General features: G+C 40.6%; 7 protein-coding genes and 1 pseudogene across 7 annotated transcripts in view; 4 read left to right on the top strand and 4 right to left on the bottom strand.

Annotated features, from left to right (window-relative positions):
• Nucleotides 1–9,401, bottom strand: part of LOC115569907 (uncharacterized) — a 40,358-nt gene extending 30,957 nt beyond the window's left edge. Inside the window, exon 1 of the mRNA XM_030398127.1 lies at nt 9,383–9,401. The gene's annotated coding sequence lies outside the window, so the exon portion shown is untranslated. The remainder of the gene's footprint in view (nt 1–9,382) is intronic.
• LOC115569919 (NACHT, LRR and PYD domains-containing protein 1b allele 2-like) lies at nt 4,090–6,540 on the top strand. The gene has a single exon (XM_030398151.1). The coding sequence runs from the start codon at nt 4,120–4,122 to the stop codon at nt 5,728–5,730; it is 1,611 nt and encodes a 536-aa protein (XP_030254011.1). The 5' UTR covers nt 4,090–4,119; the 3' UTR covers nt 5,731–6,540.
• Nucleotides 9,402–15,703: 6,302 nt separating the features above from the next.
• Nucleotides 15,704–17,179, top strand: LOC115569829 (NACHT, LRR and PYD domains-containing protein 1b allele 2-like). Its single transcript, XM_030397993.1, has one exon. The coding sequence runs from the start codon at nt 15,887–15,889 to the stop codon at nt 17,177–17,179; it is 1,293 nt and encodes a 430-aa protein (XP_030253853.1). The 5' UTR covers nt 15,704–15,886.
• Nucleotides 17,180–25,160: 7,981 nt separating this feature from the next.
• LOC115569904 (uncharacterized) lies at nt 25,161–30,219 on the bottom strand. The gene is made up of 2 exons (XM_030398123.1): nt 29,959–30,219; nt 25,161–28,229 (listed from the first exon to the last, which is right to left on the bottom strand). The coding sequence occupies exon 2, from the start codon at nt 28,147–28,149 to the stop codon at nt 25,996–25,998; it is 2,154 nt and encodes a 717-aa protein (XP_030253983.1). The 5' UTR covers nt 28,150–28,229; nt 29,959–30,219; the 3' UTR covers nt 25,161–25,995.
• Nucleotides 30,220–31,926: 1,707 nt separating this feature from the next.
• Nucleotides 31,927–35,731, bottom strand: LOC115569891 (uncharacterized). Its single transcript, XM_030398100.1, has one exon. The coding sequence runs from the start codon at nt 35,631–35,633 to the stop codon at nt 33,045–33,047; it is 2,589 nt and encodes an 862-aa protein (XP_030253960.1). The 5' UTR covers nt 35,634–35,731; the 3' UTR covers nt 31,927–33,044.
• Nucleotides 35,732–45,423: 9,692 nt separating this feature from the next.
• Nucleotides 45,424–46,838, top strand: LOC115569828 (NACHT, LRR and PYD domains-containing protein 1b allele 3-like). Its single transcript, XM_030397992.1, has one exon. It carries the CDS (start codon nt 45,459–45,461, stop codon nt 46,836–46,838), a length of 1,380 nt encoding a protein of 459 aa, XP_030253852.1. The 5' UTR covers nt 45,424–45,458.
• A 7,348-nt stretch (nt 46,839–54,186) lies between these two features.
• LOC115569970 (GTPase IMAP family member 9-like) lies at nt 54,187–55,665 on the bottom strand (the record flags this gene model as incomplete). Its single annotated transcript, XM_030398224.1, has 1 exon — nt 54,187–55,665. A coding segment is annotated over one exon (1,071 nt), but the record flags the coding sequence as incomplete, so codon positions are not given.
• A 7,448-nt stretch (nt 55,666–63,113) lies between these two features.
• Nucleotides 63,114–64,458, top strand: LOC115569827 (NACHT, LRR and PYD domains-containing protein 1b allele 2-like; annotated as a pseudogene).
• The last annotated feature ends 7,428 nt before the right edge of the window (nt 64,459–71,886 follow it).

Genomic DNA, 71,886 nt, shown 5'->3' with positions numbered 1-71,886 from the left:
GTGTCAGTAACACTGTGACTCTGCAGCTGAGTCACATTGATTCCAGGTGAGATCATGACCTCATGTGGGTGAAGAGAAACAACACTTTTCAGCCTGGTGTGAGTCTTTAAATTCATCTTAAAGGAACTTAATGTCCCTCCTCTTATTCTGTTGTTCAACAAATGATCTCATCTTACTGTGTCTCAAAATAACAGCTGTTTTTAGTTGATGTTATACCTTCATCAGCCAGCAGGGGGAGTCACCTGCTGGTTAATAATGTGAGAGCTGTTTGGACTGAGTCAGAACTTTACTGTCATGAAACAAGATGAGAGGCTTCTGTTTAAAACACTGCTCTGACAAATAAGCACATGTTTCTGATTTTATATGTTTATGTATGAATGTAAAAGTTAATATCCTTTAGTACTAATATTGTTTAAGTCTCTGGTGTTGGATGATTTGTTTCCAGTGGGTGAAAAAGGAACAAAAGAAGGAAGAAAACATGTTTTTGTACTGAGTATCATTGTTACTGTATCACTGAATATTCATGTCAGTAAATACTCTCTAATATTGAAACTGACGTTGATCTAAAAGTGCATTTTTTGTTGGAATATAAGATTGAAATTGTCTCATTTTGGATATGGAATAATTTACATTCATGAATATTTATGAAACTGAATTTAAGACATTTTAAGGCTGTTTAAAGGATCTTTGCTGTTGTCAAACCGACAGGAGGATTTATTGGTGCATCATGGATGTATTAATAGATTTGTAGCTGTGCATTAAAGTCATTAATGTATTAATAGATTTGTAGCTGTGCATTAAAGTCATTAATGTATTAATAGATTAGTAGTTGTGCATTAAAGTCATTAAGTGGTAACACCATCTGTAACCCAGCACTCAGTAGATCACACCAGATTTGAACACAAAGCTGTCTCAGTTCATATTTCAGGTGAAATGTCTGTTGTAATTTCTATTAAAGATATCTGGTCTGTTTGTTGAGTGTCTGCTTGGCTGGTCTGAACAAGCAACAGCTGGATGTAAATCCAGAATCCAAATAATGCATCCACCTCGTGAGCTCCTTTATAAAACTTTGATGTGAAACACTGACCAGCTCACGTTAAACACTGTTTCTGGTTCATATTCTGGCCTGATGTGACTTTAACTTCATATTTGTGATATTGGATGCAAATCTTGGCAGATAAATGGACAAAAATGTCTTTTTCAGAATGAACCATTTTTGCCCATCATGTGAATATCAGGTCACAGTCAGGACACTCGAAACAAACTGTGACAGTAATCACCAGCTCATACTTTATTTGACTGAATGTATCTTCAACAGACAAGTTTCAGTCTAATGACTGATGTATGACTGCACTTTAATTACATTGAAGGTCCCATTTGCAGTGTTGGGGAAGTTACTTTTAAAAAGTAGTGTTTACTCGTTATTCGTTACTTCTTAAAAAGTAATCCCTTACTTTACTTAGTTACCCTCTATGGAAAGTAACTTTTTACGTTACTCGTTACTTTTACGTTACTTTTTTGGTGCTTGACTTTGGGCAGAACCCATCTCATTTCCTAAATGTGTATAGGCCACATAAAGTTCTACTATGGAGGACATAACAGGTATTTCTTTTGTGCTCTTTATTATGAAAAACAGAGCACTTGACAAGAAACAACAATACAAACAATAGTACCAAATATTAAGCCTCGACGCATCTTATGGGCACAAAACACATGAATACATAACTCTTACATTAAACAGGCTACACTGAAATTGGTGCAAAGCTATAGTGCAAATTGACTTGACATATCATCATTTCCCCGGGGATCTTGAGCTACAAGCTTCATGTTAGCATGTTTCACTTTCAAATGCTTGGGGAGGTTGGCTGTTGAGTTTACAGCAGTGGAGAAAAGTTTCTGGCAGGGCACAGTGTACACCTCACACTCAAATTCTTCCTCTTATTTTGAATCCGTTCGAAATAATGGAAATACCTCCATCCCTCAAAAGTTACCGTTGGTTGTGGTTGCTCCGCCGCGCTTGCCATGATGACTGATTGCTCTCCGCATGCTATTGCTAATACCAGCCTCAGTGTGGAATGAGAGCCTGCATCTATTGCGCAAGCGCGCAGCTGAGGCAGTGTCGCTGTCAAATCTGTCCCTGGGAAAAGTAACGTTGTGCCCAACTGAAAAAGGAACTACATTTCGTTACCATATTTTCAGTAGTAACGCGTTACACTACTTTTCAATATATTTAAGTCAACATTGGACATATTTGTAACTTTTTCTTTGTCTTCTGCTAGTATTTGAGTTTATTTGCTGGCGCTGATATAATTTCCTAATTGTTCATTGCTTCTGTCAAAATGCAGACATTTATGCTGCAGTTCTCCAAATGTTCTGATGAGTGCTGGGGGGACATGTTGACCCTATATATTTCTAAAGTCCTGGCTCCGGTCCTGTCCCCTCGGTCCTGTTGGTGCAGGCGTGTCAGCAGATCGTTGAGCATTTGCAGGAACAAGGAAGTTGAGGAAGTCTGAGTCGGGCTGTGGCAGAACTCCAATCAGTTCGTCTAGAATGGGTTCAAACTTTATAGTACCGTGATCGAACATCACCGTTCATTAACCCAAGTTTTATTCTTCAGGCTCTCTGAGGACGTTCCGACAAAAAGGAGTCTGCTGCGTTCAGGAGTCCGGGGGAAGAGGTTGTTAAAACACACACATACGAAGTATATATATATATATATATATATATATATATATATATATATATATATATATATATATATATATATATATATAGCGTTTTTTTCAACGGAGTCTGGTGACTTTCTCCACTGACTTTTTACTGTGTTTGTAAAATTTGACATGTTGACCGTCAGTGTGTTATATTATTTGATTAATTTGGTTTAAATGTTGAAATCAGTTGAAACAGTGAATTCAATCAGCCGTTGGTCGGTAAGACGGACATCAGACACGGAAGGAGGCTTTTACAGGCGATGCCGCGACAAACTGACAGTTTTTACAAGGAAAGAAACATCTTAATGTATTTTATTTAATGCCGACTTTAAAAGAAGGTGCCAATGATTTAGAATTAACTGTAGCTGTTACACAAAGTTGATTAAGTTTCTCCTCGTGATGCAACAACTCTTAAAATCACACGATTTGTTGAGGGAGTCTGGGGTATTTTCTGCACTTCTTGTAACACCTGTATCAAGTAGATCACAACAGGTGAATAATTTGAATAAAAAAAGACGGTGCACACCTTAGAGAGAGAGAGAGAGATTTACATGGTCAGTGTACAGAGAGACTCGGACTCGAGCTGGCATGGACTCCACAAGTTAGTAAAAACCTGCTGACTCATGTTGTTCAAATGTGGTTTGAGAGTCTTCTACAAAACGTCTTGTCAGTTTGACTGTTCATGAGAAATGCAGTGATTTTCTTTATTTCCAAATTGATCCATATGTTTCATATTTCAGTGTAAAGTGGAGAATATGCCACTTTTATTTTTAGTGGATCCACAACAAAGAACATTGGAACATGGACCAGAATCAGCGTGCATATTTAATTCAACCCAAGCACATGTTATGGACTCTTTAAGGAGTGTCAGACTCTTTACAATCACAGTATTTGGAGTTAAACAGTTGATTGATTGGTGATTTATGAGTAAAATTAATGTGACATTTTCTGCTTTGTGTTTTTCAGGGCTGTTTTCAGAAAATCTGCTGCCTGCTAGAAGAGAACCATGTTAGAATCGCTCCACTTTGCGTTCCCCAGGCCTCCCGTCTACAGATCTCCTTCCTTTCCCGTCTTTTTTTACCCTGGAAACAGAAAATATAAAAAAGAGATGTCCGGCTCCGGGTATGTTAAAGATGAGTTACGTCAAAGTGTAACCCTTTCTCATGATCATGTAAGGCAACTCGCACAGATGCTCTATGAAATAGCAGATGAACTCTCAAAAAATGATCATATCCGTTTGATGCGTGCATTGCAACCTACTCCTCCGATCACCTACTTTATCTTACTGCACAGGCCCCATAACACCCCTATTGCTCGCCATTTACTCCATTTTCTACTCCAGAGTTTACTCTGTCCTTTACCTGTTTTCACAAGGAATTATGGGAGTGACCAGCGTGCTCTGGAGGAAATGGAGCAACAGATTATATCACAGAATAACTGGGCTGGAGCCGTCCGGCCAGGTGGTTCTCACCTCCTACCTGCTCCAGAAAACATCCAGAGCAGAAGAAGCTCCAGCTGTAGTTCTCAAGAATTATCAGACCAGATCTCTCCAGATCCTCTGGACACAGATTACGACGATGGCCTCAGGTTGCTGTATGAATACATTCATACAAGAGGTGGAGAAAATAGAGCTGCGCAGTCTGAAGGCACGTCAGCAGGTGACGATGACGTCCTGGTTAAAATGGAGGAACCTGTTACAGCTGTGAGCTCCTCAGTCACAAACACCCAGCCGACCCGTCCTCACCTCCAGCTGTCCTCAGATCCTGGTTGGAGTCAAAGAGGCTCCAGCTGTTTGCCTCGTTCTCACAGCGTTCCCTCACTGAGTCAAATATTATCTGCAGAGAACAAGACCTTCAGACCATCACAGAGCTTACCTGACATGCTGTTAAAAAGCAGCTTTGAGGGGTTTACACCTGATATCACTGTTGATGAGGATGATGAAAGCTACCGGTTCCTGTGCTCCTGCCCAGGCCTGTACCAGTGCAGTGTGACGGGCCTGGTGTTCCACATGGAGGGAGAAGGGGACGTGGTTTACAGGATTGTCTCTTGGGACAGGAGGCTACTGGCCCAACATCACAAGAAGCCTGCAGGACCCCTGTTTGACATCAAATGTCTGCAGCAGTCTGTGTGTCGGCTTCATCTCCCACACTGTGAGATCCCATCCACAGCTGGATGTCCATTCTTGTCAGTTGCTCACCTGAATGATGAGGGCATCGAGTTCATCCCCCTTCATAAGATAACAGAAACTCATGTGATCATCAACATCTCAGGATTTTCTGGTTATGGTAACGTCAAGGATGAAGACTCACCTCCTGAGCCGGTCCGAGCGCTGGTTCTGCTGTTCTACAGGCCTGCAGATGATCCCGATCTTGAATCTCAGCTCAATGTGTTGATGCTACCAGGTAACGTCTCGGTCCGAAATGTGCAACGCACCAGGAAGAGCTTAGTAGGAGATGAGCTCTACATAGGAACATCTCCACACTGTGAGTTGCTGCCAAAGCAGGAATACACACTGTCCACTTGTCCTGAAGACGACTCGGTTCTAGTTCAGCCAACTACAGCAAAATTTCACAGTGACAACTATGACAACTACTTTACGTCATTTGAGGTGGATTTAGAGAAAATCCTGAAACATATTAAACTGTTTCTGAGAGACACCAACAAACACAGTGTCTGGGAGAGACGAGTTTGTCTTTCATCAGCTGGACTAACAAAGTCCTGTAGACAGAGCACTCTGAATCTGCCTTCACATGAGAAGCTGTTTGACATACGGAGCAGCTTCATCGAGGGGATATCAGGACCTGTTCTCAAGAGTCTGCTGGACAAAATGTTTGAGAAAAAGGTGCTGACTGATTCTGAGAGGGAGTCAGCGGACGACAAGCACAACAGAGAAGACAAAGCTCGTTTTGTTATCGACACAGTGAGGAGGAAAGGTGAAGCTGCCAGTTTAGAGGTGATTGAGTTCCTCCGTGAGGTCGACCCCTTCCTCTGTAAACATCTTGGCCTGATAGTCACCTGAATGAGCAGGTGATACCATCAGAGCATGTTGACCCCAAACCCATTTTCCCAGAACTCTGACCTCCTCCCAAACCCTGAACTTCAACTTCAATCCCTGTACCCTGAGTTTAAATTTGGAGAAAAAGTCAGAAATCCAAGCTCAAACCAAGAATCCTGACCTAAAATACAGAGCTCTGACTTCAATCCCAATACTCCAACCTTTTTCCTAGAACTGTGACCTTCCTTTCAAAATTCCGACCCCAATCCCAGAATCCTGAGTTTAAAGTCAGAATCTGGAGGAAATAATCAGAACTCCAAATCCAAAACCAGAATTCTGTCTTCAATCCTTAAACTACAACCCTTTTCTGAGAACTCTGTCTTCTTTCCCAGAACTCTCAGTTCAAGGTAAGAATTAGGAGCAAAAAATCAGAAGTCCACACCCAAAACCAGAACTCTGAATTCAATACCAACATTCTAACCCTTTTCCAGAACTCCGACTTCTTCTTTAGAACTCTGACCCCCTCTCATCACACTCCACGCTTAAACCCAGAACCCAAACTTTTTTCTTGGAACTCTGATCTTCCTCCCAGAACTCCGACCCCAATCCAAGGACCCTGAGTTCAAAGTCAGAACTCTGAGAACAAAAGTCAGAAATGTAGATATATGGGGCGCCGTTTAGCTCAGTTGATCGCGCATCCCCTGTGCCAAGGCTCTGCAGCGGACCTGGGTTCGACTTCCGGCCCGGGTCCCTTTGCTACATGTCATTCCCCCTCTCTCTCTCCCTGTTTCCTGTCATATCTCCAGCTGACCTATCAATAAAGCCATAAAAAGGCCAAAAAGAAAATATAAAGAAAAAAGAATTGTAGATATGGACAGTTTTTTAATGTATAGCTATCTGATAAATCTTTATGACATTTTTAACTAAATATCTTGAACACAGTCTGTTTCACTGTTTTTATGATGTTTATCAACCGATTCTTTGATCATTGAGTCTTCGTATGTTTGATTTCAGCAGTTTTGTCTCTTTATTTTCTTACATTCTGTGTTTGTTGCTGTCGTGTTGATTTCTGTAAAGTCCCCAACAAGAACCAGGTGTCATTAAATCTGAACTCCATCTAAAATCTAATGGGACTCCTCAGGTACAGCAGGTAGAGCGTCTGTATTCAGGTAGCCCTTCTATTTAGATGTCACTTATTGTCAGTAGTGTCAGTAACACTGTGACTCTGCAGCTGAGTCACATTGATTCCAGGTGAGATCATGACTTCATGTGGGTGAAGAGAAACAACACTTTTCAGCCTGGTGTGAGTCTTTAAATTAATCTTAAAGTAGGGCCCTATGATTTCCGTGATCACGAAATCGCGGAATTGGCCGATCAAAATGGAATTTATTCTTAAACGTGGAATATCACGGAATTTGACATAATTCAGTGAAATGCTGTTTTCGTGTGGAAGAGGAATGTATGTCTGAAGAAAACTGAACGGAGGGAAGCAGAGGACAGGGGGAGGGTTGGTGTTTTCACTGCTAGCTGTTAGTTAGTATGTTATTGACCTAACGTCATGAGTATAATTTCTCATTTTGTTGGTCATCTTTGCTATTTTTTTTGACTATTTACAACTTAAATTTTGGTATGCAAACATTTACTGGATCTGCCTGAGAGCTGACCATGTTTTTATTCAATGAAACCCAAATTAAAGTGGTACTTCGTGTACTCTACGGTACAGTATTGAGGAAATTTGTTTGTCACCTCAATAAATTTAAGGTAATTTTTAATGTGTGTAAGTCTTGTCATTTACATTAAAGAAACACTGTTTTAGTAGTAAAATAAGAGTAAAAGGTAAAAAAAAAAAAAAACTGGATTCCCCAAATTTTAATGGGAAAAACGGAATTCCCGAAAATTAAAACGGAAAAAACGGAATTTGGGAAAAAATTAAATGGAAATTGGGAAAAAATAAAATGGATTTTATAGGGCCCTATTAAAGTCACTTAATGTCCCTCCTCTTATTCTGTTGTACAATAAATGATCTCATCTTACTGTGTCTCAAAATAACAGCTGTCTTTAGTTGATGTTATACCTTCATCAGCCAGCAGGGGGAGTCACCTGCTGGTTAATAATGTGAGAGCTGTTTGGACTGAGTCAGAACTTTACTGTCATGAAACAAGATGAGAGGCTTCTGTTCAAAACACTGCTCTGACAAATAAGCGCATGTTTCTGATTTTATATCAAGTATGTTTATGTATGAATGTAAAAGTTAATATCCTTTAGTACTAATATTGTTTAAGTCTCAGGTGTTGGATGATTTGTTTCCAGTGGGTGAAAAAGGAACACAAAAAAAGAGAAAAAAAAACATATTTTTGTACTGGGTATCATTGTTACTGTATCACTGAATATTCATGTCAATAAAATACTCTCTAAAATTGAAAGTGATGTTGGTCTAAAAGTGCATTTTTTGTTGGACTGTAAGATTGAAATTTGTCTCATTTTGGATACAGAAATTTAAAATGTATAAAACTGAATTTAAGACATTTTAAGGCCATTAAAGGACTTTTGCTGTTGTCAACCCTACAGGAGGATTTATTGGTGTATCATGGATGTATTAAGAGATATGTTGCTGTGCATTAAAGTCATTAATGTTTTAACACCATCTGTAACCCCAGTGTAACCCAGATTACTAGGCCCTAAACATGAGAGGTAAGACATTTGAAAAATATGATAGTAAAAACTAAGGGTTAACTGTAGTTTATTAAAAAGGAGACATTAAGATAAAATAGGTAACTGTCAACTCAATAAAAACGAGAGAAGACATACAATGGTCATGTTGATCTATACTGTATACATGGTTCATTTTTTTCAGTCCAATGGTTGTGATGTCGTTCTTCTCCATTTTCCATTGTCGTTCTTTGACATTCGAGTGAAATAAGCCTTTAGTTCATGTGAGACGCACGTGATAGCTACATGTAAGGAGCCAATCAGGATTCAGCCTCGCGGTGTGATGGAAGAAAAAAAGTCCGCAACAACAGCTAGCAGATGGACAAGAAGGATTAACTTTGACATTGTGCTGCTAATTTTCCTGAAAAAAACATAATGTTCTTACTTTTCTGTAAAGGTAGAAGTTCCTCCACTGAGATATTTTGCACGTGTGTTGAACTGACAAGGATTTAACCGCTGTGCATTGTGTTATTCCGAAGGAGAGGTAAATTACTTCATCTTTCTTCCGCTCTCTTTTCTAGCTAGCGCTAGCCGCTTAGCCACTAAGCTGCATAATTAGCTCTAAACTAGGTAGTTGTGAGAAGCTAGTTGCTAAAATAATGTTTGTTTTACTCTCATTGTCACCTGGATCAGCAAAAACGGACTGATAACCTGAGATTGTACCTAACATTTACTAACTTACTGTTGAGCGAATTTGGTTATTTCTGTGAATGATTTAGCTGAATCTGACCTGTATTGATTTCTAACGCTCCATTTACATAATGGCGAAGCTTTACGCTCGGGTGTGTGTTTTGTTAAACACAGCGTGGTTAAATTGAATGAGAAGAAGCAGATTTTGGTTCGGAGCAACTTATTCATCTTTCAATATTTTAATGTACCAGAAGGTATTTTGGTGATTTCAATGTTTATGGTTTATGTTTAAGAGTTAAGAGACAAAGACTAAAGTGATTTAAAAATAGTTCATTACCTTGAAGAAGTTGTGGAAAATAGGAAGTGAACAACTTCTCTCTCTGACTGCTTTACAACACAAAGGGAAGAAGACAACAGCGGGAAAACTGCTAACCGTCCTAGCCCTGCCCAACAACGTTGCCATGGTAACTCGTTGCCATGGCAACTCACTCACAACACTTAGCAGTCAGTCGTCAGTGAGAGGGAAACTAACCAGATAGTGAAATATGTCGGCTCAGTCCACGGCAATCTCAGCTTGAAGACATGTACAGAAAACGAAGAATGTATTTTCTTTTGGACTTTTAGGCTGGATCTTTTCTTTTGTTTGGTGTTTTGGAGTTTAAGGAGTCCAGCAGTGGTGGCGAGCTGAGCCCAGCGGATGAAGCGATCCTGAACCGAGTAGAACTGTGACTATCTTGTGAGTTCTGGTAGGACTGATAATTGCCAGTGTTAAAGGACACCTATTAAGGATTATTTCGTTTAGCCTAATTATTATGCATAACTGGAATAAAAAGAAAAATAAACTCTAAAATCTGATTATTGTTAAAGGTGTTGAACAATCTTTTGTTAACCTGTTAAGGGATGATGTAATTTAAAGGGTCCATTTCAGTTGAGGAATTTTGAAAGTTATTTTGATTTGATTTGAGACCTTAAGGTGTGTTGCAAACTCACAAAAGAATTTACTCACTAAAGGGACCAAAGTGTATGTTAAATTGGATTTAGATATTAGCTTAAATGATAAATTCAGTAATAAGTTAAAGTGGGGTTAAAAGGTTTAAAAAATATATCAGAATAAGATCAAAATAGGCTAAAACAAATATAAAATTGATTTAAAAATTGGCTTCAAGTAGGTCCAAAACCTAGCCAGAGCAAATTAACATTTAAATGGTTAAAGAAAACAAATAAAAAACCTTTAAAGGGGTTTAAAATGTAAAAATGTTGTAAAGACCATTCAACCCAGTGAGTAATTTTTGTTTCAAAGAGACTGAATACACTCATTGCTGTGCTTATGTGTTAACATTTTATTTCATTTCATGTCTTAAAGCAACTTATACAGCACAAATATTATTCAATAAAACTTACCTGTCGTTGATGAGTCTTATTTGCTTTTGCGACTTATATCAGCACTCATTTCTCCAGTGGACAAACTTTGATTCTTCTGATGCACTAGTCCTATTGATTATTGGTTTCTATAGAGGTTATCTCTGTACCCCCCAGTGCCTGATGAAGCAATTTGGGGCTGAGATCAGTTACACACTGTCAATATTTGAGTATTTTTATTCATTTACAAAAAGCACAAAAACATGTTTTTTTCACATGCCACCGGCCACAAAGCATCGACTCCTGAGAAAAAAACAAATGTAATTTTACAGTAGTTTTGACGACATAATATCATATAAAATCAGAAACGTGCTTATTTGTCAGAGCAGTGTTTTAAACAGAAGCCTCTCATCTTGTTTCATGACAGTAAAGTTCTGACTCAGTCCAAACAGCTCTCACATCATTAACCAGCAGGTGACTCCCCCTGCTGGCTGATGAAGGTATAACATCAACTAAAGACAGCTGTTATTTTGAGACACAGTAAGATGAGATCATTTATTGTACAATAAAATAGACTTAAGCGTTCACCAGGAGGGAAATTAAGTGCCTTTTTAAAAAATGAACCTGAAGATAAAACACAGGCTGAAAATGGTTGTTTCACTTCACCCACATGAGGTCAGATGGAGCCCCGAAATGTAATTTATTTTACTACTTCTTTTGTATGACCTCGCAAAATGTTTGTGTTCTCTCACAATAAGTTTTGTGTATTGTTACCTCACAATACTTTTGTCCTTCTGTTCCTTCTGCCTGTTCAGCCTCTCCCTGTCCTCTGCTGCTCCTGTTGTAGTCACTCATCCTCCAGAGTCCGTGTCTCCAGGCTGCTCATGTAGAGCTGACAGGCCAGCTGTCCACTGCTCCACCATCCAGCCTGTCTGCTCTACCTGTCGAGCCTAGAGACATAGGCTGTAGACAAACAGCAGTAGAAATCCAAGATTACATCAAATAGCATCAAAGAATGAATACTGTGCATTTTTCAACGAGTACGATTTTAGTTTTCATGTAGTTGTGTGTGAAAACGCTGCAGTGAACAGACTGCATAACTTCATTGTGAGTCCTGATCATGATGCAGGCTGAATTCACTGTAACTACACTTCAATAAATAAGTTGTCTTCACGTATCAAACTTACATTTTCAGATGATATCTCAGGCTGAGATAAACCAGTGATTGTTGCGCATAATTTGGGCACCTGAAGCAGTCTGATCGCTGTAATCATAGAAATACTGCAGTGGCACTGCACGTAATGCTGATGGATGCGTGGACCTCCACTGTCCTCGTGCGGTTAAAGGACAAGAATGTTCTAACCTCCACCTGAGACACCATCGCCTCGTTCTCTGTGCCAGAAATATTGATTTTCTTCGTTCCTCTCTCGGTCCTGGGCGTGAATCACTGTAAATGATCATTCAATAAGTGGGCTGATCCATGTGCGCACATTTCCAACTTAATTTGGGATTTATAAAAGGAAAGTGCGCACCGGTGTGCCATAATTAACTGCACGCATTTCCATTCATTAATTCCAATTTTATGGTGCAAATATACTTAGAAACTAAAGTCAGACAAATTGATGCAACAATTCTTTATTTAAACAAAAATCTTTTGCACTTAAAGGAAGATGTTGATGTGAGCACCACTTCCATCGTCTGTGACTAACTGTAACCCACACTGGATATGCGCAGTCATATCAATCCCAAACCACAACCCCAACAGGTGTGGCCAACAGTGCTTGTCATGAAACATCAACATGAATGCTTGTGGAGGAAAAAATGGGAAGTCACAGACATGAGCAACAGAGATAAAGGTGTTAAAATCCGTCCAGATCCAACGAGGGACTACAGCTGTCTGAAGACAACGCACCGACCTGGAGAGACTCCTGAAGACAGTAAGAGACAACACTGATGTCTACACACACAAACACACACAGCTTCAACACACACACTGAACCACACATAGCTTAAAGAAACACACACAACCTAAAGACACACACACACTGTCCAGTTAAGATACACACTCTGACTGCTTGCTGGAGGAAATCCAAGAAAAACGATGACTCTATTGACTTTTAGACAAAGATGGCTGTATAGTCTTGTGAAGGCCTGCATGTTATTTATGGTGATATGTATCAATCACACACAATGTGATGGCAACACACACTAAACTATACATAACTTAAAGCCACACACACACACACACACACACACACACACACACACACACACACACACACACACACTAACGACTTGACTGTAGAAATATAAAATACAAAATAACCTTACATACTTTTATTTATTTGTGTTTTTAAAGATGACTTTGTTTGTGGTCACAAGATAGATTAAAGAATGACGTCTGAAACCGTCAGGTGAAATATCCTGGAAAATCCATGCAGGTAGCTTGTAGCTGATAACCAGTTTGACCAGTTTGAGCTGGGCTTTTGACAGCTGGTGTGCAAACTAACAGCTCCTATTCTTACCAGTTACCAGCTCATATTTTTGATTATGACCAGTTACTAAGCACTTAACTTCTGCTCTTTTTTTAACCACCTGATCTGTCATCTCAGACCTGATCAGCAGGACTGTGCTGGTGCTGGTCTGCCATTACTTGACCAGTTACACCAGAAGTACCAACCTGGCTGCTAACCATTCAATCAGCTACACAAAACTGGTCAACCAGCTGATCACCAGTGAAACCAGCTTGAGCAAGCTGGCCAACCAGGTAAATCCAGCAAGACCAGTTAATGACCATTAATGTTTTAAAGCTGGTTCCAGCTGGATTTTATAGCAGGCCCTTAGCAAAAAGTAGTATACTTGAAGTTCATTTTATTAAGTATGCTCTAGTATAAGTGTAGCAAGTATACTATGGACCATGTACTTGTAGCATACTAGAAAGTATACTAATTTAATACTTCTTCGGACTAAATTGGAACATTTTAAGTTTATAAAAGTATACTTTAAGTTTACTTTATAAGGACATTTTAAGTTTACAGAAGTACACTTTCAAGTATACAACAAGTACACTCATCTATATACTACTAGTGTACTAAGTATATACTTTTAGTCCACATTTTAGTTTACTAACATGTAAGTTGAGGGGTAATACCTCAAAGCAAATGTGTGTAGTGAAAAACATTTTTATTCTGCTAAATTAAATGTAAGCACAACTCAATGACTCAACCTTTTTCTGTACTTGCATCAAGATATTGTAAGTATTAGCACTTGTAATGTATCTCTCTAGCAAGACATTCACCATTTATTACCATACATGCCCACAGCTTAACAGACGGGAAGTGTCTCCCGGAAAACACTCCTTCACTCACGGTGCCAACAATTTTATCATCTTTGTTAAGTCAACACAATTTAACCACAGAACAAGGATGTGAATTAACCCGCAACCATCTTACTCATCATCTTATTCACAAACACATTAACAAACCATAATTACACCAACAACAACAGAATACCCAAGAGTCTTTGCGCCACAGTCCACAGTATACTAAAGTACAAGTATAAACTTTAGTATTAAAGTATAAGTCTAAGTATTATTGTACTTAGTTTTAGACTATTCTTTATACTTTTCAGTATAAGCCAAGTATACTTCACTATACTTTTCTTAAGTATATAAAATGTAGTATATAAAAAGTACACTTCAAGTATACTGCCTCAGTTTTAGTATGAAATAAGTATACTTGTAGTGCACTTGAATAAACTACTTTTTGCTAAGGGGGGTGCTGCTTGTGGTGTGTGCACTCTCAAGGTTTTAGAGCTTATACATTTTAACTTGTACATGATTATGATTGTAGTTAAACAAAATATGTAATTATGTAAATGAAATTAAAGTAAGTTTGGGGAACAACAGCTGCTTCCTCACATCTTATCACCAAGTTATCAATGTTTAATAAGTGACAGCTGAGTCCTCTGTCTTTGTCGTTATTATCCATATTTTTATTATTATCAACTGTGTTATAAGTATGAAGTATTGTGTTTTCAAGATGTAAAAGAACTTATTATATTGTATGATATTTTAATTCTCCATTCTATTCTCTGCCCTGTTTTAGATTCTGGTGCCAGAAGAAAAACACAGAAAATGCTGTTTTAAAGTTTCTACTTGAGATCAAGTTGGAAAAAAGAAAAGATGGAACCTTCTTCTCCTGAGGAGGCAAAGCTTGCTTCATTTCGAACCCCAGCTACCTGCCCTCAGTCTGCAGCTGTTGCTGCTGGGAACCACTCAACTGAAAACTCTTTGTCTGTTGATTTTCACCTTCAACAACCTTCACCTCCCTTTAGGGGAGGAACATTAGACCGCTACTTTCCTTCTGAGAGCACATCCCCGCTGAGTCAAATATTGTCTTCAAAGAACGGGACGTTAACACAGGCTGACAACTTGTCCAACAGGTCATTAAAACACGCTGCGAAGTGTATGCCTAAAATAACTGCTGATACTGACTCCTCTGACTCTGATTGGGACACTTCTGAATACAGAAACATAAAGTCAGCTGTGAAACACAAGAGAAAATCAAAAAGCCACAGCTCCAGAAGGAAGAAGAAACGGAAGATATGTCCCCCTAATGTTGCTTCTACTGTTGATTCCTCTGACTACTCGTTGGATCGACCTTCACCTGGTCCACTCAGAGAAACAGGACTGATGAAGACTCTCTCCACTGCAGCAGGTGCTACACCAGGAAACAGTCAGGATAATACCAGCGAAACTGAGCTGCATTCTATAGCTTGTCCATCCACCCTTCAACGCTTCATGGCTCTCGATGGCTCTCTTTCTGATTCTCAGAAAACATTAGACCTGATCAGAGATCAGGACTGCAACAGCCGTAGCTGCAGTTCTGCATTCTACACTGAAAGTCAAGAAAATAGACATGAGATGGTGTCTGTGCAGTCTGAAAGCTCGTCAGGAGCTGAAAGTGATGCACAGATGGAAATGGAGTCACCTGTTCCAGCTGTGAGCTCCTCAGTCACAAACACCCAGCCGACCCGTTCTCACCTCCAGCTGTCCTCAGATCCTGGTTGGAGTCAAAGAGGCTCCAGCTGTTTGCTTTGCAGCAGCCGTAGCTGCAGCTCTGCATTCTACACTGAAAGTGGAGAAAAAAGATATGAGATAATGTCTGTCCAGTCTGAAAGGGCGTCAGGCACTGAAAGTGGTGCACAGATGGAAATGGAGACATCTCTAACAGATGTGAAGTCCTCAGCCACAAACACCTTGCCAACTGCGTCAGCTGGTCCACCCCTGCTTCAACTAAAAGACTTCAGGGTTCAGTCTCCTGCAGAATTATCCAAATTAGATCAAGAGTTACAACAGCTGGATGGTGTTTTCTCGAGCTACAGCTCTACTGTCAACACTGCAGGAAGTGGAGAAAATATAAATGACAAGCCTCAACCATCTGAATGTGAGGCAGGAGGTGACGATGACGCCCTGGTTAAAATGGAGGAACCTGTTACAGCTGTGAGCTCCTCAGTCACAAACACCCAGCCGACCCGTCCTCACCTCCAGCTGTCCTCAGATCCTGGTTGGAGTCAAAGAGGCTCCAGCTGTTTGCCTCGTTCTCACAGCGTTCCCTCACTGAGTCAAATAAGCTGTGCAGAGAACAAGACCTTCAGACCATCACAGAGCTTACCTGACATGCTGTTAAAAAGCAGCTTTGAGGAGTTTACACCTGATATCACTGTTGATGACAACGATGAAAGCTACCGGTTCCTGTGCTCCTGCCCAGGCCTGTACCAGTGCAGTGTGACGGGCCTGGTGTTCCACATGGAGGGAGAAGGGGACGTGGTTTACAGGATTGTCTCTTGGGACAGGAGGCTACTGGCCCAACATCACAAGAAGCCTGCAGGACCCCTGTTTGACATCAAATGTCTGCAGCAGTCTGTGTGTCGGCTTCATCTCCCACACTGTGAGATCCCATCCACAGCTGGATGTCAATTCTTGTCAGTCGCTCACCTGAATGATGAGAGCATCGAGTTCATCCCCCCTCATAAGATAACAGACACTCATGTGATCATCAACATCTCAGGGTTTTCTGCTTTCGGTAATGTCAAGGATGAAGACTCACCTCCTGAGCCGGTCCAAGCGCTGGTTCTGCTGTTCTACAGGCCACCGGATGATCCTGATCTTGAATCTCAGCTCAATGTGTTGATGCTACCAAATAACATTGTGCTCAGTGATGTGCGGCGCACCAGGAAGAAACATGTTGGAGATGAGCTCTACATACCCCCAGACTGTAAACTGCTGCCAGGGCAGGAATACACACTGTCCACTTGTCCTGAAGACGACTCAGTTCTAGTTCAACCAACAACAGCAGAATTTTACTGTGACAACTATGACAACTGCTTTACATCATTCGAGGTGAATTTAGAGAAAATCCTGAAACACATTAAACTGTTTTTGAGAGACACCAACAAACACAGTGTCTGGGAGAGACGCGTCCCTCTTCCATCTGCTGGACCAAAGAAGTCCTGTAGAAAAAGCGCTCTGAATCTGCCTTCAAAGAAGAATCTGTTGAAGATACGGAGCAGATTCATCAAGGGGATATCAGAACCTAGCCTTAAAAGTCTGGTGGACAAACTGTTGGAGAAAAAGGTGCTGAATGATTCTGAGAAGGAGTTAGCACACGAGATGCCAAACAGAGGAGACAAAGCTGCCAGGTCAGAGATGATTGAGTTCCTTTGTGAGGTCGACCCCTTCCTCTGTGAACATCTTGGCCTGATAGTCACCTGAATGAACAGGTGATGCCGTCAGAACATGTTGACCTGCTGGTTTGAAACTGATCGTCCAAGTGAAAAAGACAAAAAGAGTAAAACAATTCTTCCAGAAATTCATTCAAAAAAATCTGACCTCCTTCCCAGAATTCCTACCCCAAACACGATTTTCACAGAACGCCGGGGGGAAAAGTCAGAACACCAAGACAAAAACCAGAACTCTGACTTCAATCCTAAAACTTGGACCCTTTTTCAGGAATTCCAAGCTAAAGCCCAGAATGCTGACTTCAACGATTCTGAGACCCAACTAGAATATTCCTACCTCTCAGGGTTTCCCCCAGAAAACTTGTAAGCCTGGTGGTAGGTTGGAAGGCCGGCCCATCGGCGGCAAAGCATGTTTTTTTGTTGACAGGGGCCTGACACAGGCCAGCAACTGACTGATGGCAGTGCCCTATAGGTAACAGGTTCATGAGGTAGTAGAGTTTAGAGTGGTTCCATACTGCCTTGCATTAAACAATGTTGCGGAAACCCTGCCTCTGACGCCCCTCCGAGAATTCAAACCCCAATCCCAGAACCCTGAGTTCCAATTAAGAATTTAGAGAAAAAGTTAAAAGTCCATGCTCAAAACTACAACTCTTACAGACCATTCTAACCTGTTTCCCAGAACTCTTCTTCTTTAGAACTCTGACCCCCCCTTCCCTGAACTCCATGCTTAAACCCAGAACTCCCACTTCAATCCCAGAAATCCAAATCCTTTTTCCTAAAAGTCTGAATTTCCTCCCAGAACTCTGACCCTTTTTCTAGAACTTCTTTACCAGAAGTCTGACCTCAAATCAAAAAAGCCAAACTTTTTTCTTGGAACTCTGATCTTTCTCCCAGAACTTCGACCCCAATCCCAGGACCCTGAGTTCAAAGTCAGAATGGTAGATATGGACAGTTTTTAAATGTTCCTGGTGTGAGTCTTTAAATTAATCTTAAAGGAACTTAATGTCCCTCCGCTTATTCTGTTGTTCAACAAATGATCTCATCTTACTGTGTCTCAAAATAACAGCTGTCTTTAGTTGATGTTATACCTTCATCAGCCAGCAGGGGGAGTCACCTGCCACTTAATAATGTGAGAGCTGTTTGGACTGAGTCAGAACTTTACTGTCATGGTTCTGTTTAAAACACTGCTCTGACAAATAAACACATGTTTCTGATTGTATATCATGTTTTGTATGAATGTAAAACTTAATATCATTTAGTACTCTGACATTGTTTATGTCTCATGTGTTGGATGATTTGTTTCCAGTGGGTGAAAAAGGATCAAAAAAAGGAAGAAAACATGTTTTTGTTCTGTTTATCATTGTTACTGTATCACTTAATATTCATGTCAGTAAAATACTCTCTAATATTAAAACTGACGGTCTAAAAGTACATTTCTTGTTGGACTGTAATGAAATGAAATTTGTCTCATTTTGGATACAGAATAATTTACATTCATGACCTTAAATCTAATATTTGCAAATCTGAACTGAAGACATTTTAAGGTCGTTTAAAGGATCTTTTCTGTCATCAAACCCACAGGAGGATTATTGGTGCATCATGGATGTATTAAGAGATTTGTAGCTGTGCATTAAAGTCATTAAGTGGTGGGGCGCTGTGGAGCCGCGGACCAAGATGGCAGCTTAGAGCGGGGTCTCCTCACAGCTTTGCTAAAAGTTTGAAAAGTCCTAGTCATTAACGCTTCTACTTCTAAAAGATGTCTAGACAAACGACGCTTAAAGACTGTGAGAACAGCTCCAAAACCCGTGCCTCTCAGAAGTCCAAAACTACTCCGGTAGACGATGTCGTGACGCTCCGACTAGCCCAGGGAATGATTTAGCCGCGGTGCTAACAGAGCTACAGTCACTTCGCTCTACTGTCACCGCGACTAACACCAAGATAAGTACCCTCGATGGCTTCGGGGCAAAACTTGACAACGTGGAGAGATGCATAGCTGTGATGAATAGCTCTGTCGATGCTGTGAAAAAGAGCTTTGCGGACCTTCAACAGGATATCACCGCTAATGCTAAGCGGCTCGCGGAGGCTGAGGGGCGCATAGGAGACACCGAAGACGGCCTGCAGAGTGTGAAAACGGAGATGACTGACGCCGCTAAACGTATCGCCTATTTGGAGTCCAAGACGGAAGATATGGAAAATCGTGCTCGGAGAAATAACTTAAGGTTGGTGGGGCTCCCTGAAAGCGCTGAAGGAACTCAACCCATGATTGATTACATCCAGCGTATGTTGCCGGTCTGGTTGGGGCTCGACGGCACCAAGTCGTTCACCTTGGAAAGAGCGCACCGCACACTGGCAAGACCAAGACCGGATCAGAACAGAGCTGTAATCATTCGCTTCCTACGATTTCAAGACCGCGAGTTTGTTTTCAATACATCCAAACAACATTCGCTCTCTCACGATGGTCACAAAATCTTTTTTGCCCAAGACCTATCAGCGGAAACCATTAAAGCACGGAGCCCATTCAATGCAGTGAGAAAAAAGTTCATTGAAGCGGGAAGCTTTCGTGGATTCACCTTGCGCCCTTGCAAAATGAGGGCTCTACACAACGGGAAGATAATCCTTTCCTCCACACCAGAAGAAGCTGAGAACTTTCTTCCAAACTCCTAAACTTCTAAACCCTGAGGAGTATAGGTAACTACCAAAAGACTGATATGGACAATATAGGTGCACTGCAGCTTAATACAGGTTAATTTTATATACATTTTGTACTTTTTTATTTATTTTAATTATATGCAGAGCTGCTACTACCATATTTGGTGGACACTTTATTTTATGCACCTACTATAGGCCTATACACTTGTGTATTTGATACAGGCTATTGAAGCAGTTAAATCAAGAAGCGTTAATAATATTATACTTCATATTTATCATTCTAGGACAGTAAGTGTTTGAATGTTCAGGTAGGGATGCGAGGCTGGGGGGGGGGGGACCGTGTGGGCTGTCTGAAGAGAAGTGCCTACAGTTACACCACTCCTCATTAGTGTGGATTGGTATTTGCCCCTATACGTTTAGTTAAGTAAGGGAAGGGGGGGGCGGGATTTAAAAGGTTAAGTGTTTTTATATGTCTAGTCCAGTTGTTATTACTTTTATTTACTCTGTGTTTTTATTTTTTGTCACACTCAACATGGTCATGTATCTCACTGCACAATATGGAAAGTCCAAAACTGTCTGATTTAAGATTTACAAGCTGGAATGTCAGGGGACTCAATAAGTTAACTAAACTGAAACAGGTAATGAACAGACTTAAAAACCTACATTCTAAAATAATTTTTCTTCAGGAAATTCATATAACAGTTACTGAAATTAAAAAAGTACAGCGTAGGTGGCCTGGTCAAGTTATACATGCTACATATAACAATTATGCTAGGGGGGTACTAATTCTTATCCACAAAACAATTCCTTTTCAACTTACTAATACAATCCAGGACCCCCAAGGAAGGTTTGTAATCGCCCAGGGTAGGATCCTGTCTCTCGCATTGAATTTGGTCAGCATATATGGTCCTAATGAGGACAACCCTAAATTTTTTGAAGACTTCTTCTTAACCTTGTCTTCAATGTATGGCTTAAACATTATTGGTGGGGATTTCAATTGCACTCTGAACCCGTCAGTAGACCGCTCTACGAAAAACGATCCCCATAAAAAACAATCTAGAAAAACAATTCTACAATATATCAATGATTTGAATTTATCTGAAATCTGGAGAAAACTTAACCCAGATAATTTGGAATACTCATGCTATTCAGGAATACATAAGTCCAGGTCTCGTATTGATTATTTTTTAGTATCACAAGAACTGGTATCCAAAATTAAGAATTGTTGGTATGACTGTATAGTCATTAGTGACCACTCCCCCATTTCCATGTCTGTACAAATGGAGAAATTTCATCAGTCTCCTCCTAATTGGCGTCTGCAAGTGAGATGGCTTAAGAGTCCTGAATTTGTTAAGTATTTAGAAGATAAGATTGATGTCTATTTTCAGATTAATACTAACCAAACTAATGCATGCATTAGATGGGAAGCCTTCAAGGCTTATATTAGAGGGCAAATTATTAGTTTCACTAGTACCAAAAACAAGAAACAAAAAGCAGAAATTAATGAATTAGAGAAGCAAATAAAATCTTTGGAAATAGATATAAATAATAAAGATGACCCTGAAAAACAAAAACAGTTATTAATTTTAAGAACAGAATACAATAAATTAACATCTGATAAAGCAGCAAAAAGTCTACTGTGGCTGAACCAAGCCTTTTATGACCAGGGAGAAAAGGCAGGCAAATTGTTAGCTTGGAGAATAAAAAAAATACAATCTGAAAGAGCCATTAATGACATAACTACTCAATCAGGGGAGATATCAAGCGATCCTCTGGATATTAATAACACATTTAAGGATTTTTATCAATCACTATACAGGTCAGAATGCTCCCCCATGCCCGCTCATAGAGATACCTTTCTTAATCAGCTTCAGTTTAAAACGCTCACAGAGGAAGTTAAAGTGGACCTGGATAAAGACATAACAATGGAAGAACTATTGCAGGCCATTAAAAGCATCAACTCAGGCAAAACTCCAGGGCCCGATGGCCTACCAATAGAGTTTTATAAAACCTTCCAGAAACAGTTGTTGACCCCACTTTTGGATATGTTTAACGAGTCATTTAATAATGGTACATTACCACCAACTTTAAGACTTGCTACAATAGTTCTTATTTTGAAACCTGGGAAAATACCGACTGACTGCTCTTCATACAGACCTATTAGTCTTATGGGAGTAGACACAAAAATATTGAGTAAAATTCTTGCTAAAAGGCTAGACCCACATATCCCTTTCTTGGTACATAGTGATCAGAATGGGTTTGTACAGACTCGTCAGGGATTTCATAACATAAGAAGGGTCCTCAACATAATCCACTCTAAAAATAATACCAGGGATACAGCGCTGTTATCTCTAGATGCTACACAAGCGTTTGATAGAATTGAGTGGCATTATTTGTTCAATTTGCTACCAAGATATGGACTTGGGGGAAAATTTATGAAATGGATAGAATTATTATATACTAACCCTACAGCACGCGTAATGACGAATAACAATTTATCAAGCCCGTTAACGCTAGAGAGGTCAACTCGTCAGGGCTGCCCTCTCTCCCCACTTTTGTTCATTTTAGCCATTGAGCCTTTAGCCATGTCCATTAGAGCCGAAGCTAATCTATCAGGAATAACAATCGGAGATCATGAACATAGGATATCGTTATATGCAGACGATGTGATTCTTTTTCTGTCAAATTTATCAAACAGTGTCCCGACATTATTACATTTAATTAATAGATTTGGTCAGTTTTCTGGATACAGTATTAATAATACAAAATCTTCTATACTTTTCCTGAACAAAGATGAAAGAAGTAATCCAGTCATAACAACACCCTTTTTTAATGCGAGGGAAGGCTTCACCTATCTTGGAATTAAGATTACCCCCCAAATTAATACAGTCGTTCAAGCAAACTATGACCCGTTGATGAGAGAGGTACAAGAATTACTCGAAAAATGGACAACAATGCCAATATCAATGATTGGCCGGATCAATATAATCAAGATGACTATCTTGCCGAAATTCTTATATCTATTTCAATCACTTCCAATGCCACTACCAAACTTTTTTTTTAAAGAAATTAATAATGCATTCTGTAGGTTTATCTGGAACAATCGAAAACCTAGATTAAGACTCAGATTATTGTACTTGCCATATGATAGGGGAGGATTACAGATGCCCAGTTTACAGTGGTATTACTGGGCCGCTCAGCTGCGTAGTGCTATGTTTTATTTTGTCACACATTCTCCTCCAGCATGGGTTCATATTGAACAAGCATCAATAGCTAAGCTGCCACTAAGCCTATATTTGTATTCAGCAGATTTTAAAACTTTGAAGAAAAAAACAACAAATCCTTTCCTTAAGAACTCTATTGATATATGGTTTAAAGCTCATAGACATATTGGTGATACACCGCCCATCTCTCAATTTTCACCTATTTGGAATAATGCACGGTTCACTCCTGGCCGGGCAGATGGTGGTTTTCAAATTTGGGCCGACAGGGGGGTGCAAAAAATTGGAGACTTATATGTTCAGGCCACCTTACTTACATTTAATGAACTTTGTTTGAAATATTTAATTCCAAAAAAACACTTTTTTAAATACTTACAATTGAAGCATTTCATTTCATCAAAGTGTCATCAGGATACACAAGAACCGCCGCTGTCCTGCCTTGAGGACATTGTGTTAAAACACATGAATGGGAAACGCCAAATCTCTATACTATATACAGTACTTGTCTCACATGATGAAGAATCTAGTCATGACAGAAGGAGGGCATGGAGTTCAGATATTAAGGAAGATATTGAAGAAGCTGAGTGGGCGACAGCTTGTTTAAAAGCTCAAACACAAACCATTAATACTCGCATGAAACTGCTACAACACAAATGGTTAATGAGAACATACATAACCCCTGAGAAACTCAATAAATGGTCCCCTGACACTCCAGATACTTGCGTGAAATGTTTGACTGAGAAAGGTACTTTGATTCATTGTGTATGGGAATGTCCTAAACTGGTAACTTTTTGGAAAATGGTTGTCCACACTCTAAGTAAAATTACAGGTATTCAGGTACCCTGTGTAGCAAAACTTTGTATTCTAGGGATATACCCAGATTGTTTTTCTGTTAACTCTAAGTGCAAGACTCTGATTAACTTTGGCCTCCTGCAGGCCAGGAGGAGGGTTGCTTTGTCTTGGAGAGACACTGAAATATCATCTATACAATCTTGGATTAGAGAGATGGCAATGTATGTTACATTAGAAAAGCTAACCTATGTAATCAGGGGTAAAATACAAGAATTTGAAGAAGTGTGGGCACCCTTAATGGACTTTCTCAAGCAACAATAGATTATATTTATCTGTAGAGCTATTCTGTGTGTGACTATTTTTATTTTATTTTATTTATTTATTTTTTTTATTTTAATTTATCTTATTCTATTTTATTTATTATTGTAATTATTTTATGTGGATATGTATGTTTGTGTGCGTGTTTATCTTTTCTGTATGTATGTGTATGCAGTGAGGTTCACCTGCATCTCATTGCGTAACTTGTGTGGCATATGTCAATGTGCTTTGTATGTTCTTATTGGAAATTAATAAAAACATTGTTCAAAAAAAAAAGTCATTAAGTGGTAACACCATCTGTAACCCAGTACTCAGTAGATCACACCAGATTTGAATACAAAGCTGTCTCAGTTCAGACTTCAGGTGAAATGTCTGTTGTCATTTCTATTAAAGATATCTGGTCTGTTTGTTGAGTGTCTGCTTGGCTGGTCTGAACAAACAACAGCTGGATGTAAATCTCTCAGCAGGTCCAGAATCTGTTGGGGCAAATAATTCATCCACCTTGTGAGTTCCTTTATAAAACTTTGATGTGAAACACTTACCAGCTCACGTTACTTCATATTTGTGATATTGGATGCAAATCTTGGCAGATAAATGGACAAAAATGTCTTTTTCAGAATGAACCATTTTTGCCCATCATGTGAATATCAGGTCACAGTCAGGACACTCGAAACAAACTGTGACAGTAATCACCAGCTCATACTTTATTTGACTGAATGTATCTTCGACAGACAAGTTTCAGTCTAATGACTGATGTATGACTGCACTTTAATTACATTGAAGGTCCCATTTGCAGTGTTGGGGAAGTTACTTTTAAAAAGTAGTGTTTGCTCATTATTCATTACTTCTTTAAAAAGTAATCCCTTACTTAGTTACCCTCTATGGAATGTAACTTTTTACATTACTCGTTACTTTTACGTTGACTTTGGGCAGAACCCATCTCATTTCCTAAATGTGTATAGGCCACATAAAGTTCTACTATGGAGGACATAACAGGTATTTCTTTTGTGCTCTTTATTATGAAAAATGCCACAAACAGAGCACTTGACAAGAAACAACAATACAAACAAAAGTACCAAATATTAAGCCTCGACGCATCTTATGGGCACAAAACACATGAATACATAACTCTGACATTAAACAGGCTACACTGAAATTGGTGTAAAGCTATAGTGCAAATTGACTCGACATATCATCATTTCCCCGGGGATCTTGAGCTACAAGCTTCATGTTAGCATGTTTTGCTTTTAAATGCTTGGTGAGGTTGGCTGTTGAGTTTACACCAGTGGACAAAAGTTTCTGGCAGGGCACAGTGTACAGCCCATATTTTCAGTAGTAATGCGTTACACTACTTTTTACCCACAAAAAGTAGTTTGTAACGTGTTACAGTAACGTAACTACTGCCCATTTGTCAGACGGTTGATTGCGGAGTCTCGTTCCCAACTTGTCAAATACTGACGCTTTGTGATGGTAGGTCGTAAACTGTAGACATCATTAAGTATCAAACAGCACGCTAACATCAAACATATGAAGCGTCAGTGATCGGTCAGAATCAGGTGGTGAACGACATAAAAAACACAGTCTGCATTCAAGATATTTGGTTTAAAATGTTATAAAATTATACATTAGGTTAAAAAAATGATCTGAAATGGATTCAACATTTAAAAACTGTCCATATCTACACTTCATCAACGATCTGGGAAAGAAGTGTGAGTTCCTGGAAAATGGGTCAGAGATTGAATCTGAGGTCAGGGTTTTAACTTGGTCTTCTGTTCTGATAGAGTTCTAGGAAAAGGGCTGGAGTTCAGGGATTGAAGTCAGAGTTCAGTGTTTGAGCTCAGATCAGTATCTAACCACGAGGAAAACATGATCAGATCAGCCCAAGACGTTCAGAGAGGAAGGGGTCGACCTCACAGAGGAACTCGATCACCTCTGAACTGGCAGCTTCACCTTTCATCCTCACTGTGTCGATAACAAAACGAGCTTTGTCTCCTCTGTTTTGTATCTCGTCTGCTGACTCCCTCTCAGAATCAGTCAGCACCTTTTTCTCAAACAGTTTGTCCAGCAGACTCTTGAGAACAGGTCCTGATATCCCCTCGATGAAGCTGCTCCGTATGTCAAACAGAATCTTGACTGAGTTGCCCTGCACACAGAGTCTCTTTAGTCCAGCAGACGGAAGACAAACCTCTCTTTGCCAAACAATGTGAGAGCTGTTGGTGTCTCTCAGAAGCACCTTCATATTCAACATGATTGTTTTGAATCTGACCTGGAATGATGGGATGTAGTTATCATAGTTGCCACAATGAAATTCAGCTTCTTTCGGTTGAACTAGAACTGAGTCGTCTTCAGGACAAGTGGACAGTGTGTATTCCTGCCCTGGCAGCAGTTTACAGTGTGAGCATGTCTCTATGTAGAGCTCATCTCCTACTAAGCTCTTCCTGGTGCGTCGCACATCCCGGAGCATGACGTTACCTGGCAGCATCAACACATTGAGGAGGGATGTGAGCTCATTCAGGGGCCTGTAGAACAGCAGAACCAGCGCTTGGATCGGGACGTGTGGCGATGCTTCATCTCTAACATTACCATAACCAGAAAACCCTGAGATGTTGATGATCACATGAGTTTCTGTTATCCTATGAGGGGGGATGAACTCAATGCTCTCATCATTCAGGTGAGCGACTGACAAGAATGGACATCCAGCTGTGGATGGGATCTCACAGTGTGGGAGATGAAGCCGACACACAGACTGCTGCAGACATTTGATGTCAAACAGGGGTCCTGCAGGCTTCTTGTGATGTTGGGCCAGTAGCCTCCTGTCCCAAGAGACAATCCTGTAAACCACGTCCCCTTCTCCCTCCATGTGGAACACCAGGCCCGTCACACTGCACTGGTACAGGCCTGGGCAGGAGCACAGGAACCGGTAGCTTTCATCAACCTCATCAACAGTGATATCAGGTGTAAACTCCTCAAAGCTGCTTTTTAACAGCATGTCAGGTAAGCTCTGTGATGGTCTGAAGGTCTTGTTCTCTGCACAGCTTATTTGACTCAGTGAGGGAACGCTGTGAGAACGAGGCAAACAGCTGGAGCCTCTTTGACTCCAACCAGGATCTGAGGACAGCTGGAGGTGAGGACGGGTCGGCTGGGTGTTTGTGACTGAGGAGCTCACAGCTGTAACAGGAGCCTCCATTTTAACCAGGGCGTCACTGTCAGCTGCTGACGTGCTTTTAGAATGTACAGACAACTGCTCAAACAAGACATTCAAATCAGCTGAGAGGGCTTGCTCTGAACGAGGGACTAACAAAACAGGATCATCTCTGTCGATGTCACTCTGGGATGCTGATAAAACCACAGTCTCATCTTTGGTTTCGCTGCTGCAGACGAGGCTCAAGCTCTGCTCGCCTTGTTGTCCGGAGTAAGAGACGGAATCAAACTCATCTTTCAGTTGAGTCGGTTTGTTTGTGCGGTCAGGACGTTTCCTAGATTCAGAAGAACTTTCACAATCATTTGCACACAAGAAGGAAGAGGGAGAATTTTCAGGATATTTGCTGACATTTTTGTTTGGCAGCTTATCCGATGCAAAGAGAGGAGAGCTGGTAGACGAGCTGCCATGTTCTGACACTCTCTCTGGGGTACTTCTGTTTTCTTGCTCCACCACCTCAACTTCACTTTTGCTGCTGCAGACGGGACTCCAGCTGGTGAGTGACTGCTTGAAAGAGAGGCCTGATTGTTCAAGACACAGCTGATGTTTATTTCTGGTAGTAGTACGTCTGGACCGGGCTGATCTGATGGGCTTTTTCATTCGTTGGGTACAAGGAGGTGGTCCCGGGCCATGGCGATGTCGCCTCAATTTATGCCGCCGATTATAATTATGAGGTCTCAAGATGGAAGAGGGAGAAGAAGGGGGGTGACTGTCGTGAATACCCTCCTCTGAGAACTTCTTTTTCTGAGTCCTCTGTTTCCCTGAGACACATCCTTGATTTTTGGAAAATGACACGTCTCCGTATTTTCCCATTCTTTGTCCCATCTTTTCTTCTGTTGTCAACTCAATCTCAAGTAGAAACCTTTAAAACAGCTTTCTTTGTGTTTTTCTTCTGGACCCAGACCCCTGTAGCAAAGCAGAGAATGGAAATCAAAACCAGATGTTAGATTTTCTTCCTGAAGTGTTCAACAGAACACTAGAATTTGATATAACTTTCTTATTTAGCAGGTTTTATAGTTGTTAAATGATTTTATGAATATGTTGAGGCTATGTTTTCGTGGAATTGTGCAGAAAAGGGGGTATTATACATCTTTTCCACTGGTCAAATATCCCACTTAAACCCACTGAAATCAGGCTTTTTTGTGTGATGGTAATGTGTAAACTCTGCATCAGCCCGCGCTAAGTGATGACGCAGTATCAACATCCGGTGGTGGCGCTTAAATAAAGAAGGACTCTGGGATGTAATCCATTCAGGACGTTTTAACCCCATTTATTCCTATGAAAGCTGCTCAGTGCTGTTTTAGGACCAAAAAGTTCGACTTCCCAGATATGAAAATAATTGGATCACCGACCAAGCCGGCGAACTTCCGGTTTGAAGGGGGATAGAATAAATGTATCGTGCGGCTCCTCTAGACTTTTCAAATGTTACTGGACTGAATGGCTCAAGTTCGGACCGTGAAACGAGTCACATCACGGGGTTGAGACGCTCAAAATAAAGTATCCACCGTTTTACAGAAGCTTCTTTCACAACGGCTATATCGTGCTTTTCTCGGACTGGAACCGATTTGTAAACAACATTGACTGGAAAAGAGTTTGGATGATTCCTCACAGATACCTGTTAGTAAACAAGGTGAAAGAGATGTCGTTCAGAATAATTCACAGATATTACCCTGCCAATCCTTACATGATTACATTTAAAAGAGATATCAATACAAACTGTTCTTTTTGTGAAGACCACCCAGAAACTGTTTTGCACCTCTTTTGGTATCACTTACACATCAGGACATTTTGGCAAACCTTCAGCAGATTTGTCATTGACCATGTTTATAAAGACTTTGCTTAATTGTGGGAAAATGTGGTATTTTGCATTTATAGAAGTCATAGTAAAGAAAATATATACTTAATTATAAATGTATTAATTCTGCTGGCAAAGTTCCACATTCATAAATGTAAATTCAACAGTAAAAAACCTAATTTTACATCTTTTTTCCATTAAGTTGTACGTTATATTCATTTGATTTCTGGCTCAAACTGTCAACATGTGGTCCTCTTTCTCCTTTTAATAACTTATAAGCCTCCTTATTTCGCCTTGTCTGTATTTTATATGTTTGTTCATTATAATTACATATTTCTGTCATTGTAAGTCACTGCTGAACTGTAAACCAAGTTTCACAATAAAGATGACTTGGGGGGGAAAAAAAAACTCAGAGGCAGTCGGGCTGCAGGAGGTGTGAATAGGGTCAATGAAGATTTTTAAATGGTTGACCTGTGTTTAAAAAAAACAGCTTCGACTTGCTAATGTTGTTGGAAAAGCGGCATTAGTGCCCTGTTGCAGACTCGCGGACGTGACGTGGTGACAGTGAACACGTCACAATACGTAGATTGGACCGTTAGATGGAGCTGACGTGTCACGTGCCGCTCCTGCACAGCTGTTTTCTATAATAGCGCGATGACGACCCTCCCTGTCCTGAACGTGTCGCAGAAGTCACTCCGTTCAGCTTTTCTTCAGTTTAATGTGACTTTTCTGGGAGTCTCTGTGTTAAAAACAGTCAACAGGACCCCGAAGACTCACAGAGGATCCTCACCGGGGGAAGTCCTGCACTTCAGTGTGTGTTGATCAGTGTTGTCTCTTACCGAGTGAGGACAGCCGTCTTCAGGACCGACGTGTTGTCTTCACAGATGTCTTCCCTCGTTGGATCTGATCGGAGGATACAGGCGGACATTCCTCCATCTCTGTTGGAACTTTCTGGTTTCCGCAGTCGACTTCGGGTTTCCAGTGAAGTTTACTTTCGGTTTCACACGCGACTTCCCCAAAACCCTGGAGGGGGAGAGAGAGGGCAGCCACGTGTGCGCATGTCACATTTTTTGTGTCCATTGAAAGTAGTTTTGGAGTCGGGCTCCTTTATTAATGGCAAAATAATCAAAGTATGATTGAAGTTAATTCTGTAAAAAGGTATCAATGACGGGTATTAGTGCTGCAGAAATGCTTGTTCTCCAGTTTGAATAAAACAGGTTTGTTTGGCAGAGACCGGGAGAAATGCACGTTTTTCAATGACAAAGAAAATTGTGGTGTAAAATGTAATCATCCGTAATAATCATGGATTATATCACAATCTGTTGAAATCATCGCAATATCACCTTTTGACCATATCCTGCAGCTTTATTTTGTAGAAGTTCAAACTCAGAATTTGAAACTGAATAAACAAACTTGGCTTAAAGAACAACACAATTTAAAGTTTGTCACTGTGTTTATATTTGGCGGACCCTGCCACCTCTCTAGCTTCACACTGTGTCTTCAGGGATCTTATTTTCCTCTGAGAGCAGTTTGTTTATTCACTAATGGAAAACAGTTTGTATTATTACCTCATTAATATTGTAAATATTAAAATTCAGAATTTGAATTTCTTCTCCAAAACTACAGAGTGATGATTTAAAGTCTTAAAATGTCTTAAATGTATCAAATACTTGATTTTATTTCATGAATGTAAATCTTTCTGTATTTATGACATTTAAAAAAAATCTTAACCTGACAGTCTCACTGTTATCACACTTTAGAACCAATATCAGTTTTAAATATTATGAGTATTGACATGAGTATTCAGTAAAACAGGAGCAATGATGAACAGCACAAACACCTTTCTTCTGCTTTATTCACTGGAAATAAAACATCCAACAGTTAAAAACAGAAACCCAAATGTTTAATTCGTTTTTAAATAAAAAATAACCAAGACATGATATTAAACACAAATGATATAAAATCAGAAACATGTGCTTATTTGTCAGAGCAGTGTTTTAAAACAGAAGCCTCTTATCTTGTTTATGACAGTAAAGTTCTGACTCAGTCCAAACAGCTCTCACATTATTAACCAGCAGGTGACTCCCCCTGCTGGCTGATGAAGGTATAACATCAACTAAAGACAGCTGTTATTTTGACACACTGTAAGATGAGATCATTTATTGTAAAACAGAATAAGAGGAGGGACATTAAGTTCCTTTAAGATGAATTTAAAGACTCACACCAGGCTGAAAAGTGTTGTTTCTCTTCACCCACATGAGGTCATGATCTCACCTGGATCTCTTTAATGACACCTGGTTCTTGTTGGGGACTTTACAGAAAGCAACAAGACAGCAACACACACAGAATGTAAAAAAATAAAGAGACAAAAGTGCTGAAATCAAACATATGAATACTCAGTGATCAAATAATCAGGTGATAAACATTGTAAAAACAGTAAAACAGTCTGTGTTCAAGATATTTGGTTAAAACTGCACATAAGTAAAACATTTTTTTAGAAAAATAAAACTGTCCTTATCTACAGAGTTCTGATTTGTGTTTAGCCCTTAAAATAATATCATGTTATTCTCAAGAAATGACACAGAAAAAAATACAAAATGAAGTTAAAGTAAACAGACAAAAGTGCTGAAATCAAACATGTGAAGGGTCAGTGGTCAATAGCAATCAGGAGATAAACATCATAAGAAGTGTAACAGACCGTTTTCAAGATATAGCAGGGTAATGAGCCTGAACACACCTCAAGCTACCTGAAGACCAATGACTGTCATGGACTACCCTCCACCATATTTCCTCATCATTAGTCAAGCGTTCTTTGACAGCACAAGAAGCTTTGTGGAACAAATGTTAAATAATGCTTGGATAACATGACCTTAACACTCACTTGTAGAGTCCATGCCAGCTTGAGTGCATGCTGTCGTTAAAGCAGAACGGGGGACAAACCCCACAGATATTCCGACATTCAAGGACATTTTTCAAAGATTCAGCTTTTTCTCTAAAAACAACAAATACAAAATAAAAGTATTTTGAATAGTGGTCCCAGGCTGTTTGACTTCATGGTGCATTCAAACCAAACGCGAAGAAAATACATCTGTCCATCTGGTTCCACCAAGGGGCAGTTTCTTAATAGTTGTGTTAAAATCAGTAAATTGTGACCAGCAAGTAGACGTAGACTAAATCCATCTGTAAACACAGATTTCTCTGTGATCTGATTCAATAAATGGATAGGAAAGATGTGAATAAACAGCATAATAATGACATCTTGTAAAAACCCTGAAATCATGGTCTTCATGGTCAGGTCTGTGGGCCAGACGACAAGCAAACAACTTTTAAAAAATGCTTGTTCCCTGGATGGAGTTCGGATGGATCAGAGCTATGCTGTGCTGAGACGTATTTTCAAAACTTACCAGGTAGCCCGACTTTCTTGTTCATTTCCCTCCACGGTAGCTCCTTACTTTTTCCTGTCTCAGTACGAGTAGATATGTCATCGTACAGCACTGGGTGTCTGCAAACGGTCAGCGACAATAACATCTATTCACATCTTATGGTTGACTTTTTATGCAATCAAGATGCACAAATAGTTCACCTCCTGTTTGGTCTGAACGCACCATCATTGTATGTATTCATAGTTCCCCTATCTCAGACAAGGAAACTGATTAAACTTGGGAAACAGTCTTTTCACATTTATAATAGATACGTCGAAGCCAGTTCTTTCTTAGTTTCTTTGACAAAATGTGCAGCATGGTGGTGCAGTGGTAAGCACCATTGCCTCACAGCAAGAAGGTCCTTGGTGGTTAAGAAAACCACTCAAATACAGATTCTGTCGTTCTCTTGTCAGGGAAACTGAAACAGTTTTAAGCAGAAACAACATGATGAGTTTTGAACACCTGGTCGACAGGTTCTGCCTGCATCACCTGTTCATTTAGCTTCAGATCAGCCCAAGATGTTCACAGAGGAAGGGGTCGACCTCACAGAGGAACTCGACCATCTCTGAACTGGCAGCTTCACCTTTCCTCCTCACTATGTCGATGACAAAACGAGCTTTGTCTCTTTTGTTTCGCATCTCGTCCGCTGACTCCCTCTCAGAATCAGTCAGCACCTTTTTCTCAAGCAGTTTGTCCAGCAGACTCTTGAGAACAGGTCCTGATATCCCCTCGATGAAGCTTCTGCGTATCTTAAGCAGCTTCTCGTGTGAAGGCAGATTCAGAGCGCTCTGTCTACAGGACTTTGTTAGTCCAGCTGATGAAAGATAAACTCGTCTCTCCCAGACACTGTTTTTGTTGGTGTCTCTCAGAAACAGTTTAATATGTTTCAGGATTTTCTCTAAATCCACCTGGAATGATGGGATGTAGTTGTCATAGTTGTCACAGTCAAACTCGGCTGTTGTTGGCTGAACTAGTACCGAGTCGTCTTCAGGACAAGTGGACAGTGTGTATTCCTGCTTTGGCAGCAGTTTACAACGTGAGGATGTCTCTATGTATTTTTCATCTCCAACTAATTTCTTCCGAGTGCGCCTCACATCCCGGACCACGACGTTACCTGGTAGCATCAACACATTGAGAAGAGATACAAGATCTTGATCATTTGGAGGCCTGTAAAACAGCAGAACCAGCGCTCGGACCGGCTCAGGAGGTGAGTCTTCATCCTTGACATTACCGAAACAAGAAAATCCTGTGATGTTGAAGATCACATGAGTTTCTGTTATCCTATGAGGGGGGATGAACTCGATGCCCTCATCATTCAGGTGAGCGACTGACAAGAATGGACATCCAGCTGTGGATGGGATCTCACAGTGTGGGAGATGAAGCCGACACACAGACTGCTGCAGACATTTGATGTCAAACAGGGGTCCTGCAGGCTTCTTGTGATGTTGGGCCAGTAGCCTCCTGTCCCAAGAGACAATCCTGTAAACCACGTCCCCTTCTCCCTCCATGTGGAACACCAGGCCCGTCACACTGCACTGGTACAGGCCTGGGCAGGAGCACAGGAACCGGAAGGTTTCATCGTTGTCATCAACAGGTGTAAACTCCTCAAAGCTGCTTTTTAACAGCATGTCAGGTAAGTTAGAACAAACAGCGGAGCCTGGTTCCAGGGCATCACTGTCACCTCCTGATGTGCTTTCAGACAACAGCTCAGTCATATTTTCTGTCCTGCCTGTGGTGCAGACAGTAGAGCTGTATTTACAGGTGATGCAATCATCATCTGTGTCCTCAGAAGGTGAGAACTGGTTTAATAGTACAGAGTCAAGAAGACATTGAGTAGCCTCAGAAGGTAAATCGCCTCCATATTCTAGATTAGGTACCATTGATAATCCATAATCTGTGCTACCAGATGACTCAACCCTTTCTTTTTCAGCAGTCTCTGAATCATCACCATCTTTGGTGAAGGCTTGAAGGGCTGATGGACCAGCTGTTGCATGCATCTGCATTTCCCTGGTATTATCATGACTGTGTTCTGTCGTAGCATCTGCTGCAGTGAAGGGAGTCTTTATCAGTCCTGTTTCTCTGAGCTGACCCGGTGGAGGTCGACCTAATGTGTAGCCAGAGGATCCAACGGGAGAAGCAACACCAGGGGAAGATGTCTTCCTTCTAGTGCTGCATTTCTGAATTCTGCCTCTGTTTTTTCCTTCACGATATGCTTTAGTTTTTTTACCAATTGACAGTTTGCAACCAAGGAAAGGCCTTTTGGCTCCTGGTGCAGGGCCTGCATCAGGAGGGACGATGGACTGAGGACCAGTAGACGGGTTGACAGAGGATGGAGGGTTACAAAGGCTTTGAGGGTCAGCATGTGCTTCGGTTGAACTGGAGCCAGGCAAAAAAAAATCTCTATCTGACCTTTGGACATTCCAGTTCTGTGCCAACGAGCCATCAGGGGAGACTTCGTACATGCATAGAACATCATCATTTGGACAACTGGAACTACTATAGCTACTTCCTTCTGAGAGCGTGATTGGATCCGTCAGGATTTGTTTTCCAAGAATCGGTTCACTGACCCGATCTTGTTCTTCTTGTTTTTCTCCAGTGCTGGATCCTGGATGATCCCTACTGATGTCAGTGTCAGAAATAACTGTGGACATTACTTGTGGCTCTGTGGTGAATAACTCCCGGCAGGCACCAGTCTCTTTCCTGGTATGCTTCAAAGGACAGACAGAAAATGCAGTATGTCTTATGTCTGGGTCATGATGGACTGTTGATGACAGGGCAGCCTCATCCCTTTCCTCCACAATCCCACAGTCCATTGCTCTGGAGCTAACAAGATCAATTAAGTCTGATGATCCAGGTAATGATAGATGTTGAAGGATACCCTGATGATCTTTGGACTGAGATGAGACAGTTTGCTCATGTTGTGGTAGTTGTAGTAGAATCTGGGAGTTAAGACGCTCTATGTATTCTTCCAGATCTAACGTCAGATCGAGGCAGGAGGAAGTGGAGGAAGATCTGTGAGACGAACCTCTGGCTTCTTGTCTCAGCAGTTCATCTTGAACAACTTCCTCTGAACACTTCTCATCTGCAGTCATCTGTTTTTCTGAGACTGAAGTTTGACCTCCTTGATTTTTGTGTAACGACTCATCTCCATCTTTCGTCAGCTCTTCCTCTTCAGTCTCTGGTGAGTCATCTGCCTCCTCACCACAGTCTGTATCATGCTGAGCAGAGAGAAGAGGAGGAGGAGGAGGAGAAGAAGGAGAAGGAGGAGGAGGTGCTCCCTCTGTTTGCTCCATCTCTTCTTTTTACAACTTGATCTCAAATAGAAACTTTTAAAACAGCTTTGTGTTTTTCTTCTGGTCCCAGAACCTAAAATAAAGCAGCAGATGGAGAATTATAACATTGTGCCAGTTGTTCTAGATATTTAAAAACGAGTGAACTGCGTTAACAACAAAATCATCTGTGATGTTAAGACTTCAGGAAGCTTCATTGTTTTTCAAAAACAGGGAACTGGAAAGAAAGAAAGAAAGAAAGAAAGAAAGAAAGAAAGAAAGAAGGAAAATGATGTGATTTTGTGAGTTTTATATTTTTGATTGACAAACTGTGATTTTTTTGTTTTGTTTTCTGTAGGAGCCATTTGGTAAAATGTACAATGACTTTCTCTGCTGTTACTTCCTCTGTTTTTTAACACAACGTAAGAAGAGATGAAAGCTCATTAATCTTTCACGTGTATTCACAGACTCTGTGAGTCTAAATGTTAGAAGAACAAGTTCGTTTTAAGACATTTTGTGATTCAAGAGTGGATGTTACTTAAGAATGACCAGTCAGCTGTCTGTTTCCTGTGTGTGTGTGTGTTGAAGCTGTGTATGTGTCTCAGTGTGTGTGTCTCTTTAAGTTATGCTTGGTTCATTGTGTGTGTGTGTGTGTGTATGTTTTCTCTTACTGTTTTCAGGAGTCTCTCTGGGTTCGGTGTGTTCTCTCCACCGGTCGGTTCTGACAGCTGAAGTCCCTCTTTGGATCGGACCTGTTCGGAGTTCCACGCACAGATTCCTCCACCAGTGTTGCTCATGTGTGCCGGTGACTGTCATGTTTCCTCGGCGGACTTCAGACTTCCGAGAAGTGGGCGGAACCACACGGTCCCGGTCCGTTTCCCAACTCAACTTCCAGAGAAAGTGATGAGGTCATTGTGACGTCAAAGAGCGTAATATTATAATTTAATCAAACTTATTACCAACAAAATAAAGATATAATCAAAGCAGTTAGCTCTCAAGATGATTAAACACTACCAGATCCTTTTTCATGGAGATTAATTGGATCAGGCTAATAACTGGGAGACAATCAGTCACGTCCATAGACCTGAATGAAACTTCACTACTCCAAGAAGTAGACTGACCCTTAGAAATTCAAAATAACTTTATTAGCAGGACGATATGAGTCTGTGTTGCTGAAGTATTACAGATCATAAAACCAATTAACGTTTGAAAAAATTTTTTATAAATCTGATTGAAAGTCAAATACATTATGTTAATGTGTTAATGTGACTCTGACGCAATAAGATACATATAATAATCATCATATCGTGGGCAGGACATGATTACTAATAATACATGATATAAAATCAGACAGCAGTGTTTTAAACAGAAGCCTCTCATCTTGTTTCATGACAGTAAAGTTCTGACTCAGTCCAAACAGCTCTCACATTATTAACCAGCAGGTGACTCCCCCTGCTGGCTGATGAAGGTATAACATCAACTAAAGACAGCTCTTATTTTGAGACACAGTAAGATGAGATCATTTATTGTACAACAGAATAAGAGGAGGGACATTAAGTTCCTTTAAGATTAATCTAAAGTCTCACACCAGGCTGAACAGTGTTGTTTCTCTTCACCCACATGAGGTCATGATCTCATCTGGAATCAATGTGACTCAGCTGCAGAGTCACAGTGTTACTGACACTACTGACAATAAGTGACATCTAAATAAAAGGGCTACCTGAATACAGACGCTCTACCTGCTGTACCTGAGGAGTCCCATTAGTTTTTAGCTGGAGTTCAGATTCAATGACACCTGGTTCTTGTTGGGGACTTTACAGAACGCAACACATCAGCAACAAACACAGAATGTAAGAAAATAAAGAAACGAAAGTGCTGAAATCAAACATACGAAGACTCAGTGATCAAAGAATCAGTCATAAAAACAGTGAAACAGACTTTATTCAAGATATCTGGTTAAATACTGCACATAAGTAAAAGTTCTGATTTGTGTTTAGCCCTTAAAATAATATGTAATTATCAAGAAATGCAACAGAAAAAAGAAATATAATGAAGTTAAAATAAACAAACAGAATTGCGGAAATCAAACATGCGAATGGTGATTGATCAAAGAATGAGGTGATAAACATCATAAAAACAGTGATACAGACTGTGTTCAAGATATTTGGTTAAAAGTAGATTCTACAATTAAAAACTGTCCATAACGCTTCTGGCTTGAGCAGTGCTTTCCACAAGCGCCGGCTGCCGGCCATATAGCCGACTACACAGTTAACTCCAGCCGGCTACTTTAATGACTATTATTTTTCGATTTTAATAAAGTTAAATGTTTTTCTAACAGACTGACAATAATGTCAAACTGAACCGCACTCATTAAAATTGTGATTCGCTGTGCTTGTACTGATAATAATCACAAATTACTCCGATCATCGCCGACTTCATTGATCACAAGGGAGAGAAACTCATCCGCGGCCCCGACACGCGGTGTGTGTGCGCGCGCACTCAGCGGAGTCAGTGTGTCGGCCGTCGGAGGCAAGAAGCAGGGCTCACCATAATACGCTTATTTTGTCACCGGTAATCCACTCTTCTCTTCCAGCGTCCATTTAGCAATACCTGCGACACGTGCTGGCATCAAAAAACACTGTCGGTTGTACAAATGAAACCAAACGGACTCTAAGAGTGTATTTTCATTAGTTGCTAAGGGAGAAACGCTCACTGAGTGTTTAATTGTGTAGCCACCACTGCAGACTGTGAAGGTGTCATGCACCGACAATAAGATATTTACAAGCCCAGAACGCCTCATGATGCAATATTATGTGAGCTTGTATAGCCTATTATTTATTATTTTCAGTGCGCAAATCACAGTTTTTATTGGTGCATTAGCGTCTGGCATACTTAGTTACACTAATGAATAAAAGAAGATGCGATATTTTGTAATAATAATAATATAATATATAGAGTAGATATTGATGCTGATAATAATAATAATAATAATAATATTAATAATAATAATAATAGAGCAAATGTCTGAGAAATTAATATAGGCTGCCTGCATCACCTGTTCTACACTTAGGCTAATAATAATAATAATAATGTAACATTATTATTATTATTATTACATTTAAGACCAGTATATAAGATCGTACACCACCACCCCCCCCCCCCCCCCCCCCCCCCCCCCCCCCCGGCTGGCTACTTATGTATTATGGCTGGCTAGTCTGTGTCTTAGTGGAAAGCCCTGTTGAGGTAGGGAGGTAGAGTCGCTTATACACACACATATTTCCCCCACAAAAAACAGATCACTCACAGAAATATAATAGTAAAAGTAAAAAGAATGTGAAGAAGACAGTGCAGCGATACAATCAGTGCAAACTCTGCTTCTTAAATATGGAAATGACAATAATGTGCGTAATATAATTTATGGGAAAAAAAAAGAACATTTCTGGAACAAAAATAAGGACAATAGCACACAAAAAGTTGTAAAAAATAAAAAATAAAATAAAAATTGTACTTTCCAGCAGGTGTCAATGTAAAGGCCACAGTCCAGGTTGTGTGTAGGAGGCTAATATAGTCTGTAAACTAGACAGAGGACACAGTGACATAAAGAGACTCATGCTGAGACGTCCAGTTCTCTCCTCCCCTTTTGTTTGGCAGATTCCTTAAAACAATATCAGGATATTATTAAAGGAGCAGTCTGTAGTTTCAGGGAAGAAATGAGGAGAGACAGATCTTCACTGACTGATATTTTTAAACTTAACAAACTAAATAAACAAACTCTCTTTGTTTCCATGACTGAATAATCAACACAATTCATACTGTTTTTCTTTGCTTACATGTGGCGGACCCTGCCACCTTTCAGTGTTTTGGGACCTTATTTTCCTCTAATTCTGCACTTTTATTATTATTACCTCATTCACACTGTAAATATTAAAACTCTGAGTTTGCATCTCTTCTTCGAACTACACAGTGCCCCTTTAAACTAAAATCAAACATATGAAGCGTCAGTGATCTGTAAATACTGAAGGTTCAACGTTTATAAACTGTCCGCATCGGTAATAAAGTGATATTTACAGAATGAAATGTGAATAAAGAAACAATTATCACAAATGGAATCAGGGAATATCTACAAAAAATATGTAAAACAAAACAATTACCAAAACAAAACTCCATAATGTCAAAGTGAAAACACATTTCTATGAAGTAATATCAATGAATTAAGAATACATCATGTAATATGAGTGACCCACAATCAAAGGCCGGCTGTGGCTCAGGTAGAGTTTGCGTCTTGTCATTGGACGGTTGCTGGTTTGATTCCCCTGGTCTGCATGTCAAAGTGTCCTTGGGCAACATACTGAACACCGAACTGCTCCTGCTGTGCTGGTCGGCACCTCGCACGGCAGCCACCACCATGAATGTATGAATTACTGTAAGTCGCTTCGGACAAATGTGTCTGATAAAGGCCTCAAACGTCAATCACAGACACCTAAATATGGATCCTTGAATTATTCCACAAGAAGTTAAGTTAAAGATTGTGAGGAGAACTTCCTGGATCCAGAGCAAAAGTTAACGTGGTCTGTTCTGGGCCGAACCTCATCGTCCACCCAAAATCTGTGGAAAACTGTGTCCAAGTTTGATCCATTTAAACAGGACAAATAAAAGACTTTGGGGAGAATCAGAGCGGTGGCTGCTGCAGGGAGGTTCTGTTCAGATCAGTCCAATATGTTCACAGAGGAAGGGGTCGACCTCACAGAGGAACTCGATCATCTCTGAACTGGCAGCTTCACCTTTCCTCCTCACTGTGTCGATAACAAATCGAGCTTTGTCTCCTCTGTTTAGCATCTCGTCCGCTGACTCCCTCTCAGGATCTGTCAGCACCTTTTTCTCAAACAGTTTGTCCAGCAGACTCTTGAGAACAGGTCCTGATATCCCCTCGATGAAGCTGCTCCGTATGTCAAACAGAATCTGGGCTGAGCTGTCCTGCAGACAGAGTCTCTGTAGTCCAGCAGTCGGAAGACAAACAGCTCTGTCTCTTCCCCAATCGATTTGAGAGCTGTTGGTGTCTGTCGGAACCAAATCAACATTGAAAGTCACCTGGTATGATGTGATGCCGCTGACATTGCTTACAGCTCTTTGTAAATTCTCCATGGCGGACGCGACGTCCCGGAGTCCTCTCATAGTGACCTTCTCGTTGTCTGTGTAGTACCTCCCCCCGTTTTCTGCAACCATGATATCGATCTTCTGGATCAGATCCACAAATTGATGTCTGTTGTTCAAAACGTGGAACCTGTTTCCACATTTGTTGACGACACGTTGAAAATCCTGACATTTATAATACTCATCCATGGTCATGTCTTCATAACAAGCTTCATAGATACACAGCACCATCATGTACTGGTAAACTTCTGGACCAAACAGCTCTTGCAGGCATTCTATAGTCTTGATCTTCAGTGAATTGACCGATCGTTAAGACCAGAAGGAACACATGAGGACCAGGACAGGACAATTTGAGACTTTCTCTTTTGACAATTCCGTCAGAGCGACAGATGTCCAAGATTCCTGGTGTGTTAACCACACTAATTAGTCTGTTACCCCAGCGTGTCACAGCTTTTTCACAGGTCATCAGTGATCCAGACGAAAACATGCTGTTGAAACGTTCCACTCCCAGAATGATGTTAGCAGCCCTATTGCCCGAACCAGTCATTTGTATAGTCACAATTCTCAAATCAGGACCTGCAAAAACAATTCATAACTTGTGTTTTATAAGCTGTCTGACAGAGTTTCAAGAGCTTGATGTACAGAGAATGTGTTAAATGTGCACATTGTAATAAACACACTGCATGTGTGACTTAGTAAATAGGTCAGTGACTTTGTAGTGAATAACAACAAAAACTTACTGTCATGAACTGAATCCATCTTCAATGTCTCTATAAAGAGGACAAAAAATAATGTTTGACATGTAAAGACATTTGATTTAAGACATTATTATTTTATTTAAAACACCATAATGTTTATACAGATACTTCTCAGCAGTGATTTTACTTTCTTATAATAATAATGGACCGAAGTGTGAAATAATTCAAGTTCTGACTTGCAGCATTTAACCAAAGATTACATTACATTTACTAATACACCCAGCTGAAGCTCTGTGTCTCTGAAGGTTCTGGTAATCAGATTACAGGGTCAGACTTCTGGGGGAAAAGTCACAATCCTGAATTTCTGTCAAATGAAAGTTAAATTAGCAGTCATTCTCCATGTTGCCACTAACATTACTGCGTCTTGTGCTGGAAAGTTGTGGCGACAGACATTTTGTAAATTGTCTTCAACAGATGAGATTCAAGGAAATGTAATCAGTGTCTCATATAAGGTCAGAGGAGATAATTACTGTGGGAAAAAAACATTCTGACAAATCCATTTAATGTCATTTCCTGGTTAACATTTCTTGGTGGAGGCCGAATTATGCTTTTAACAGATTAACAGTCCTCCAAGATGGAAGCCCGGGCCAAGGTCCACATCATTGAGGCCAACACCCGGAGAGGTGGAGAGCTTTTTGATTACAACTCATTTGTAACTGTTACATAACAAGATATTTGGCAGCCCTCATATTTACTAGTAAATGTGAGCGAGCTGCAAACTGGAGGGAGAAAATTTACTTTTTTGATTAATTTAAGGCCATTTTGCCTTTAGTTTGTCCCGGGTCTCCGTGTTTCACACTTACCTGTAACAGATGCCACACGGTGTTGTCCCTCACTGTCTTCAGGAGTCTCTCTGGGTTCTGTGTGTTCTCTTCACCGGTCGGTTCGGACCGCGGTCAGGTGGATCGGATCTGTTCAGTGGTCGCAGACGGACTTTTACGCAGATTCCTTATTAGTGTTGTTCAGGTGTGCCGGTGACTGACAGGTCTGGAGGAGGAGGAGGAGGAGGAGGGCCCTCACTGACACCGAGTTCTTACTTTCGTTTTCGTGTACTGGTATCTGCACTGTAACTGGTAAAATATCTCCATCTACTGGACATTTGATGTTTTTGTCCATCAGGTGCTCACCAAGAAAAAGAAGCCTTCACCTGTCCTACATCTTCTGTCACAGCTAGTTTGGAAAAAAAATATACATTTTTAACCTTTTCCTGATAGAAAGTAACAAATGCAGCTATCAAATGAATGTTAGAAATTAAAAAGTAAATGTATTAAAGTAGCATAAAATAAAAAAACTCACATACCTTGAAAGCCACTTTTTGTAAATGAACTGTATCCATTAAACTGCGTCTCTGAGGTTTTGGACATGAACACGAGCAGAACACGAGGGATCCGGGCAGTGGCGGTTCTAGGGGGGCCAACAGGGGCCAGTGCCCCCGTAACTCTGAGTCCGGACCCCCCTGTGGCCCCCCGACAGGAAGTCTGCATCAATAACACAATGACAGATTTCTTGCAATGATTTTGTAGTGAAGGGAAAGGTGGAAATACAATGTGTCAGCAGTTTACTACCCAATTAAAAATTTCTGAACTAAACAAACTGGTCTAGAACCGCCACTGAATCCAGGACCGTTACAATAACCAGTGCTGTTGTTTTAAAGAAAGAAGTTATTTGAAGCCAAATTATCATCACGTACTAGAAAACAAATAGTATTGGCGCCTTTATTTTGAAAGTCTAACTGGATGTTTGTAGTGGAAATTCTCCTTTGTGAGGTAGAGAGTTGCTAAGTCTCCGAAGAATTTCAGACTTCGGCGTATGAATCAGATCTCATTTAATAACACGCAGCGTGGAGAAGAAGGCAAAAGTGTTCTCTCCCGAACTCTGAATTGTTGCCCATTGAGTACGAAGCAGAGAGGAGGTTACCGTCATTTACAGTCATAAAACATCTTCTTTACAGAATAATGACTCTTTGATATTTGGGTGTATCCTGTCTTCAGTGACTCTTTGATGTAACAGAGGGGACAGTAAATGTAAACTTTAACTAAACTTGTGTATCTTACCATGTGGGTATGTGCCCCCTCCTGTGGCTCTTGTGACACCTCAAGCAATGTGACAGTCTCTCTTCCTGCCTCTGTCCATTACAGCACATCTGACCACTAACAGGAAGACTATGTAATTTCTCATACGTTGCATATTTAACATTACTAACGTAACCACATGATGAAGGCGTGTTCTTTTAACAGGAAGGTGACTCAAACATGAAAACGGCTCAGTGAGTCGGAGGGAACCGGTGTGATACTGGGTTCACACAAACACAATGAACTAGAAGGCCTGGATGGATGGAAAGGTGACGGTCAGGTGACAAGGAAATGTAACAATACAGCAAGAGTAAGACTGACAACAGGTATCAAGGAGGAAAAGAGGAGATATCAGTGGACACAGAGGTTTGAAAACCAACCACCAACCGTCTCTGGCCCGATGTTTTCTTCAGACTGATCTGATCGAGCGCAGCTCGCCGGTGAGTCAGACACAAAACTGATGTTTTAACATTTTAATTAACAGCTAAAATCTACAGTCAGAGATGTGTTTGTGTTTGTAGTCATTTGTCTGGAAGGTTCAGTTTATTCACATCACGCAGAGAAAAGCTGAGCTGGCAGGAAAACACTGTTAACATTCATGATTCATTCATTGTTATGAAATGTGAAACTGTTGAATGTGTGTGTCAGTGGAAAGAGATGTGAAACATTCTGTTGTATTTATTAAACCTCTCTGAGGAAGTTTCAGACTGTAGTTGTAAGCTGCAGCTGTTTTCTCAGCAGCATCTGATGCAGTGACATCAGGATCATCTGTGCAGAAATTATTCAAGTTCAACTTAGTAGAATTTATGTGATATTTGGATTTTACAGTCTCTGTGTTCTTTTAGTCTTAAAGAAGGTGAATGAATAATGAGCTGACATGAAACTGGTGAAGGAACAACTGTAATTTAATAAACTCTTCCTGGTTTATTCAAGTTAGTTTCAGATTATTTTATAAAGTCACAACTTGAAGTCCAATAGTTTTTATAAACCTTGTAGATTTTAATTGACTGGAAACATTCTGTATACTAGTAAACTAGGTTATCCATGGTAGTTTTTGGGGTTAAAAATCTGGACAGATATTTATTTTGTTTAAGAAATGAACTGAAAGATCTGCGGGAAATGTTTGAATGTTCATCATCTTATTTCAGGGAGCAGAAGAAACACAAAGGAGACACGCATGTGTACAGGAAAGTTCATCTGGAGCTGAAAAATTCAGCTGTTACCTGATTGTGTTACTTATTCAACCTGACTCTGACCGCAGCAAAATGGAGTCGACTGTAGAACCTAGAAGAAGACAAGCATCATGTTTCAGCAGAGCAGCCAGAAGGATCAGGAGGGCCCTGTCCAGGATTTGTGGAGATGGTTCTGCTTCTTTCCAAGAATCTATTTATGCTGACGCTGAAATCATGATACCCTCATCCATGGAAAGTCTTGCTCTACATAGTGGTAATTGTAGTCTGTATGAAACAGTTGATTACATCAATATGCACATTTCTAGGAATCCTCGAGACAGTTCTGGATCTTTCCCTGCACGGACTCGTTATCCTGGGTCTTCAGCTTTCCAGCCCTCACCCCCTCAAATCAAAAACAAAACTGGTATCTTTACCCTACGTTCTAAACGTAGCAGGACTTCATACCTAAACCAAACTGTCACTCCTCAACTAAGCATGTGTCAAGCCCGACACTACCAACCAGGACCCCAAACAGGTGACAGTGACACCCTGGTTAAAGTGGAGGCTCCTGTTACAGCTGTGATCTCCTCAGTCACAAACACCCAGCCGACCCGTCCTCACCTCCAGCTGTCCTCAGATCCTGGTTGGAGTCAAAGAGGCTCCAGCTGTTTGCCTCGTTCTCACAGCGTTCCCTCACTGAGTCAAATAAGCTGTGCAGAGAACAAGACCTTCAGACCATCACAGAGCTTACCTGACATGCTGTTAAAAAGCAGCTTTGAGGAGTTTACACCTGATATCACTGTTGATGACAACGATGAAAGCTACCGGTTCTTGTGCTCCTGCCCAGGCCTGTACCAGTGCAGTGTGACGGGCCTGGTGTTCCACATGGAGGGAGAAGGGGACGTGGTTTACAGGATTGTCACTTGGGACAGGAGGCTACTGGCCCAACATCACAAGAAGCCTGCAGGACCCCTGTTTGACATCAAATGTCTGCAGCAGTCTGTGTGTCGGCTTCATCTCCCACACTGTGAGATCCCATCCACAGCTGGATGTCAGTTCTTGTCAGTCGCTCACCTGAATGATGAGGGCATCGAGTTCATCCCCCCTCATAGGATAACAGAAACTCATGTGATCATCAACATCTCAGGGTTTTCTGGTTATGGTAACGTCAAAGATGAAGACTCACCTCCTGAGCCGGTCCGAGCGCTGGTTCTGCTGTTCTACAGGCCGCTTAATGAGATCAGATCCGTGCTCAGTGTTTTGATGCTACCAAGGAATGTTGTGCTCCGGAATGTCCGGTGCACCAGGAAGGAACATGTTGAAGATGAGCTCTACATAGAGACATCCTCACACTGTTACTTGCAGCCAAAGCAGAAATACACACTGTCCACTTGTCCTGAAGACGACTCAGTTCTAGTTCAACCGAAAGATGAAGAATTTGACTGTGACAACTATGAGAACTACATCCCATCATTCCAGGTGACATTAAAAACTGTAATTTCAATCATGAAGCTGCTTCTGAGAGACACCAAGAGCTCTCAAATTGTTTGGGAAAGAGAGGTTTTTCTTCCGTCTGCTGGACTAAAGAAACAGTGTGTGCAGCGCAGCTCAGACCAGATTCTGAAGGACATACGGAGCAGCTTCATCGAGGGGATATCAGGACCTGGCCTCAAACGTCTGGTGGACAAACTGCTTGAGAAAGAGGTGCTGATTGATTCGGAGAGGGAGGCAGCGGACAAGATGCAAAACAAAAGAGAGCAAGCTCGTTTTGTTTTCGACACAGTGAGAGATAAAGGTGCCAGTTCAGAGATGATTGAGGTCCTCCGTGAGGTCGACCCCTTCCTCTGTAAACATCTTGGCCTGATAGTCACCTGAATGAACAGGTGATACCATCAGAACATGTTGACCTGCTGGTTAGAAACTGATCATCAAAGTGAAAAAGACAAAAAAAGGAAAACAATTCTTCCAGAACTTCTATCCAAAAACTCTGACCTCCTTCCCAGAATTAAGACCCTAATCCCAGAACCCTGAGTTCTAATTAGGATTTGGAGGAAAAGTCAGAACTCCAAGCTCAAAACCAGAACTCTGAATACAATCCCAACATTCTTACCCTTTTCCCAGAACCCCTTCTTCTTCTTTCGACCTCTGACCCCCTCTCACTAAACTCCATACTTAAACTCTGAGCTCCCACTTCAATCCCAGAAATCCAAATCCTTTTCCTAGAAGTCTGAACTTTCTCCCAGAACTCTGCACTTTTTCCAGAACTTCTTTACCAGAATTCTGACATCAAACCAAGAAACCCAAACTTTTTTCTTGGAACTCTGATCTTCCTCCCAGAACTCAGACCCCAATCCCAGGACCCTGAGTTCAAAGTCAGAACTCTAAGAACAAAAGCCAGAATTGTAGATATGGACAGTTTTTAAATGTTGAATCAATTTAATATTTTTTAACTAATTAATCTTTATGACATTTTTAACCAGATATCTTGAACACAGTCTGTTTTACTGTTTTTATGTTATGATGTTTATCACCTGATTCTTTGATCACTGACACTTCGTATGTTTGATTTCAGCACTTCTGTCTGTTTATTTTCTTACATTCTGTGTTTGTTGCTGTCATGTTGCTTTCTGTAAAGTCCCCAACAAGAACCAGGTGTCATTAAATCTGAACTCCAGCTAAAAACTAATGGGACTCCTCAGGTACAGCAGGTAGAGCGTCTGTATTCAGGTAGCCCTTTTATTTAGATGTCACTTATTGTCAGTAGTGTCAGTAACACTGTGACTCTGCAGCTGAGTCACATTGATTCCAGGTGAGATCATGACCTCATGTGGGTGAAGAGAAACAACACATTTCAGCCTGGTGTGAGTCTTTAAATTCATCTTAAAGGAACTTAATGTCCCTCCTCTTATTCTGTTGTACAATAAATGATCTCATCTTACTGTGTCTCAAAATAACAGCTGTCTTTAGTTGATGTTATACCTTCATCAGCCAGCAGGGGGAGTCACCTGCTGGTTAATAATGTGAGAACTGTTTGGACTGAGTCAGAACTTTACTGTCATAAACAAGATGAGAGGCTTCTGTTTAAAACATTGCTCTGACAAATAAGCACATGTTTCTGATGTTATATTATGTATGTTTAATGTCATGTCATTAAGACATTAAGTTAATTATTAACCAGAGTTATAAACACTTCAGTACATTTTTCTGAGACTGATCTAGTAAAATTGCCATCTTTTCCCTTCTTAAAGGGTGGTGCCCCGAGGTGATCCAATGCGGTACATACACCCACCCTCCGCCGGGTCTAAATTGTCAGGATTTTGTGAAATAATGCATTTGAAAACGTTTGCTAATCTGGAAAATGTTGGCATAGGCCAGGGCAAAAGCAGTGTACCGTTGACTGCTACATAGAGTTTAGATTCTCTGGCCGACCTCGAGCCCGCCTATCCTCGGCCGGGCCGGGTCCTTGGCTGAGCATTCGTGATTTTTTGTTTTTAATAACTCAAAATAATGACCATATTTCCAGCTAGACAACGCGCATCTCTCTCCTCCCTCCATTTTTGTGTTGCTGCGTGGTGTTACACGTGAGTTATCCTCATGGCTAAACGTGACTTGAGACTTACGTGACATCACTCCCCGAGATGCAAGAAGAAAGCAAGAATATATATTTTTATGAAGGAAAATGACCAAAATAATTGTAATGCAGTAAATGCACAGTGACTTGAATAAATAACTTTAATCTGATCACTGGTTTGGAAATGTTAACGCGTTAGATTACTCGTTACTGAAATAAAGAGGTCAGGTTAGAGTAACGTAAGGTGTTGCAGCCTTTAGTGCTTGAATTATACTGTAACAGTGCTGTCATGTGTTATCCTATCCATATCTGGGAATTCTGTGCAGGATAATTAAACTGTGATTACTGTTGAGAACATTTGCCCATTTCTTGCAGTTGTTTTCATGTTTGGTTGTGTTTTAACTGTTCAAGACTCTACCTGGCTGCACTGCATTACAGTGAGAAGGCTGATAGAGAACAAGCCACCACATCATCAGGAGATCCTCTTTTCAAACTGAGCTTGCCAAAGTCCAGGAAGGAAGAGTGCAGAGCCAAACCCGTGAAGACAGAGGCGACATTCCGTAAGTTTTACAATCTTTTATTTCAACCTCACAAATTAAAATAGACATGGACACACAGGCATCACACAAAAGGTTGAACACAAACACAAACACTTAAAATCTGAATTATTTTAAGATGGTTTTCAAAATAAATAATAAGAATGTATAAATAAGAGGTAATTAGAAGAAATAAGAGAAACTTTACAACACTGCAGCACAAGGCTTTTTGGTTCTACTGCAATTTTCCTGTAAACATAAATTTTTGTTTATTGTACTGCAGACTGAGATGATGCACTGTTGGACCTGATCTTCGAGAAGGTTTTCCAGGACCCTGCCCCATATGTGAACGAGGTGCTGAAACTCATAATCCCTGAAGACCTCTCGGACCACGCAGACAGGCAGCACAACTCTCACTCTCAACCCCAGAGAGCCCCAGCACCAGCTTACAAAGCTTCTGTAGGCTATATTGGCTGAACACAATTCAATATAAAATCAGCACTGAATGTTTACACCCATGGCAACTAGATACTTTCTTTGTTATTATTATCATATTGATATTGGAGTTAATATATAAAGTCAAACTTTCACTTTCAGATATTTATTTTCTTCTTGTTATTGTTATTTCATTCATGTCAACACATGTTTACAAATGTTTCTTACAATAAAACATCTTTCCTGACTGTTCTGTGTTTTCATTGTTTGATATGTCATTTTCATGGTAATAGGTAAAAGATAAACTATAATCAATGTAAGACAGAGGAATCAGTTATGTACTTTTTATCATAACACTTTTGCGATAAATGAATAGTATTTATGGGACTAAAAGCTGACTGCACTTTTCCCCTCGGATGCAAAGGTCCAAAGTCTGTCTGATAAATGTTTAGTGCATTCTGCAGTGCAGATACATTCAGGCAGACAGTTTACAGGCCGCTGTAGTCTTCGTGTAACCTGGAAATTATGAAAGGTAAGTGAGTGACAATAGATTAGAGAAAAGAGACTGCAAAATGACAACCTTGTTTACCTAGTGTTGACACTTCATTGTGGTATTTCCATACAGCAGATATTCTCAGGTTCATAGGCATTTTTACACAATTGCCACAGGAACACCTGCTTTTATGCAGAATTTTTATTATTCATTGGAAACTATAATCGCTAATCACGTCACGTTGTTTCTTTGGTAATATATCTAAAGTTTATAAACCGTTCTAACTTGTAAAAAAAAAAATATTACTGCTGGTAGAGAGGTGATGGGGGCAACTGTGGCTTATTGAAAATTACAGTTGAAAATTGCTGGCAGTTGCTTATTTCAGGTCGTCACTACAAATAAGAGGTTCTCAATCAACTTACCTGGCTACATAAAGGTAAATAACAATATGAGGTTACGCTTTTGTCTTGTAATGGCTGTTGATAAATTGCATCTACGTTACTGCAACTGAACAGCAGTAAACACCAGCCGAGGTTTGGCTAAGCTATATGATATAAACACTAAGGGCAGGAGAAGAGGGCTGTTATTTGAAACAACGCGGGGCAGACGGCCAGTAAGCTCGTAAAACTTTCGTTAGTCTGCAGTAACATAAAAGTAATGTCGCGGTAACAAACTTAACTACTAACCACTGAGAAACATCAATGTTCTTACTTGGCTGCTTACTTTCTTCTGGAGCTTCTTGTTGTTTTGGGTTGGACCGCAGTCTTGTTGTCCGGCGGCCATTACTTCCAGAAACTCCACCGTTGCCATGGTCACATGATGCCGTCCTCGTCTTCCGCAGGCAGGAAGAGGTGGGCGGCACCGTGGGCGGCGCGCAGTAGCTCATTAGCATTTAAAGGGAAAGGCACTGAAATAGGCCACCTGGAGCAGGGCTGTGAAACTGGTGTTTCAAGAACCCTGCTGTGCTCAATCCTTCAGCTTTTTTCGACCAAAGAATGTTACTAACATTCCATTTAGACTTCAAGGAGCCATATCAAGAAGCAGAAATGACCATAGTATGGGACCTTTAACCTTGCCTTGTGTAATGCGAGGCCCAACATAAATGGTGCCCCGTGCGAGGAAGTGTACTGTTGGCAATTGTTCATAATGTGCGATATTCATTTCAGCATAATTTGAACAGTGCTAAAATTTAAGATTCACATCTTCAACCATTTAGCCTAAAGTCTTCACATTTAACTCCACTAGTCTACTACAGGAGTAAACGTAGATTTGTACTTACAAACAATTGCGGTGTGATGAGAACTGATTTATCAATCAAATTATAACCTATTCGATTAACCAAATCTTTGAGGTTATTAACTGGCACTTTGAGCCATTCGCTAATGCCATTATCGATTCAAGTTGAAAGTGCTCTGTAGAAATTCAGAGAATTTCAGTTCAGCATTTGAATAGCGTCTATTCAATGCATTGTAGTCAAGCTGTTGAGGACAATTTAAGCGTTCCTTGTGTTAATCACAGCGTGCCACCGGCCCTGTGGGACAGACTTTTGTAATTTGTGTACTACTTTGTACTAAGCTGCCCCCTATGGTGTAGGCCAGCACACAATTTGGTTAGGCTAGTGTACTTCCCCCAAGCTACACTACAGAGTGTTTGCCAAAGCAACACAATAGCCAACCAAACTGATCGTTGTTTAGACAACTTGCTTAACAATGGAGAGCCCCTCTGTAGAGCGATTTATTTCTTCCCTGGCACAGAGTGTAAAACCTGGCTGCCCTGAAGTCATTAGCAGGTTAAATCTCATTGAGTGCAATGAAGAGATAGAGTCCCTACTTAATGACAGTTGTGATGCACAGACAGCATCCACAGGCCAGTTGTTAAGATGTTTGCTTCTGATCTTCCACAGGCAAACCAGCCTTGCTGTTCAGAGCAAAACAACCCTAGAACAGGAGTTAGAACTCCTTAGAGTGCATAATTCTAGTCTCCTCAATGAAGTTCAGATGGCTAATAAGAAAGCCATGCGCTATTTATATGACCTGCACTCAGCAGAGTTAGATCTTTGTTCACACAAGGAGGAGTTGTTAAAACTTAAGTCAGGATGTCTCTCCCCACCACTGTCGTTCAGCCAATGTGATTCAGGTTACTCCGATTCACACTCCTCCCTTGATTGAAGGTTAACTCCTTCTCCAATTGGAAGATGTGAACAATTCTCAACTGACCCTAAGTCCTTGGGAATGAAGGGATAACAGTAACATGACTTCCAATCATTAATGTGACTCTGATGCAATAAGATATTATAATCATATCGTGGGCAGGACATGATTATTAATAATACATGACACAGAATCAGAAAGCAGTCTTTTAAACAGAAGCCTCTCATCTTGTTTCATGACAGTAAAGTTCTGACTCGGTCCAAACAGCTCTCACATTATTAACCAGCGGGTGACTCCCCCTGCTGGCTGATGAAGGTATAACATCAACTAGACGCTACAGACTACTACAGACGCTCTACCTGCTGTACCTGAGGAGTCCCATTGGTTTTTAGCTGAAGTTCAGATTTAATGACGCCTGGTTCTTGTTGGGGACTTTACAGAAAGCAACAAACACAGGATTTAGGAAATAAAGAGACAGAAGTGCTGAAATCAAACATACAAAGACTCAGGGATCAAAGAATCAGGTGATAAACATCATAAAAACAGTGAAACAGACTGTGTTCAAGATATCTGGTTAAAAAGGTCAGAAAGATTCATTAGTTAAAAAATATTAAATAGATTCAACATTTAAAACTGTCCACATCTACAACTCTATTTTGTTTTTTGTTTTTTTTCTCAGAGTTCTGACTTTGAAGTTGGTCCTGGGATTGGGGTCAGAATTCTGGGAAAGAAGCTGGAGTTCTGGAAAAAGGGTCAGGGTTCTGGGAGGAAGTTCAGACCTCTAGGAAAACGGGTTGGATATCTGGGATTGAAATGGGAGATCTGGGTTTATCTGAGTTCAGGGAGGAGGGGTCAGAGATCTGTGTTTGAGGTCATAGTTCTGGCTTGGGTCTCAGAGTTCTGGGAGGAAGGTAAGAGTTCTGTGAAAATGTGTTTGGGGTCTGTTAGATCCCGAGTTTACCCTGTCCAGGAGGCACTGGACCAACTCTTAAAAAGGGTCAGTTCCCTCAACCTACAAAAGGTTACTTAAAAACTGAGAATTCAAATAGGGATTTCTTAAGCTGATAGTGAGGAGACTCGCCGAGCTTCTAACTGCCTGAATCTAAACGTCTACCTGCTTCCTCTGGTTTGGCACCTGACATGAAGCCCTTGAGTCAGATACAGCCACCAGCCACGCCCGTTAATGGCAGCTCTCCTGTAAATGATCAGTGCACTTGGTCTGGTGCTCAGTTGGATTTTAAGGGCGTCTGGTAAACCCTAAGAGACTGTTTTAATTTGGTAGGCTAGAGTAACCTTTTAGAACCTTTAACATATTATGCACACTTAACACCTGACTTTTACTTCCATCAAAGAGACATAAAATAAATGTCCACAACTTTAACTATATTATATAGGTTTTATTGCATAGACGTTAGCAAGGGCAAAACAAACAGCTCAATACTTGTTTCAATTACTATCAGTCGTTATCAAAAATGTCCTTATACTTCTCCCTACTTATTGACTTATCTACTTATCTGACTGAGACTGATGTGTGTCACTTCCTCTTTTCAGCTGATCAGTTATGCAACATTTCCTCTTGGCCTAAGCTTGGCACAGCTTCTCTACTGATTTAACATTTACTTCATTAAGCTTATTATCTCAATACATCAATTTAAATCACAGCTTAACATTACACATTCTTTCACTGTAATGTGAATAAAGAAGCAATTATCACAACTGGAACATCTGATTGGTGATGCATTTTGAAGTGATTGATAGAAAGTATTCGTTCCTTTGGATGTTTCCCCTTCTATTGCTTTTGTAAATGGAATCATATATCACATCACATATCATCAATATACAAAAAATATGTAAAACAAAAAAATTACAAAAAAACCCTCTATAATGTCGGAGTGAAACTGGTTTCTATGAAGTTATATCAGTTTATTAAAAACACATCATGTAAAATGAATGATTGGCTTATTATTCACCCCATTTTAATAGATGCACCTTTGGCCACAATCAAAGGCCGGCTGTGGCTCAGGTAGAGTCTGCGTCTTGTTGTCGGAGGGTTGCTGGTTCGATTCCCCTGGTCTGCATGACGAAGTGTCCTTGGGCAAGATACTGAATCCCAAAGTGCTCTTGATGTTCTGTTCGGCACCTCGCACAGCAGCCACCACCATGAATGTATGAATTCCTGTAAGTCACTTTGGACAAAAGTGTCTGATAAAGGCCTCAAATGTCAATCACAGACACCTAAATATGGATCCTTGAATTATTCCCTGAGAAATTAACTTATAGACAGTGAGGAGAACTTCCTGGATCCAGAGCAAAAGTTAACGTGGTCTGTTCTGGGCCGAACCTCATCCATCCAAAATCTGTGGAAATCCAATGGTGTCTAAGTTTGATTCATTTTAACAGGACTTTGGAGAGAATCAGAGCGGTGGCTGCTGCAGGGAGGTTCTGTTCAGATCAGTCCAATATGTTTACAGAGGAAGGGGTCGACCTCCCGGAGGAACTCAATCATCTCTGAACTGGCAGCTTCACCTTTCCTCCTCACTGTGTCGAGAACAAATCGAGCTTTGTCTCCTCGGTTTTGCATCTCGTCCGCTGTCTCCCTCTCAGAATCAGTCAGCACCTTTTTCTCAAACAGTTTGTCCAGCAGACTCTTGAGAACAGGTCCTGATATCCCCTCGATGAAGCTGCTCCGTATGTCAGACAGAATCTGGGCTGAGCTGCCCTGCAGACAGAGTCTCTGTAGTCCAGTGGACGGAAGACAAACAGCTCTGTTTCTTCCCCAAACGATGTGAGAGCTGTTGGTGTCTGTCGGAACCAAACCAACATTGAAAATCACCTGGTATGATGTGATGCAGCTGACATTGCTTACAGCTCTTTGTAAATTATTCATGGCGGACGCGACGTCCTGGAGTCTTCTCATAGCGACCGTCTTGTTGTCTGTGTAGTACGTCCCCCCGTTTCCTGCAACCATGATGTCGATCTTCTTGATCAGCTTCACTACTTGACGTCTGTGAAAGTGCTTGTTGTTAAAGACGTGGTACCTGTTTCCACATTTGCGAACGATTTGTTGAAGATCCTGATATTCATATAAATGATCTTGTATGGTCATGGCTCCTTCTTCAAGATAATCACCATCGGTAAACAGCACCATCACGTACTGGAAAACTTCTGGACCAAACAGCTCTTGCAGGTGTTCCACCGAGTCTGTTTCGTCTTTGGTGAATGGACCCATATCAAAGACCAGCAGGAACACATGAGGACCAGGACATGACAATTTGAGACTTTCTCTTTTGATGATTTCGTCAGAGCGAGCGGTGTCCCAGACTGCTGGTGTGTCAACCACACTAATTCGTCTGTTACCCCAGTGTGTCACAGCTTTTTCACAGCACTTTGTCACTGATGAAGGGCCCCATCTGGATGTGAAATGTTCCACTCCCAGAATGGTGTTTCCAGTAGCACTCTTGCCCCTACCAGTCCTTCCAATAATCACAATTCTCAAATCAGAACCTGCAAAAACAATTCATAACAGTGTTTGTGTTTTATAAGCTGTCTGGCAGAGTTTTATAAGCTTGATGTACAAAGAATGTGTTAAATTTGCATATTGTAATAAACACACAATAACAACACCTGTCTGAGTCTTACCGTCACAAACTGAAGCCATCTTATCTCCAATGTCTCTATAAAGATGACAAAGAAGAATGTTTGACATGGAAAGACATTTGATTTAAGACATTATTGTTTTCTTTATCTACACAAACACCATAATATTTAAATACAGATGCTAGTCAGCAGTGATTTTACTTTCTTATAATAATAATGGACTGAAGTGTGAAACCATTCAGTGTCTTAAACTGGTTGATTGAACAGTTGTGATTTGCAGCGTTTAAGCAAAGATTCATACACATTACTTTTACTAATCAAACCCAGCTGGTTGAAGCTCTGTGTCTCTGTAGTTTCTGGTATTCAGATTACAGGGTACGACTTTTGGGGAAAAGTCAGAATCCTGAATTTCCGTCAAATGGAAGTTAAATTAGCAGTCATCCTTTCTGACTCGGTTGCACGTTCATGTTGCCACTAACATTATTGCACATGTACTGAACGTCTTGTACTGGAAAGTGGTGGTGACCAGGCGCAGTCTTACCATTAAGGCAAAGGTAGGCAAAGTTAGGCAATTGCCTCCGGCCAGTAGCCCCCCACCATTGCCTTTGTGAATTATAATTGTGTACTTCTGAACAGACAGTAACAACAAAAAAACCATCAGAATGCCCAAATCGTATTATCTGCCTTCCCTTCCCTTTTCGTACTGTAATGGACTATTCCATGTGACATCATGACCGCGAAAAGATGAAAGACAGCCGCCAGGAAGTGAAGTGCTGCCGCTGACAGATGCCGGCATCTCTCTGCCAGCCCCCTCGGAGCCTCCAGGCCACCACTTCCCTGTGATCTTCCGTGAGCTTCCAGGCCGCCGGCTCCTGGAAATTTAGTTTCTGCTGTCCCTCTTCTCTTGGTCAGTACATTGTTTCCGTTTGTTTCTGTCCAATGTTATTGTGCTTGTTGTCTCCTCCAAGTTCCTTTCTCAGATTTCCTTGTGTTTCATCTCCATTCCCCAGTTTTTTAGTCTGTTTTATATTTTGGATTTGTACTTTGTCTTTTTATTTGAAGTTTGTTCTACTGTTTGATTTGTTACTTTGCCTTCCAACTGTTACTACTAGTTTATGGAACTAGCTCCTTTTGATTGTTTTGAATTCAGCTTTTGATCATTTAGGCCCCCGTCCAGACGACAACGTTTTTTTTTTCCGAAAACGCACACGTATTGCATCGTTTTAGCCGACCGTCCATATGGATCCTGAAAACGCACTTTTTTGAACACGGGTCTCAGGGTGGACAAATCCGAAAAGGCAGCCCTCCCGTTTTCATGTGGACGGCAAATCCGCATACTTTCCAAAACGATGACGCCATCGCCCCACCCCGCGACGTCCCATAACAACAACAACAACAATGGCGGCCTACATGCTCGTGTTCGTGCCGAAGAAGAGATTTAGCCTTTCTTGCAACTTACTCTCCTTGTAGTTGAGTGTGAGTCGCAGCAACAGTTCGACCTCATTATCGGTCCACACAAGCGATTCTGGTTTCCTTGCACTCGCCATTTTCATCTTCTTCTTGTTGTGTTCGGTTTCTCCGTCTACTGTCTGTTTGTTTACAGCGCGCAAGCTTAATGCGCATGCTCTGTGTCTTCTTCTCCATTTTTGGTGAATGTCAAGCGCCACCTAGAGGCTGGAATATGAACTACAGCGTTTTCGGTCGTTTTCAGTGGATCCATGTGGACGCAAATATTCTTAAAACGATGACCAGCAAGACGGAGAAAAAAAAGATCGTTTTCGCCCGTGTGGACGGCCCCTAAAGCTCACCTTTTTTTCCCCCTGATCCTGCCTCCTGCCTGAGCTGCATTTGGGTCCACCTTTTAGTTTTCCCTTTAAACCCCTCGTGACATACAGTAAATCAAAGGATTTTGTTATATGCTTTGGTTGTAGTTTTTTGGGGGGATGGAGATATATGGCTGAGCTCCAATGGCTCTAATAATTGGAAAAATATTCAGGCTCACTTTAAGCGACACGACACTGCTTCTAGGACACCTGGAAACACTCGGCTTGGATCTCTCTGACTGCCGTGGCCAATCCTATGATAAGGGTAGCAATAAGCAAGGGAAAAGGCAGGTAATCCAGGCGAGAGTCCTTGAACTCATAAAGCACTGTGTGTTCCATGCGGCAGTCAACCCTTAAACCCGGTGGTTGGGAATGCTGCCAAGTCGTTTACAATTTCCCTAGGGTACTTTGGGACATTGCAAAGACTTTAACATTTGTTTAGTGGCTCTGTTTATCGCAGGACAATTCTTCAAAAACACGTAAAAGATTTCTCAGTCAAGGCCTTGTCCACAACACGATGGGAGTGTCGGGTGGCTGAAAACATATATGCATTCCACAATGTCTCAGGACAGACTGTCCACCCTCGACCATTGCTATAGAACATGAAGTCCAAAAAACACTTGATATGAGTCAGTGATAGACAAGTTTGCTGAGGCCAAAGCACGAAGGGTTAGATTTGTTTGATGACTATATGATCTCAACTGTGCCACCTGGTCATAAGAAGATGAATATAGTGACAAAAAAGAGCAGGACTCTTTTAGTGGGAAAAAAGTATTCTTATATTCATAAACAAGATGATATACAGTATGAACTTTTGTACATACTATATATCATATTGCATATGAAAAAATGTTAAGTAAAAAGGTGCGTTTGTTAAACTCTTAATATGTTATTGTGTATTTAATTTGTTTGTTGTTTATTTAAAGGTGCAGTTCCAGACATCTACACATCACTGATGTATGAAAACTGGTGAGAAGTTACAGCAACAAGCAGGACTTTCTTTCTTAGACATGTGTGCAATGAAAAACATGGACAACAATGCACATGGATGGACTCAAACAAGAGAATGAGTAGAATATGTATTGTGGATATGTGTCAAACTTCCACTCTCTCCCTCTCACGCTCTCTGGCATGAATTCCTTTTCACAACGTCCATTAATAATTACCTTTCCATTATCATAACCTCACCCCATACAATCACTCTGTTAGTCCTAATACACTCACTATTCATTCGTCCAACTAAGCTCTCTCTCTCTCACACACACACACTCTCACACAGACACACAAAAACATGATTAATCTTTGCGAACCCTCCCTTTATCCCCATCTCAACCCTTCCTCTCATACACACTTTGTATACTACGTTGTATGACTGTTTGCATACATTGTTTTGCAAATGCGATTGCTGTATTGTAATTGTTAATTTTATAATTCCAATCTCACTCACTCATACACACACACACATACACACACACACACACACAAACATACACACACACACACACACACACACAAACATACACACACACACACACGTCTGTTGAGATTTTTAGAAAAATAAATATTTGGCATTTTGACACACACTGGTGTTATATCTGAAACTTATTTTTTGCATTCCACTCGATCTTTATTTCGAGCAAGTACTGACAGGTGCCTTTGAGGTGGCCATTCCTACTGTTTTTGTGTTAAAAGAACGGATGTGGGAGGCCCCCTGGCTAACTTCGCCTTGGGCCCCCAAACTGCTAAATCTGCCACTGGTGGCGACAAACATTTTGTAATTAAGAGATTATGGCATTAAGAGATTCAAGGCGATGTAATGAGTGTCTCCTTTAAGATCAGAGTAGAAAATTACTGCAGGAAAAACATTCTGACAAATCCATTTAATGTCATTTCCTGGTTAACATTTCTTGGTGGAGGCCGAATTATGCTTTGAACAGATTAACAGTCCTCCAAGATGGAAACCAGGAAAAAGATCCACTTCACTGAGGCCAACACCCAGAGAGGTGAAATGCTTTTTGATTTTAACTTGTTTGTAACTGTTCCATAACATGATGGGATGTTTGGCTGCCTTCATCTTTACTAGTAAATGTTATCGAGCTGTAAACTGGAGGGAGGACATTTTTTGATGAACCAACTGAAGGCTATTTTCCCTTCAGTTCTTCGTGCTGGACAGAACTTCCCTTCACTGTTACATCAGCTGCTCTAGTACAGACAGCAGTTCGTTCCGGGTCTCCGTGTTTCACACTTACCTGTAACAGATGCCACGCGGTGTTATCTCTCACTGTCTTCAGGAGTCCCTCTGAGTTCTGTGTGTTTTCTTCAGCGGTCAGGTGGGTCGGACCTGTTCCGTGGACACAGGCGGACTTTTACGCACAGATTCCTCCATCAGTGTTAATCATGTGTGTCGGTGACTGACAGGTCTGGTGGAGGAGGAGTAGGAGGAGGAGGAGGGCCTTCACACTGACCCCAGTTCTTACTTTCGCTTTCACGAACATTCTCGTGACTTAGCTGCGCAGATCTCAGACCAGCTTACACCCTCGTGTCAACTCTGTCAATTCTGGGAAGCGTGTTTTGATAGAGAGAGACGTGTTTGTTCTGGGGATGGAGCCCGTCCAGAGAGCCCAGGAAGGTCCACACAATTATTTTCAAGGCGTCAACATCACTATTGCTAAAGAAAATGACCTGTATTTGAGTCGTATTTATGATGAATCAAGATGAACTCCCGATGAAAGTTTTCAGAATGTAGATTCACAGATATTTATGAACTAATCATTACCTGATGATTCATTAATGCATCTCTCCAGTAACAATTGAACCTGCCTCCATTACAGATTGCGTTCTCACCGATTTCTTTGATATTATATTTTTTGTCCACCACTTATTTATATTGTGTTTATATTTCACTTTATGCCATTGTTACTTTAAAACTGCTTTTATTTTGTGCTTGTTTTATTTATCAAAATAAAGAAATTCAAACCAGATCATGACAGGCTACAGTTCAGGATCAGAATATTTTGCCCTTGTGACCCGAATAGGCTCAATATCTTCTGCAGCACGAACACAAGCATGTAGTCCACCATTGTTGTTGTTGTTGTTGTTGTTATGAGAAATTGTGGGGTTCAGAGGTCGAGGGTTGGGGCGATGGTTACATCGATACGCAAAGTATGCAGATTCGCTGTCCAAACGAGAGCACAACGGCAGCGTTTTAACATTTTTCCACCTGAGACCAGGTTTCAAAAAAGTGCGTTTACAGGATCCATGTGGAAGATCAGACAAAACGATGCAAAACATGTGAGTTACACACAAAAGTGTTTCCATGTGGACGGACCCTCAGCTGTGAAGTCGACACCGCCTCAGCAGATATAATAATTGTAACACATTTATCTTGTATAGTGCTTTTCAAATGAGAGAAATGTTGTCTAAGGTAATAATGAATCAGCTAGTCGATATTTTAAACGTCTCATTCCCACATGAGACTGTTCCTACCTGCTTGAAGACGGACACCATCAAAGGACCTACAAAGACTGCAGTGTCCAGTCTAGTCCAGCAGAACAAGCTACTGCTAACGTGAGGTGTTCAAAAACCTTCTTTTTAGTAAACTCTGTTTGTACACAAACAATGTTCTCAAAGTTTCATGTTGTGTCGAGCCTTCTTAGTAGATGTAAAAAAAGTTAAAGGGTGAAAGAATTTCAAAAGGTGAAAAAAGGATGAAAAGGTGAATAGCTGTAGAGTAAGAGTGCCGAACAAGTTTAAAAAGGTTAAAAAGGATGAAGAAAGACAGCCAAAAAAGCTTAAAAACTTAATTACTGTGAATGCCTTTAGCATTCACAGTAATTAAGTTTTATACATATGATGATTGTAAGATTGTTAAAACAAAAAATACAAACACTGAATGAGTTACAAAAAAGGGAAAATAGCCTCTCTAAGGACAGAAAAGTGTAAAAAGGTGTCCCGAGGATTAAAAAAAGCGGACAGATCACAAGATCTGAATATTTCGTTCACAAGATAAAAAGACAACACCACATCCTTATTAGTACAAGTAGTTCTGCTTCTAGTTCTGTAGTTCTGTTTTCCAGGATTTAGCCAATGTGTCAAACTGAAATGAATCATTACAGAAAAGTCTATGAGAGGTGTTAAAAGTTCCGATTATTAACTTGTTGGTGTGAACGTTCTGAAATCAGAACAGGAAGAAATTACAGAAGTAATTTGTAATAAAATTGCAGAAGTTTGAGAACCAACCACCAGCCGTCTCTGGCACGATGTATTCTTCAGACTGATCTGATCGAGTGCAGCTCGCCGGTGAGTCAGACACAAAACTGATGTTTTAACTTAATTAACAACTAAAATCTACAATCAGATATGTGTTTGTGTTTGTAGTAATTTGTCTGGAAGGTTCAGTTTATTCACATCACACAGAGAAAAGTCAGGCTGGCAAGAAAGAACAGTTAAAGTTTATGATTCATTAATTGTTATAATACTGTTGAATGTGTGTGTCAGTGATAATGGTGTGATGTGATCTGCTGTATTTATTAAACCTCTCTGAGGAAGTTTCAGACTGTAGTTGTAAGCTGCAGTTGTTTTCTCAGCAGCATCTGATGCAGTGACATCAGGATCATCTGTGCAGAATTTATTCAAGTTCAACTTAGTAGAATTTATGTGATATTTGGATTTTACAGTATCTGTGTTCTTTTAGTCTTAAAGAAGGTGAATGAATAATGAGCTGACATGAAACTGGTGATGGAACAACTGTAATTTGATCAACTCTTCCTGGTTTATTCAAGTTGATTTCAGATTTTCTTATGAAGTCACAATTTTAGATCTAATAGTTTTTATAAACCTTGTAGATTTTAATTGACTTGAAACATTCTGTATACTAGTAAACTGGGTCATCCATGGTGGTTTTTGGGGTAAAACATCTGGACAGATATTTATTTTGTTAAATATATGAAGTGAAGGATTTGCGAGAAATGCTTGAATGTTCATCATTTTATTTCAGGGAGCAGAAGAAACACAAAAGAGACTCACAGATGGACAGGAAAGTTCAGCTGGAGCTGAAAGAGGGAGTCAGAACGAGATAGAAGAAACTCAGCAGATTCCTGATTCTCCTGCTCATTCAGCCTGAATCTGAATGTGATCGCAGCAACATGGAGTCGACTGTGGAACCTAGAAGAAGAGGAAGACGAGCATCATGTTTCAGAAGAGCAGCCAGCAGGATCAGGAGGGCCCTGTCCAGGATTTGTGGAGATAGTTCTGCTTCTTCCCCTGATGATGGAAACACTAGCATCAGGAGTCCCCCGGATGACGATGACTATTTAGAAGTCGAGAGTCAAATGCTCGAACTCACAGGTAGTTCTTTTACTGAACCTGATTTTGAAGATTGTATTTCTTTAGCAGAGATTTATGAGGACATTGACGATTTCGACGAGGGTAATAGACTCCCATTCACAGCTAGTTCTACTTATTCCTCTGGACATGCCCTGTTATGTCCAGATGCATTTGAGCGGTTGTATCAGTGTCCTGAAAGCTGGCCAAGCGATATCTATGACCCCCTGGAAGAAATGGAGGAACCTGTTACAGCTGTGAGCTCCTCAGTCACAAACACCCAGCCGACCCGTCCTCACCTCCAGCTGTCCTCAGATCCTGGTTGGAGTCAAAGAGGCTCCAGCTGTTTGCCTCGTTCTCACAGCGTTCCCTCACTGAGTCAAATAAGCTGTGCAGAGAACAAGACCTTCAGACCATCACAGAGCTTACCTGACATGCTGTTAAAAAGCAGCTTTGAGGAGTTTACACCTGATATCACTGTTGATGAGGATGATGAAAGCTACCGGTTCCTGTGCTCCTGCCCAGGCCTGTACCAGTGCAGTGTGACGGGCCTGGTGTTCCACATGGAGGGAGAAGGGGACGTGGTTTACAGGATTGTCTCTTGGGACAGGAGGCTACTGGCCCAACATCACAAGAAGCCTGCAGGACCCCTGTTTGACATCAAATGTCTGCAGCAGTCTGTGTGTCGGCTTCATCTCCCACACTGTGAGATCCCATCCACAGCTGGATGTCAGTTCTTGTCAGTCGCTCACCTGAATGATGAGAGCATCGAGTTCATCCCCCCTCATAGGATAACAGAAACTCATGTGATCATCAACATCTCAGGGTTTTCTGGTTATGGTAACATCAAGGATGAAGACTCACCTCCTGAGCCGGTCCGAGCGCTGGTTCTGCTGTTCTACAGGCCTGCAGATGATCAAGATCTTGAATCCCTCCTCAATGTGTTGATGCTACCAGGTAACGTCTCGGTCCGAGATGTGCAGCGCACCAGGAAGAAATGAGTAGGAGATGAGCTCTACATAGAGACATCCTCACACTGTAAACTGCTGCCAGGGCAGGAATACACACTGTCCACTTGTCCTGAAGACGACTCAGTTCTAGTTGAACCAACAACGGCAGAATTTGACTGTGACATCTATGACAACTACATCCCATCATTCCAGGTGGATTTAGAGAAAATCCTGAAACATATTAAACTGTTTCTGAGAGACACCAACAGACACAGTGTCTGGGAGAGACGAGTTTGTCTTTCATCAGCTGGACTAACAAAGTCCTGTAGACAGAGCGCTCTGAATCTGCCTTCACACGAGAAGCTGTTTGACATACGGAGCAGCTTCATCGAGGGGATATCAGGACCTGTTCTCAAGAGTCTGCTGGACAAACTGTTTGAGAAAAAGGTGCTGATTAATTCTGAGAGGGAGTCAGCGGACGACAAGCACAACAGAGAAGACAAAGCTCGTTTTGTTATCGACACAGTGAGGATGAAAGGTGAAGCTGCCAGTTCAGAGATGATCGAGTTCCTCTGTGAGGTCGACCCCTTCCTCTCTGAACGTCTTGGGCTGATCTGAAGCTAAACAAACAGCTAGAAACACAAAGTCTAAGAGGGTCGTACCAAATGTAAATATTGTACCTTATGAAATGTTTAGTGACATACAACATGAGAGCTAATGAGAACAGAGTTCAGCTGGTTGGTTAAACTGAGTTTCCTGTTGATGAGGCTATGAACTAGTTCAGGTGCTTCGGGGGAATCTCCCGTCTGTTTATAGGCTGAACCTGAGAGGAGACCTGAGGAGGTCTGGAGCCCTCTGCTGGTCCTTTCAGAGGCTGCTCTCCAGTCGTATCGAATAATCTCCTCAGCTGATGGATTCAAATTAAGCACTTCTTATCCAGGTGAACTTCCTCCTTTCCAAATCTGGAGACAACAGATAGATCTTTATCCTGGTATGTTCATTATTGACACAGATTTGATTTTGTCAGCGTGGGATCTCTGTGGCTAAATGAAGAATATTCATGATGTATGTCTCTGATTAAAGGAGCAGTCTGTAGTTTTAAGGAAGAAATGTTAATGAGATGAGATAGATTTCCATTGACTGATCTGTCCTGCCTAAACAAACTTAATAAACAAACTATTTGTTTTTATGACAGAATAAACCAAACTGACCTTAAAAGGACAACACAATTTATGCTGTTTTACTTTGTTTATGTGTGGCGGACCCTGCCACCTGTCTCGCTTTAAACATTGTTCTTCTTATTTTACTCTGAGCACAGCTTATATAACCACTTATTGAAAAGAAAGTGCATTATCGCCTGATTAGTATTGTAAATATTTAAATTCTGAGTTTTTATACAAAACTTTAAACTGCGGAACTCTATGATTAATTCTGACCCTTCAGTGTTTGTCATTCTACCCTCTTTGGTTGTTTCTGCTGTTTTTTTTATTTACTTGTACATACTTTAATCTCTGTCAGTATTGATTGTTTCTGTTACTGTTTCATTTGTTTTTAATGTCTCTCTGCAAACCAAAGTTGACATCTTTTTGTGGGAAAAAAAACACATCAGACACATTTCTTTGTCGTGTAACATGTGTAGTCAGAGTCTTATTAAAGACAGTAAACATATTGGAGGTTTTGGTTGGTTTTGGTTGTGTTCAACAATACGTCATGCTTCAGTGATTGGTTTAACCATCAGGTGCAATTCTTTATCGTCTCATCCATCTGCCTTGCCACAATTTATGGTATGTGGTCTAAAACAGAAAGAAATACAAACTGAAATAACTGTATTAATAAGGAAATAAACATTAAAGACAATGCCACTAACTCCTCGTGGTTGGCAGTAAGTGAAATGACACATAAACTGAAGAACTCTCTCGTCCAGAAATTACATGTGGCCTAATTACTGAATTTGAAGGTGCAATATGTACAAGTTTGAGTTGAAAACTAAAAAAAAAATGGCCTAAAATTGTCAAGAAAATGTGAAGAAATTGCAGTTTTGATATCATGTGTAAAGACCAACACTCTCCTGGTGCTCTGAGCTCCAATACTGGACCACTAGATGCACGGCGAATCCAGCTAACTAGCTAATGGCGGCAACAGATAGCAGCAGTTAGCGGTTAATCACTTTGAAGTATGAATCTGACCAGTGGATTATTTTTTATTTTTTTTTGCCACAGCCAGGGCTGGACTGGTAATCTGGCATACTGGGCATTTTCCCGGTGGGCCGACAGCCCTCAGGGGCCGATGCTGTTGGATTTCTTTTTTTTTTTTAAGAGACCGGACCACAATTTAGAGGGAGCGGCCCATTGGTCCGTCTTCAATATAGACAGTGGACTGATCCAATCAGGATATAGGACGACAGCGGCCCGGCCCCTCTCTGTGCTGTCTACTGTAACTTCCGCTAGTTTCAAAGTGTTGAGTGTGAGGAGTGGCAACATGGAGCAACCAAAGAGAAAGAAATTGGGTGCGGAGAAGTTGCGAGAAGAGAGAAGAATCTCACTGTAGATGCTGCAATGTGCAAAGATCACAGACATGTTGGCTGGAGAAGCTGCTGTAGCCTCCATGTCCTCTGAGACAGCAATGATCCAGCAGCAGCAGGTTGAAGGTGAAGACAGCAGCAGCGGGCAGGAGAGGAGCAGCCAGAGATGATGCTGACTGACAGGGACAGTGTAGTACAGCCGGTAAGCAGGTAGTAATGTTAATACAGGGACTGTGAGGTGATGGAGGGAACGGTAGCTCTATTACATGTACAGTTCTCAACGGGTCGGACCTCGGGTTGCAACCCCGGATTTGTGGAAAAACAGGACACTCGACTAGCTGACAGACTGATATTGCCATTCATAGTCCTGATTTGTATCAAGACTGTTAATGTTTAAAAAATGTACTTATGGCTGATATAAACAAACACATCTCAATATTGGTACTGGCCTCAAAAGTCCAGTTCTGGTCAGGCTATAATCATACGGATTTAAACAACATTTCCAACACTGTTTGTTTACACCAGCAGCTTATTCTCAACCATCCCTGTTCTCGTTTGTGTCCTTCAGCTGCCCGAAACAGAGAGTGGGCCCTGGAGGACGATAAAGTCAAAGACCCGTCCATGGAGGAGGCTGTTGGAAAGACCCCCACCCAACAAATGGTTCAGTCCATCCCACCTGACCACAACAGCTCCAAGAGGAAATGTTTTTTCACCAGACAAGTCTACAAAACCTTTTTGCCGAGCTCTTTGGACTGGGAGGATTTGCCTTTCTCTGAAAGTCTTACTGAGTATTTGTGTGAGGAAAACAAAAGATGTAGACATTGTTTGTGAAACAAAGCCACATCTAAATGTGCCAAATCATAAAGAAACAGCAAAAAACAACCTGGAAATCAGATCACAACACAAGAACTTACCAATTACCTCAACTCCTGTTTGTCAAACTAACACACAGATAACTTTTCGCTGCAATTGTCATTTTCTCTTCCCCTGACTGCTCTCCACTTGATCGGCTGTAACGTAAGTTTGTCAGTGATTGGGTACTGCTGCTACATCCAAGGACCAAATTGAAATATCAAATTCTTGACAGACTTTCATTTATTTTTTGTATTATTAGGGCCCGAGCACTATCTGTGCGAGGACCATATCGACCAAGGTATGTTTTACCTGTTTGTTTTTTTGGTATAAATGACACATTCAGAAACCAGAAACAGGTCGTTTTTTCGTTTTTCTAACTGTGGGCAAAAAACAGAAATCACCAATATGGCTCAATTTCTTGTTTTTTTGTTCGTACTGACAAAACAAATTTACCACTCACTATTTCGTTTCCATTGGTGGGTGGGCCTTCGGCACCCCAATGCCTCTGATTGGCTAGTGTGCTCTATCAATTATATTTGTGCTGTGCTCTTCACAATAAAGGTTCTTGCGTACGTCTCGGCCTTTAGACAGTGCAATGTTAACACAAATTGCAACAGACAGACGAGATGAGACTGCATTATGATCACAGACCATACTGACGGCCTTTAGCCTCATTATAGCTTCATTATGCTCTCACTGAGTGGTGCCGCACATGATGTGTTTTATCACCTTTAATGACAACAAAAATGTTTGTCATATCAAATGAACAACCTTTCATTCCTTTTTGAAATGTTCTGCTGGTGCATGGATTATAAAGAAATGCAAGAGAAAAAGATAGCCTAAATAAATAAATCAAATACATATTGTATTGACTGTTTATGTGCAGCTGATAGACTAAAACTGCACTATGTCTGTTTTGAAAATGAAAGTACTATAGTGTGTTTTCTGAAGGATGCAACGTGAACCTTTTCATCAGTAGGTTTTTTAATTAATTAAACCTTTATTTTGAAGAGCACAGCACAAATATAATTGATAGAGCACACTAGCCAATCAGAGGCATTGGGGTGCTGAAGGCCCATCAACCAATGGAAACGAAATAGTGAGTGGTAAATTTGTTTTGTCAGTACGAACAAGAAACAAGAAATTGAGCCATATTGGTGATTTCTGTTTTTTGCCCACAATTACAAAAACGAAAAAACGACCTGTTTCTGGTTTCTGAATGTGTCATTTATACCAAAAAAACAAACGGTTAAAACGTACCTTAGTCCATATTGTTTCTGTAAGTTCAAATTGTTCATAGAGTAAAACCACAAGCCGCACACACACTTTTTCCTTTGCTGTGATCAAATTGAAAACATGAACATTAATATTTAAAGTTCAGAGAGCATATTTAGGGTCAGACTGAATTAGCTGAAAACAAACAGGTGAAGTGAGAGAGGGAAAAAAAATATTCAGAGAAAAATCTGACCATTACTGGTGCAGCTGATGTATTAAATTAATGTACTTATTTGAAATACACAGTGAACAGTTATGAATTAGATGAGTGGACGGTTTTACTTCAATTACATTACTGACTATTTTTAAATAAGTAACTGTATCAGAACAAACATTTTAAATAACCCTCCTGATCCCCGGACAAGTAAACCAAATGTGTTCAGTCCTGACAACATGTAGTTCTTTACAGACCAGTAATATGATTTTAAAGTGCAGGTAACAATGAGGCTGCATAATGATCATATAAACTACTGTAGCTGCTCAACATGACCTTTTATCTGTCTGCTTGGTGACATCACAGGCAGCACTTCAGGTATATTTCATATCAGCTGCTGGTAAAACGTTATAAACTCTCACAGCTGCTGTTAGCTTCATTCATGTGATAAGAGATGGAGAGAGGCTAACTTACTCAGACATTATTAAACAACACATGGTTTCTAAATCAGTCATTCCCAGAATAGGAAGAGATAATGAAGGTAATGGAAGCGCTGCTCTCCATTACAGAAAGAACATGTATACATCAAATATAGTTAAAGCTTTGAAAATGCCACTGAGAGGAGACAGTGGACTCCATCAAAAGACTCAGCACGTTCTTTAAAAATCTATAAAAACCACAACAGAGTGTAATTCAAGAAAAGGTTTTATTATGTAAATAACCAGCAAAGACAACAGTGCTCACTGTCTGAGCAGGTGAAACCAGAGTCAACAAACACCTGCAGCACCTGAAGGAGTTTCATCAGAAGACGATACTCAGTTTTCCTGCTTCAGGTCCTGTGGCGGCTCGTCTTGTTCGTCCCAGCTGCTCGTCCGTCACCTGCAGGAAGAGAAAGAGGAGCAGTGGTAGTTTGATGTCTCTTTGTGGAGGTTAAGTGTTTGTTTTTAGAGGTTTGGTGTTGTTTTATTTTTGTTTGTATGTCTTTAGAGGTTTTTGTGTTTGTTTTTAGGGGTTTTGTGTGTTTTCAGGGGTATTTTGTGTTTGTTTTTAGAGGTTTTTGTTTGTTTTTAGAGGTTTTGTGTGTTTTCAGAGGTTTTGTGTGTTTTCAGGGGTTTTGTGTGTTTGTTTTTAGAGGTTTTTGTTTGTTTTTAGGGGTTTTGAGTTTGTTTTTAGAGGTTTTTGTTTGTTTTTAGAGATTTTGTGTGTTTTCAGAGGTTTTGTGTGTTTTCAGAGGTTTTGTGTGTTTTCAGGGGTTTTGTGTGTTTTAGGGGTTTTGTGTGTTTGTTTTTAGAGGTTTTTGTTTGTTTTTAGAGGTTTTGTGTGTTTTCAGGGGTTTTGTGTGTTTTTAGAGGTTTTTGTTTGTTTTTAGGGGTTTTGAGTTTGTTTTTAGGGGGTTTGTGTGTTTGTTTTTAGAGGTTTGTGTGTTTGTTTTCAGAGGTTTTGTGTGTTTTCAGAGGTTTTGTGTGTTTTCAGGGGTTTTGTGTGTTTGTTTTTAGAGGTTTTTGTTTGTTTTTAGAGGTTTTGTGTGTTTTCAGAGGTTTTGTGTGTTTTAGGGGTTTTGTGTGTTTGTTTTTAGAGGTTTTTGTTTGTTTTTAGAGGTTTTGTGTGTTTTCAGGGGTTTTGTGTGTTTTTAGAGGTTTTTGTTTGTTTTTAGGGGTTTTGAGTTTGTTTTTAGGGGGTTTGTGTGTTTGTTTTTAGAGGTTTGTGTGTTTGTTTTTAGAGGTTTTTGTGTGTTTGTTTTTAGAGGTTTTGTGTGTCTGTGCAGGTTTTTATTGTTTTTGGAGGTTTTGTTTGTCTTTGGAGGTTTTGTTTTTGTGGTAGTTGTTTGTCCTCCACAAAGAGACCTGGGTCTATTTTTGATGAGTTTTGAGTCCCTAACTCAGTTGTATTTAACCTGAAATCACATTTCATAATTTATTTACATGGAGTTTTAATTTAATTTGGAAGTAAATTTGAACATTTACAGGTTTTGTTTTACTGAGAGGAAATATAAACAGGTCTGGTTACAGTGCCTAAATGCATTTATTTGATCTAATTCATAAAGTATTTAACATGTGTATACACCGAGAGACGCATCATTAGAACCAGTGACAGGTGAAATAAATAACATGGATCATTGTGTTCCAATGTCATGTTCGGCTGTGAAACCATGAGTCCTAGCATTCATGTGGATGTCTCTTTGACAAACACCAGTCACCCAAACACAGCTGCAGACCGAGTACACCCCCTCATGGCAGCAGCACTCCTTGATGGCAGTGCTCCCCCAGCAAGACAACGCGTCTGCAACGCTGCAAAAACTGCTCAGGAACGACCCGAGGAACGTGGGAAAGAGCTCAAGGTGTCAACCAGGCCTCCAGATTCCCCAGATCTCAATCCAACTGAGCTTCCACTGGATGCAGTCAGAGCCAAGAACGATCCACGGGGGCCCCAACGTGGATGGGAGTTGGTTCTGGTGCATCCCGCAGATGCTCAACTGGATTGGGATCTGGAGAATGAGGAGGCCAGTTTGACACCTTGGGTTCTTTGCCATGAGGGGGTGTAGTTGGTCTGAACGGTGTTTGGGTGGGTGGTGTTTGTCAAAGAGGCTCCACAGAAATGACAGAACTCAAAGTTTCCCAGCAGAACATTTGACTGTAACAAGATGATCAATGCTCACTTCACTTGTCAGTTGTTTTAATATTGTGGCTAAACAGTGAAGATATACATGTTAAATACTTTTCATGTTTTGCTTAAATTGAGTTTTTAACTTTATTATTCATACTTTCACTGCACTTTGTCTAACAGCTTAAGTTACAAGTTATTATCAGATTCATATAAACAATATGAAATATTCAAACATGGTGTATTATTATAGATTAAGTTATCCAGCATTAAAAGCAGAAAGTTGAGAGACAGTGTGCTGCATATGGAGGACAATTATTAATCAGTTGATTAATTGGGTGATGTCGGTATATTTATAAAGCAATTCTGTAGAAAGTCAGCTGATTTTTTAGTCTCATTCTCAGGTCGTCAAATAACGCACTTTGTGGGCTATTAACAGGACTCAGAGAGTCGAGTTGTTAAAAGTGAGAAGACTTGTATTATCATACACATTTTATTTCAAGATACATAGATTTTTTGATATCCAGTAGCTGTAAAAACATTCCTTGAATCCTGTGGGTTTTGAGGTGGGGCCTCAGTCTGCTCTGGTTGGTCGGTTCACACAAGCCTAATAACCACGTTTGCCTGGCAGACAACTAAC

Source organism: Sparus aurata, chromosome 19 (genome assembly GCF_900880675.1).
Source record: "Sparus aurata chromosome 19, fSpaAur1.1, whole genome shotgun sequence".
Taxonomy (NCBI): Eukaryota; Metazoa; Chordata; class Actinopteri; order Spariformes; family Sparidae; genus Sparus; species Sparus aurata.
The sequence above is the reverse complement of the archived record's forward strand: the minus strand, read 5'-3'. Positions and strand labels throughout refer to the sequence as shown.

What these genes read in the sequence shown, in the direction of transcription:
- LOC115569828 (XM_030397992.1), top strand. Translation starts at nt 45,459, where the DNA reads ATGTGTCAAGCCCGACACTACCAACCAGGACCCCAAACAGGTGACAGT.
- LOC115569829 (XM_030397993.1), top strand. Translation starts at nt 15,887, where the DNA reads ATGGAGGAACCTGTTACAGCTGTGAGCTCCTCAGTCACAAACACCCAG.
- LOC115569904 (XM_030398123.1), bottom strand. Translation starts at nt 28,149, where the DNA reads ATGGGACAAAGAATGGGAAAATACGGAGACGTGTCATTTTCCAAAAAT.
- LOC115569891 (XM_030398100.1), bottom strand. Translation starts at nt 35,633, where the DNA reads ATGACTGCAGATGAGAAGTGTTCAGAGGAAGTTGTTCAAGATGAACTG.
- LOC115569919 (XM_030398151.1), top strand. Translation starts at nt 4,120, where the DNA reads ATGGAGCAACAGATTATATCACAGAATAACTGGGCTGGAGCCGTCCGG.